The 72,089-nt window shown below is 34.7% G+C and overlaps 1 protein-coding gene across 1 annotated transcript; it reads left to right on the forward strand.

Annotated features, from left to right (window-relative positions):
• The first annotated feature begins 14,085 nt into the window (after positions 1-14,085).
• On the forward strand, positions 14,086-51,631 carry naf1 (nuclear assembly factor 1 homolog (S. cerevisiae)). The gene is made up of 9 exons (XM_006629470.3): positions 14,086-14,139; positions 15,329-15,958; positions 16,884-17,043; positions 29,642-29,735; positions 32,778-32,860; positions 34,160-34,320; positions 43,988-44,039; positions 47,437-47,542; positions 49,669-51,631. Exons 2-9 carry the CDS (start codon positions 15,339-15,341, stop codon positions 50,130-50,132), a joined length of 1,740 nt encoding a protein of 579 aa, XP_006629533.2. The 5' UTR covers positions 14,086-14,139; positions 15,329-15,338; the 3' UTR covers positions 50,133-51,631.
• Positions 51,632-72,089: the final 20,458 nt, after the last annotated feature.

Below are 72,089 nucleotides of genomic sequence, written 5' to 3' on the forward strand. Positions count from 1 at the left end.
AGACACCTGATCAAGGATGCAAAGATCTTACTAATGCAAGGATTACAATGAATAAAAATCGTTGGTTTTATCCCTGGAAAATCTGTGTAATTTCAAAATATTTGAAGGTTATTTTATAAACCACTGTATAATACATAATAGAAATTCTTATACAACAGTTTTCTCCAATTCTGAGGCAACATAATTTTCATAAAAGATAAAAAGTACACAAAATATGTGGTTGGTCTATATCAGTTATGTGACACTCTGAATTAAATATTTTGTAACTCATAAAAGATGATGATGGAAATTAACACAACAACCAAGATTAGTTTCAAGGTCAATTTCACAAAAAATGTGTATAGCAATATTTGTGTGAAATGCAATTTTGTATGTTGGATTGACAGTCCAAAAATGGATGACATAATTTACCACCAGTTTCCTAAAAATAAGCTGAATATAAGTAGGCTGTGAATCAGTCATTACAGGCTAATTCTAATCAAGGGGATTCTTCACTATTTAAGCTTTACTTAGAGATGAATTAGGAAAACATTCCAGAAGGAAAACTATTAAATAGTTGTTTATACAAGCAGCAGTGCATTTTTCAGTAAATGGTTTAACTGTAATACTTGTGCATAACTGTGTATAATTAATTTCTAATGGGAAAAAACTGCTGTTAGGCAAATAACATTATGTTTCTTTAAGATGCATGAATCTATAAACCTAATATCCTTGGTTCACGAGGAATGACAACACCCCAAATTCAAAGCGTGGCGAACTATTGTGGAGTGAATATTTGGCTTAACCCGCTTGGCTGAGGGCCGACCTCCTGGCCATAGGACGAGGAGGCCAGGACCCCCACACAGGGTAATCAAGGGGCAGCTGCAGAGGTGGAGTTGGGGTGGAGGTGGGATGCAAAAGTCACATGCGAGGGAGAGGGAGATATCGCATTTGGCATTTATAGTATTCGGTGTAGGAAGGACGAAGGGAGTGATTGCTAATCGCTGATGGCTGGGGATGATTGAGCGTGGTTGTTGTCACCCCTCCCGAGCTTTAGTTAAATAAACTCCATTACTTGGAAGGATAGTCTATACTGTATATTGAAGTGAAGAATTACTCAGTTCCTTGCACAACTTCAGTAAAGTATACAGTACATACATATATACAATACATACAGTTGTTGTATGTATTGTAAATAAAAGTATTTCCTTTATTATAATTTGAATTTGTTAGGATAATCCTAAAACAAATTGTAATCATATTATAAAAGTTGAAATAGTTATGGGGTTAATGAATATACAATTCATATATATTCATATAATATGATGGAAATTAACACAACAACCAACACATATACAGTATACAGTATACTGTATGTAAAACTTAAAACTTAAATTCAGATTTCTTGTTCTCCTCCCATTAATAAATTTACTTTTATTTTCCTAATCCTAATGTGTTTTACATTCTATTGATAAAAATGATAGAATACCCCTTGTACAGATATTGTAGAGGATTACAGGATTGTACAGGATCTCATATCTTGTACAGGATTATACTGAAAAACCCATCTAATCCCACCCAGTTTTTACTCAATGTGGGTAAACTGCCAGGCTGTAAGTCTGGGGGTGATCACAGAACTCATTAAAAATATTCTAGACACATAAATAGTTATTTGCGTGCTCAAATTTCTGTATTAAAGGAGAAATATTTACCAAAGCAAAAAGAAAGAACATTTCTCCTTCATTTTCTGCAGGCAACTTCCTTCTAGCAGGCATAAAGAGATTGACCTACTGTATTATTAAGATAAGCAGTGCAAAAGCACAGAGAGGATTCACTCCTCATAAAGCTGAAACAAAACTAGACTAACTGCTGCACCATGGGTCTCAGGTTTAACACCCAGAGTTCCGCTCCAAGATACTCTTTATAGGCAGGTAAGCATCAATTTAAATCAGAGGTAAGTTGGTGTCTGTTATCCAATATAAAATGTTGGTACAGACAAGAGACAAGGACTGGATTTACAGTAACAGGAAAGACAAATACAGACAACAGCCAAAGCATGTGTTCAATTAAACAAAAACTAGGCACATGAATGAAAATAAAAAGACCTTTCTTTTTATATTTCCCAGGCAGAAAAAATGAAAAAGACAAGTAAATAATGATTATGTGAGATTTAAGACTTCATTTGATGTCATGCGAGGGTATCAACATAGAATCAGATATCAGAGGCTTACTGTGCTGACCCTGTATGACAATATAAGACACAACAATTTGGCTCACAACAACATAACCATTATTACTTATGACAAGCCACAATATGCACCTGTCTTAAAGTCTCTTTTGAGTAATATACTGGTAGAATTGAAACCAAATTGAAACCAATCAGAACATGAACATGCCTGTTAATTCTGATGATGTTATAGTAATGCTGATGATAGCTTATTAACGACAGGAGAAATCAAAGGTTGGGTTTATAAACTACCTATAGCAACATTTTCTTAGGTGGATGTGATATATGTAGAAATCAAAGCAGTAATATCTGTACAGAACTGTAGTACATAGCCTGCAAAATTAAAACAAATATACTCATAGTTCAGCACTGGGATCTTTTACAAACAGTTCTTTATATGGAGGAAAAAGATACAACAGAAGAAAATTTATTTAAAAAGGAGCTACATACTCTGCTTCTGGGACACAATCATTCACATACTAAATGCTGTGGACTCAAAATGCAAAATTGTGGCTAAAATAGAGTTTTGCTTGATTTTAGAAGATACCTAAGCCTTCAAATTGAAATGATAATACCACCTCTGTTTTTGTGAAAATGAATCCTGTTCACATGTTGTAAAAGTAGGACAAGCTCACACTCCAGTGTTGCATTTATTCCTAGTTTATTATAAAATTGTAAATTCAATATAACCACATACTAGAAGGTTCAGATGCATATTGTTTCTGATCCTTGCCTGTAACAGCCAATGTTTAGCAGAGTTGCAGCAAGATGACTGATCCAAAACCCAGTTGCAGGACTTGGGGTACTCCCCAGGTTTTTCTGGAGTAGCTGGGAAAATACCTCTGCAAAGCAGCATTGCTTATCACTTTGTAACCGTGCAATCCCTATTTAAGATATATTTAGAATATTAAATTAATAAAATGATTCGACATTAAGTATTCTCACATGAAATACTATTCAATAACTAACAGCACCTCTTTGAGCAGCAATGACTCTAACTAGATGTGTCCTATAATTGTGTATCAGTCTCTCACATGAGCTTATCAACCATTTACACCCTTACAGAACTGCTTTAAGTCTTCTACATTTGAGGATTTCCTTGCATCTCACTTTGGGTCCTGTATTTTAATATTTCAATAGGGTATAAGTCCAGACTTTGAATTGATCAATCCATAATGTGAAATTCCTCCTTTTTTAATCAATCTATTGTAGCTCTGCCTGTTTGTTTATGATCCTTGTCTTGCTGAATGTATGGCATGACACTCTCCTCCAGAATTTGTTTATACCACACCAGATTCATAGATCCATCAATGAATGCAAGCTGACTGGATCCTTTTGGGCAGAAATGTAGCCCAAAACCATGATTCTCCAACTACAATATTTAATGGGTTCTTTTATTGAATGGCAGTGTTTGGTTTTCACCAAACAAAACATTTCTCATTCTGGCCAAAAAGATCAGCTTTAGACTCATCGAACCAGAGAAAATTCCTCTAGTATTCTTGAGAATAATCCAGGTGCTGTTTGGGAAACTTAGATAGGGAGCAATGTTCCTTTCAGTCTTGTGCAGAGATTCCACGCTGTTGAATATTTTTCAGACTATCTGTCATTGGATGGAGCCCTAAATATTTAGAAATAGTTTCATAACCCTTTTCACACTGATAAACATCAACTACTCTTTTCATGAGGTTCTCTTAAAATCGTTTTTTGTTTTCACTTACAATATAAATAGGTTTTTTATAAAAGCCATTTCTTAAACAAGTAAAATCGCCCCTTAAAGATATAAATTGCTAGAAAAAATGAACTATGGAAGAAAAACTGTGAAACAAGATAACAATGTCTGTATGTATTTCTGCTTTGCTGGTATCTTAAACACATATACTCTAAAATACAAAATTAATAACATACATCAACCCAGAATCATGTGCTAGAAGTTTAGAAATAAAATATTTGCATACACCATGTACTATAAATATTCTGTTGATCATATTTGTTTGACTATTCTTATTTCCAAACAAGTTATAAAAGTTTGATGTAATTTCAATATGTGCATAATTATTTGTCCTTTTAGTTTTGTTTTGATTAGAACTTTTGTGCAAATAATCATGCAGATAAGCTTGTTATTTATATAGCCAAACACAATATAAATTATGTTCTTATGACAACAATGCACAACAAATTCTGCTGATGCCTGACTCTGAATTAGAGAGATTAAAGTAGCTCAAATTACCAATGCATTATTTGAAAATACAAAATACAAAACACAAATAAACATTATGATATTTTAATAGGGGGAAAAAACAAAGAACAAAGGAGTTGGCAATTTGCATTTTACTTTGCCAATCTCACTGCAATTCCTTCAGCTGAGAACTGTAAATGAATGATTCTGATGTTTTATACACTGTGCTGGGTTTTGGCATTTAAAATCCTTTTATCCTTTGTATTTTGATTAAGTGTGTACTAGTTAAATGTTTAGTTAAATGAAACTTAAGTTAACCTTTTCAGACAACTTTTTATGATCAGTGAATAAAACAGCTAGGTTATTCTGATGATAATGATGAAAAACAGTTTCACCTAAGAACCAAATGCTAGTTCATACTGTACATGTATAAAAGTATGAAAAAATGTTTTATTAATATTCTAAAACAATTTAAATGACAATTTATGAGATTTCAAGTATGTGGCTATTTAAAAAAAATATATATTTTGAACTCCAATGAAAGGATTTTAAATATTCATTGGTCTGTTGACTGACACTGTCAATCGGAATGGATAAGCACAGGTTATAAAAACCAGCTTACAAAGGTTGAAGTGTGGGTGTTTTGTTAACTGTGAAATGCTAGAGAGTTAGAGCTAAGGAGCCTTAATGGAAATGCATCGAAATGACTTTGGACAAGTGTGTTTATTTGCAGGAGAACCGGAAATGGACATTGACCTAAGCCTGGAAAAGACCCTGGGTTTTAGGTCGCAATTAAATAAACAAATACAAATACCCTCTTGATTGTATTGTTTTATATTCATGTAACTGCCCTGCCTCTGATAGTAAGCATAAAGTCAGATAGAGCTCCAATGAAATAACTAAGCTTTTCCTTTTGGTTTTGCTTGCTTTACTAGCATTTGTGCTACACTGAGTATTTTCTTCCTTCTTTAGTTCTTGTGTCTTTAAAAGATGTCCCAACATACTTTATGAATGTTCCCCCATTATAATACACAACATATATAATAATACATTCTATGAATATATATAATATATCACTATCCCTAATGGAATGTATTTGATTTATTCATTTATTGTTCAGTGGGTAGCCAGTTAAAAAGAAAATAAAATAACTTTGAAAACATAATTTAATGAAAATAAATATTTTTAAGCTTTCAGTAAATTGGAATGAACTGTCAGTTCTTTCTCAAAGGTCTGTGTTGAAGAGGCAGAAGAGACACTTCCTGCAAATTTCTTATCTCTTCAGTGCAAACCCTTTCCTACTAGTTATCGTCAAATAGGCAGTTCAGTGCTTGGAAAGTAGAATGTTAATTTGCATGGTTCATCTTGCCTAGGTTCTCTTCCACTGACACAGTGCACTACTATTAAGCACCATTACAATCTTCTCAGTTATTTTTAATATTTTTTCCTTGAACTGTATAAAGAAGTCTGAAAACCCTCAACTTAAGTTTTTAAAACCACAATTCCAGTAAGGCACCAATTGTATAATAGCTGTGATAATGTCATAGGCTATTCTCATTTTTATGATAAGCTCATTTTGAAATGCCCCTGTGATCTATTATAATTTGTTAAAACAAACTCCAATTGTAGCGTTTATAAAAAGTTGGGCAATTAGATGAATGACTTTGCTTAAAACAACCTTAAATTACCCTACTAACACCTGAATCAGATGTCTTTTTCCATGACTGTTATCATTTCAATTGCAATGGGACAAATCCATCTATTATTAATTGCTTTTTCATATTTTAATTAAAGAGCAGTTCTGTTCAAAACCTCCAAAAGGCTGATGGATAAAAATGGATAAATAAATGACCCAGTATTATTTACTTTAATTAATAATAATTGTTCATAATTTTACTTAGCCTAGAATATTTATGGACATTCATGGGTGAAAAGGAAAACAAATATTTGGCCATTCATTGTATAATGAAAGAATGATTCTGTTATTTAAACATTCCTTTTTGTGCATTGCACATGCATATGTATATATTCCATAAACATTTTCGTCAAGTATTTTCAAATCCTAGTTCCACAGTGGTAAATGACCAACACAAAAGAAATAGGAACTTCTCAATCTGTCACTAACTTAAGATTAATTTGTTTAGGTATGAAGAGTGATCTCTCAGCTTTCAATGTCTGACCAAATATGCTATTGTTATTGTTCATACTTACAGTAAAACCTTTTAAAACGTTTTTTCCACACTGCAGTTTTACTTAGGTTCTTAGTTTCAAACACCATGCAGGAATTGAGTTTATTTTTTATCAGTTCCATACAAGTACCCTTTGTGGAGTGACTGGGATATTGTTGAACCAAAGGGCCAAAGGGACATTTTCCTTTAATATTATCCATTTCCTTCTTTCTTTTCTTTAGCTTTGAATGTGTGGAGTCAAATATTAATTGCTGCTTCATATGTCATTTCAAGTGTCAACTACAAGCTATAAAATAGTCAAGCTGTGCAAAAATCTGAATAATTTTGCAAGACACTGTATGTGAAATATTTGTGGACTCAATGAGGTGAAAATCACAAGCAAATGCAAACAATTCTTAATTATTTTTACTGTATGTCAGGCAAGATCACAGTTATTTGCTCATGCTGTTCCTTTGATTAAGATTTTAAGGTGTCAAGGACTCATTTGCATCTTCATTGGACTTTTATTTATTAATATTGGTTGATCAATAATATGTATCTACTACCCCACATAATAAAGGTCCATGTTGCTCTGTTTAGAAGACAAGGGCATTTTGAAAAAATCATGTATAATTTTAAGTGCCACTAAGCTCATAGCATTGTTATTTTTTATTGCAATTAAAATATTTATTTTTTGGAAAATGCTGTTTTGCTGGATAGAGTTTCAAATCCTTAAGCTCATGGTAAGGTTTAAAAATGTGAAATAAAGAGTTTTGTCCCCTGTTGTAATTTGCTGCATCCACTTTCTGTGTATACAAGCTAATGGAGAGGTCCTTAAGGCAGCCAAATAGTCCTTCTACTCCAGCCACATTGAGAGGTTTTGTCGTAATCCTTTCATTTATTCTTTACTTAGCAATAAAATGCTTGATTCATCTAATAACTCTATTTTTCCTTTATTGAACAATGTAACACATTCATACAATTATTTCACAACAAAATACATTGCATTAATAACCAGCTGCTGACCTCATCTCCTGCAGTCATGACAACCACCACTCTCCTACCTTCACAGGTTTGAGTTTATCTTCTTTTATTGCTGTTGATGCTGCCTATGTAACTGAGTTAGTAAAATGTAAATGTAAAATGAAACCCGCTGTTTGTTTCTTAAATCTTATTTCTTCACAGCTGCACATCTTCTCTGCTCTGTATATTTGCTAACAGCCAAATCAAGGACTGCCTGAAATTTGATCTTGTTCCTGTAGTCTTAAACCTAACTGTAACCTGTGTTAATATGAAACTGCCCAGGGCAGTTTAAATCCTAATTGCATACAGTACATGTACTGTATTTGTTCATCATAACTGGTCGCCTATTAAGAGCTTTTTAGTCAGAAAAAATGAAAAAAATTAAATTACTTAGTTGTGACAGGCTAGTTTTGCATACTAAAAGTGTTGAATTCACAAAAAAGTCTGAGCAATTCAAGCCAATGCAATGCATTAATAAGCTCCAGTAATTCAGTTGGTTGAAATAATAGCCAGAAGACACAGCACTCCCTCAAGTCCAGAGTTAAGACCAACTGTTTTCAGATACAAACAGATTGTATGTCCAGATTTTGGAGTACTCTGAATCATCATCTAGAATAACCCCTGTTGTCTATATGGCTCCCAGTAAAAATAAGAGAGGACTACAAAGTTATCCTGATCCAAATAGTAAACTACAGATTATTTTAAAGATTTAAAACTTGATTAAGGCTCTGATTTTGAGATTTTCATATTCTGCTGAAAACCAGGCAGCACCAAATGAGTCATAGACACACAATGTCCAAGTGTTTTGAGACATGTTTTTGCTAAGTCCTTTAATGCATTATTTATTTTTATTCAATTTGAATAGATTTGCTGTGCTTTTATCCCACTTTGCTTCTGTTGTATTATATATGTGCTGTTTTACAGTTCCCATTAATAAAATTGCATTATTATTCTTATTGTTGTTGAAAATTATATTATTAGAATTGTGTGCCAATTTCACTTTATACAGCACGTGTGCAGGGCAGGAATCAAAACCCATTTGCAACCTACCAAGACAATGCAACAAAGGACAAGGCAGAAGCACCTTTCCTTATAATCTGTCACCCTAATAGGTATATCTGTTGTGCTGTTCTCAACATGACCCTGCGCTGCAACCACAATCTCAACACATTGCCACTGTGAATACAGCTTACTGTGCTGGAAGCCACTATCTCAACCCTAACACCCTGGGTGCAGTATAGGAAGCTGATAAGTTGAAAATATTACCTCAGACCCAGCCATCCATTTTATAACTGTTTTATCCAATACAGGATCACCGGGGAGCAGGATCTGATCCTTGCAAGAAACAGGACCACCCTTGACGGGGCCCCAGTCTATTACAGGGCTCACACAGACATACAGTACACACACTCACAACAGGGCCAATTTCCCCAGAAGTCAATTAAACTACCAGCATATCTTTGGACTGCTGGGAGGAAACTGGAGCACCCGGAGGAATCCCACTTGAACACACGGAGAACATACAGTACCAACTCCATGCAGATAGCACTCCAGGATCTGAACCCAGGGCCCCAATAATATTCAGGTAAAATAAGTTAATAAGTGTGTCCTGACACCAGCACTATGATGACTGAAAAGGTGAACATATAAACATATGGGTAAATACAGCTGTGTTCGTGAACTAGATGATTCTTCTCCGGTGTGCCTGCCATCTATAGTTAATGGATATGAATCAAGAAACACCCTTGGGTCTTGAAAAAATGTATTCCCGTTAAACAAGATAAACTAATTCTCCCTGGTATATTTCAAAAAGAAATCCAAATAGTTTCACAAATATAAAAATACCCCTCCCTCTAGTTCTTAAATACTTGGCTATTTTTGGATCATCAAACAGAAGCCCTGCTATGTTAGCTAGACTGCTACAGCTCATTTACTGCAGCTTCATGCTCAGTCCTGCTTCTTGGATTTATTTATTTATTCTCCTCCTAGCTCTTCTTTGTTGTCTCTTTTTAAAGCCTAACATAAGGTTTGAACATAAGATTTTCTGCTCTTTTCTAAAGGGTTCTAGAAATGTAAAATTTGCAGTCTTGGGTGAATGTGGTCTCAGGAATTCCTTAACTGAATGGACAAGCTGTAGAAACACCAACGCACTGATCTAGATCCCAGACACACTGGTGTCTGGATGTGTGTGGGAAGGAGGAATCTCTCTCTTATATTCAAAACACCAGTCAATATTGGACTCTCTTAAAAAATAGAAAACAAATGTATACTATAATAATAATGTTGCTTTATTAGCCCTATACAATTTCTTGCATTAAGAATTTGTCTTTCTGCATACCCTAGTTTGCTCTCCATGAGACACAGACAGGGAGAGAAGCTTGGGGTCAGAGCACAGGGTCAGCTATTGTACAGCACCCCTGGAGCAGTTGGGGTTAAGGGCCTTGCTCAGGGGCTCAACAGAGTAGGAGTCCTCTGCCAGCTGCAGGACTTGAACCAGCAACCTTCCGGTCACAAGCACAGATCCTTGCAAAGGAACAAGTGTCACATTCGAAGAAGGCTCCACAGCCAAAATGCTTTGTTTCTTTTCTTCTCTTTTTGGCATGGAATAAACTTTTACTTGTTCCTTATATATACTATATCTAAGCATAATATATATATAACTACTTAACCATATCAAATATGTACAGTATATTCCTTAAAGGCTTGTGATTTTTTACCACCAACATACTAACATTGTAAAGGCATTAATACTGTATATGAAATGTTTTGGTTGTTTTGATGTACTGTGTACAGTATATAAAACACAAAAAACACACAGTTGAACAGTTTAAAACACAATATTACTGATCCACTTCTGCTGCAATCCTTCCTTTCTGCAATACTCCTAGTTTTAACATTACACAAATATACACCTGTAGTATATTCTATCAAGGAATACAACTAAGATTTTCTTAAATCTAGATGTTGTTTATGTAAAATAAAAACAATGTTAAATACAATTTTTAATTTTTATAGTATCTGAGAATAAATAAGGATGAGATGTTGTGTATTATCCACAGAATCAGTAATTACAGTGGTTTGAGTCCTTTCAGCCAAGTAGTCACCATAAATGAGTATTTATCTGGTTACATAATGGATTAGTGTATATATATACATGTATATGTATAATAAAGGTGGTAACATACAGGTTATTTAATAATCTGTAATATTTGCTGACCTACACAGCAGCTGTGCACTGTAACTTTTTTTAATAACCTCTGCTGAAGGCACGAGGAATTCAAAATGATTACCCCTGAGGATATCTTCTGACAGCGCAGTGTGTTCAACACAAATATTTATCATGTTCTAATATTTTCTGAAATTTTTCCTTTCATTTACTCAAAATAATTGAAGAAGAGATTAAAATAACCGGATCTCTTTAGCCGTCACCAGAGAAAACCATGAGAGGACTGGGTCTAATTACTTAAAATTCTCTAGGGCACCCACAAAACCAACATGATGGACTTTTTCAAGATCATCATTGACAGAAGGACCAGAATAAATTAGTAGAAACATAGGGTAAATGTGCTTAAGAATAAAAACAGCAGTGGCACTAATTTAGACAAAAACAGGCTCAGAAGCAAGCTACCCATCCCTGGTTCTGAAGTTAATACGTTGGCTTCATTGTGCTCAAATCAATTGATTCAAATGATCAAATGAAACAACAATAATTATCACCTAAAGGTATGTACCCAACATTTACAAATTCTCATTTACAATGAAAATCTGATCAAGAGGCTTTCACCACTGTTACACAGAATACAATGCACTGACTGATCAATAAAGCATTAATAACAAAGCATAATATGTCAATAAATGTAAGTGAAAATGCCCTCAGATATAAAGCTGGATACTTTCAGCTTACTTTGCAGATTTTTTAGTCGTTGGCATCAGCAAATTGAAATTCATTACACCAAAGGAGGTAAGAGTCTTGGGAAGTTCGTTCTGATAAACAAACTACAATACAAACTGTGAGATGCCATAAATTGTTTGGATAGGAGAGTGCTTTACAACTTCATGTTCTGGAAATTAAACAGGACGTGGTATGAATCATTTGTCTACTTTAAAGAGATGGCCAAGTAGTTAAACATTGTGGTGATGAGTGAGATAAAGGAGCATAAATATCAAATAGCAGAATGTTATCAGACTTTGACTTTTACAGGAAGAGGTTTTGAAGCAATTTGTAAGCTGTATCTCCATATTCCAGGGTGTGGAGTACCTATAATGCTTTTTTATGTATGTACTGTATGTACTCCACATTCTGTTCTATGGAGTGCTGTCTCTGTGTGCCGTGTGAGTACATACAGTCCAGCATCTCCAATCTCTAAAACTCCAGTTGATGACCTGCTTACCTCCTATCACAATGAAGAAAGTCTGTGGTCGCTCTGTGGTTTTAGACATCCCCTTCAGTTCTGGCCATCCTAAAGAATGTGGTATCCCATGCACCACTCTCTCCATGCTGCAAGTTTAGCTTTGAGTGGGGGGGAGGAAGATGATGTTGGAACCTACCTCTACTGCTCTGTGTAGAGTTCCTGGTGTCCTTGATATCTCCTGGGTGCTATGGTGCAAACTGCGTTCCTCCAGTTTTTTCTGTCTCTGTGTGTTGTGTGTGAGTCCACATAATTTCAGTTTTTGTCGTGGGCCTGGGCAGAGCTAATGGCTCAGGGCTGATTACCCAACTGCCTCTATGGCCCAGTGTTATGATGCATTGTTGATTTTAACCCCTTTTCTGGAAGCTCCCTCTCAGTCTGAATCCTTGTTACTTGTGTCTCACAAATGCATGTGTTACCTCTGAACTGCACAGTATACAGTATTATGAATGTCTGTGCAAGGAAGATCTTTGATCAATGGGGAGCTCAGGAACAAGAAAAGATGAATGCACCACTCTTATGACACTGGCCATTGTTTGCGGACTTAAAATTAATGAGCCCTCCTTATATTGTTCATTTATAGGACCTCATCACCTTATCCATCCATTTTCTGACTGCTTCATCCAATTCAGGGTCACACACGGGGATAACTTACAAACTCCATGCAGATAGCACCCCAGAACCAGAACTGAACCCAGGGCTCCAGCGGTGCAAGGCAACAGTGCTGATTACTGCACAATCATAATACATTTTTAATTGTATTCCAAAAAACAGAAGGGTCACATTTATTACCTCTCAATTTTGTTTAAAATTCAACAGAAACAAATCTACAGTAACATCCTACTTTTGGGTATTGTAATAGGAACCTTTGGAACTGTAGAAAAGGACTTTGAAGGTATCCTGTTTCCATGGGTTGTAAAAGGAACGATTACTGTATATGGAAAACATGTGGATATAGCATGTAGTCAGAGGGCTCTTTGAAGGTGGTAGACAAATGCACATTGACCTCCATAAGATGGAGGATTGTTGTAAAAAACTCCCCAAATCCTGAATCTACCACATTCTACTCTAGTGCTCATTCACAGAAAATTGAGGCTGCTGGTACTGTATAGTGGCAGATCTGCGAGTATATCTTGTCACCATGGGCTGTTTCAAGAGGCAATAGTTGTAAATCTTCAGTACACACTGGCATCTTCAGGGTACAAACAACCAAAATCTCTCAAATTTAGCATTCATTGCTGGGTTTCAAGAAGAAGTCTGTTCTGGCAGAGGTGACTCAAACTTCCCAAACATTATTTGAATGACAAATGAAACAATGTCTTGTGGTCAGATTAAATGAAAATTGATCTTTTTGGAAATACTCATCAGTTTTACAGTATGTTGTGATATTGTGTGGGGGCCTATAATGTTATGGGATTGTTTTGCATCTATACTGTAGGTCCTGGAATCACTGTCAAGATAGACAGCTCCATTCCGTACCGAACTCCGCGGTTGTTACAATACCTTCCAGAAGAGGATTACAAAATACTTACTACAGGGGTGTGACTAAAAATAACCCTAATATTTTCTTTACTTATTTATGTTCCATGTGGATACGTGTTGCCAAGATACCTTCAACTTCATTGTTGTTGGTTTCCACATAGTAAATTGTTACTTAATGTACTGGATTATAAAAGTAACAATGTATTGTAAGTCGCCCTGGCTAGGAGTGTCTTCTAAGCTTCTACTAATAAAAACATTGTGTGTGATGTTCAGGTCTTTTTTGCAACACATTAAAATGTGCATTTTTAAATAATTTCCTAGTAATAGTACAGTATTTGACCTTCTATACATGCTACAGTAATATTATGAGTGCTGTTGTATTAAGCACTTGCTTTTTACAAAGCGAAACGCAGAACAAGACAAGCAATGGCTATAGTTATTAATTCCTAGAATAAAGATACATTTTCTTTAAACAGAAAGTATTTTCACAAACATCGTTTCCTTATGAGCAATGCAACACACTTTTTTATTTTTTTCCCCATGCAACACACTATCAGCAGCTTTATCACCGGCGTGATTTGATGACGTATGTTCTTTCTGCCCTGCGTAGAAATAGGCAGCCGGAAGAACTCGTTTGAGATCAAACAACGTGTTGCACTATACAATATCAGAAAGGTAAGCACATGATTAGTATACGCAAAGTAATATCGCTTAAAGTTTTAGAAAATAGCGTAAACATCCATAAAAGTGACTCTTATAATATCTATTTTTGCTTGTCATAAATTATGCTATTCGCTATTTCTTTTCGAAACAATGTAGTTCAAACTTGCGGTAAATGCTGTGATCAACGAGCTTGCTGAAAATCTGCTGCCTTTTGGTTTTTAACATCAGTGCATCAATTGATTTTCATTTTTATTGTCTATATAAGGGTCGCGGCGGTTCAGCATGTATCTGAAACAGCCACTGTAACGTCAATTGTGTGAACATCAGTTGTAGCATCTTGTAAATTATTGTTTCAGCGTTCTTAACAGTGCAAATTTGCAACGAATTGCATGAAACGGATATCAGAAAAGTGTGTTTTCACATGTCCCAAACTCATACACTACGACATGCAATATCATACCACCACAAAGATGAATGAAGAAAAATATAGTTGTTAGAGCAGGACAGAATTGTAAGCAATAGATAAAGAGAAAAATGAGTGAGAATATTCTATGTAGATATTGATCACAGAAATAAAGTAAATAAATCTGTCTTGTTTTCCAGACTTCTTCGATTTCACATGTTGAAAATTTAAAATATTGTATTTTTCTTAACAATACTGCTACAGTTTGTGGTACTGAAATGTTTTTCAGACATTGGAGCATGCCAGTGGTGGAATGGTGGCACAGTGATTAGCATTGCTGCCTCCCACCACTGGAGCCCTGGGTTAAATTCTGGATCTGTGGTTTCATGAAATTGTCCCATCTACATGAAGTTTGTATGTTCTCAAAGTGTTCATGTGGGTTTTCCCAGGGTGCTCAGGGTTCCTTCCACAGTCCAAAGACATGCTGGGAGTTTAATTGGCTTCTGGAAAAATTGCTCCTGGTGTGTGTGATAGATACTTTATTGATCCTGTGAGGGAAATTGTGTGCTCTGTGATGGACTGGCATTCCATCCAGAGTGTACCCTGACACACTTGCTAGGACACTCTCCATCTTCCCTACATTGGTCAAAGTGGTTAACAAATGGGTGGATGGAACTTGTCTGTTTGTATTTTTATTGTGTGTATTTTGCCATTACACATTTAACTTTCTCAAAATAGGATAAATAGTTAAGTTTTCATGAAAAGTATTCATGTTTTTCTCTTTTTTTTTTCATATAGACAGTACACCATGGAACAAGAGCATTGTGAAACAGCTCTGGAGCATTTGGTAGATGCCAATACTGTGGTAAATACTGTAGAAACACAGAAAGACCAGAGCAGTGCTTTAGCTCCTGAGTTACTGGATTCTCTGACAACAGACTCTACAAAAGTTGAGACAGAGTCCCTGACAAATCCATTAAGCACTGGCATTGAAGATCAGTACTCAAATAGGCATATGGTTGGCACCAAGTCTCCCACACCTGGTACAAATGAAGTAAATGGCAATGTGGTAGCAGTGCCTGAATGTTCTGAGAAAGCAGAGAAACATGATTCTGATATACAAAGAGACGGGCCAGAATTTGATGCAGGTGGAGCAGGAGTTAAAAATACCGGAACTGGAATACTTGAAATGAATCAAGTGGCTGATCACACATCTCAGAGTGAAGACATGGAGATTACAGTGTCATCAAGAATGGAGACACTTAATTTTATGAACACTCCTGAAGCTGCTGAAGCAGAGAGCCTGCCGGCTGGGAAGAATGTTACATTTCCTCAGGTTTGCATGATATTAAGGAGTGATGACAAGGAGACTAACCCGAGTGAAGAAAGTGACGACAGCAGCTCATCTGAGGACTCCTCTTCCGACAGGTACGTACTGAACAGCCTTGTTGAAAGATTTTAAACATTTCAGAAAATATTTACAAAGTGAAAATGCAGATCACCCTATTTGTATGTTGTAGTAGATGTATGAAACATTTTACTATTCTGACTTATTCTACACTATCCTGACTTCACACCTCTTGATTGGCCTCTCTTTCTGTCCCCTGCTCCTGCCACTCGCTCCTCCTCTCTCCCAGCCTTTGTTCTTCTGCTACATTACCTTTGCTTACTGCCTTGTCTTTCTCACACCTGAAGAAGGCTCCATGGCCGAAACATGGTTTCTTTCTCCTTTTTTTCTGTATGGAATAAACCTATTACTTGTTCCTTTGCAGCCTACGCATGCTGACGCAGCTACCCACCTGAACTGAAACATTTTATGTCCACCTAAAACTTTTTTTGACCGGAAAAATGCTGTGAACCTATTTATAGATTAACATAGCAATACCACTTGCTAGTTAGATGTTATCAGATTTCAGAAGCTAAGCAATTTACTATTTACTGCTATATGTGTTCTTTCTTCCCAAATCCAATAATTATATGTTGCTGACCTCTTCAGCCAAGATGTTTCTTTGCCTTATTGTGGCAAGATGAAAAATATCGCCCTCAGTAGATTTTCACTACCCCGTTTATTCAGAGTTTGACTTGAGTTTACAGCAAAAATAGCATATTGCCGTTATTAAACATCAAATTATTAGATATTGTGTATTGTTTTTAAATAGAATCCTTTCTCATGTAGGGAATGTTGTTTGCCGTTTCAGAATTTTCCATTGTAACCTGTTTTCTCTGAATGATACATACAGATGTTATCATTCTTCATTTTGTGATTTATGGATTATTTGTTGCAGAACTAAGTTTCTGCAGTTTTTAAGAATTCAGTACATTTTTGTTTTAATTTCATGTTTTTATTTTGTAGTGATTCAGATTCCTCTTCTTCCTCGTCCTCCTCCTCTTCGTCTTCTGCGCTTCTGCCTGCTACACTAGGTGAAGCTGATGATGATGATGATGAGTGCATGGCTTTTGGTAATGGGAAAAAAGCACATCCTGTTAAAACTAAAGATGAAATTCTCATTGAGGTATGTTATGCAAATATTTTTGCCTTTTAATAAACAGTGTAACCTCTAAGAACCTTGAGTAGGCTCTGGTAAAAAAGTTATGGAGCTTTGTTATTTGTTACTTCTCTTGATAGCTACAGTGTCTTGTGTATTTCACTTTTTAGGCTGTACCTTAAAAAAAGGTAAAGAAAAAATGATTTTTTTCTCCTAAACTGCAAGCAACATGTCTTTTATCATTGACCCAAGAGCATGAAAGATATCTAGAATACCAAGGAGTACCACTGCATTGTATCAGTTTTATGGATAATTAGATTACTGTGACATTTGTTTTCATTGGGTCTTGTAGAATGTTTTGACAAAGAGGTTTAAAGTTTTGGGGTACAATACCACTGTTCAAACAATAGCAAAAACAGTTATTTTGAGGTTATTTTGCTTCTTCATGATTGCAGTACTCCATACATATATAGTATTGTTGTGCTTAGTTTTCAGAAATCACTGCATTATTATAATCTCACTTGAATTTATACCACTTTAGTCCTACTGCGCCATGTTGCATATTACCATTACAATCATATAGTGTTTTGTAGTGAACATAAGATTATAATTGGAAACAAAAAAGAACCACTAGTGGCATAGAGGTGTACATACTCACGACACTGCAAGCATTTGGGTTTTGTTCACGGTGTTCCAGTGAAAATATGTCATTATTCAAATTAAGTTGTTCTAATGCTTAAAATGGCAGTAGCTTTGAGGCAGGCAATGCTTTCTAAAGCATACAGAGTAAAACATTCCTCCAGTAATTTTAAAACAGTCAGTGAAAAGGTCATGTTTTATATCTATTATCATCTTTAATGCATATTTTGTGAGTTAAAAAAAAGTTCCAAACATTAATCAATGACAGCTAGTACATTACTTCACGGGAAATCTAATCATCTGCTAACCTAGAAGGTCTATTGTCATTGTAGTTATGAGAGCCTCTCCATCCATTTTCTAGAACTGCTTTATCCTTAAAGAGTTAATAAGTATTGCAATGTATGTATTAGATGTTGGCAAGATATTTAGCAGGCATGCATAAATTTTGAGCAATGCAACAGTTTTTTTGAACACAATATCATTTTTAACACATGCAGCATGTTTTTTTTTTAATGATGGTAGACAATGTTTCTGTAAAATAAAAGAAAGGCTTATATTTTGCCTTAGGTATTAAAGTCTGTAGTTAAAACTTTCCTTGTGCTCTTTTGATAACACAAGTGTGCCATGCATGCCTTTTGAAATCTCTTGCTCTTTCTGCATAGCAGCAGAGTTTGTTCAGACTGCACCAGGCTTTTAATTATGAAAAGTTTTTATAATTAATTTATGTAAATCAAATCAGTAAGCAAGATTATGATCTGCCTTAGCAGTTGTTTGTTTCACATGTTGAAAGTTAGCTTAGTGGTAGAATTACCTTGGGAGGTAGTTATTTCTGTTTAGAAGTTTTTTGTTATTGACATGTGTATCATTAGGTAGAAATACTTGACTCATATACAGTGGTGCTAGAAAGTTTGCGAACTCTTTAGAATTTTCTGAATTTCTGTATAAATTTAACCTAAAATGTTATTGGATCTTCATCTAAGTCATAAAAATAGAGAACTCAATAAAACAGATAACACACAAAATGATATACTTTTTCATTCATTTATTGATCAAAATGATCCAACATTAAATCTCTATCCAACTTGCTGTAGCTAACAGCCGCCTCGCTGAGGCAAGAAGGGAATCTCCAAGCTGGGACTTGGTGGTTTGGGCAGCTGTTGGCGTTTGCTGAGGAGAAGTGAGAAATGGCCAATTGAGAGAAGACAGGCAGGAGGCAGGAACAGGAAGGGAAGAATGCCAAGGGAAAGGTGCTAGCAGGACAGGATACAGGCAGCTTTTGGGCCTTTCAGATTTTGAGTCATAGGGACCGGAGTATGTTGTTATCCAGCTTTTCTGGTAGCTTGTCCTAAAGAAGAGCTCAAATGGCTGTTCCTGAAGTTTGACTTTTGAAGAAAAAATTATTCTTTCGTCATTAATTTATTAATAAAACTTCATTATAAGGCAAGTACAATTTACATTAAATATTACACATTATGGTGTGATGGTTATAATTATAATACTTTAAACTTAGTATTTTTGCTTTGGGTTCATGAATTGATTCATTTTATGAACATCTAAGACATTTCAAATGAGTGAAATCTATTCTTCCCATCTAGCACATTTGGTAAATAGAAATTAATTTATACGAGGATGTTATAAATCTATATCTTGAAATAATCAAGGGTATACTTGATTTAAAAAAAAAAAACTTCCCAATCTGCATCTATTGGCTGGTTACTTTTTTCCAGACCCTCACTGGTTTTCTATTCTAAAAGATCCTTCTGTTAAGTTTGAAAAGCACTTGTCCATGGTTTATAGTGTCCCCATCACTATACTGGGGAATTAGGACCCACATAGACCACAGCGTGAGCGCCCCCTGCTGGCCCCACGAACACAGTTTCCAGGAGCATCCTTAGTTTTTCCCAGGACGTCTCCTATCCAGGTACTGACCAGGCTCACACCTGCTTAACTTCAGTCGGTTGCCAGTTTTGAGTTGCAGAGTGATATGGCTGCCATAGTCAACTATAGCTGTTACAATATTAATAGAACTCTGGTCTATTGAATGAATGAAGGTTGTTCTGATTTATTTCAGATTTCAATTATATCTATCTTGCTTAATTAATAAACACCTTTTTAAATCCTTATTTATAAATTGAATTAGGTTTTAAAAATTGATGATTTCTATCTAACGTAATATAAAACCTGACGGGTATGAGCTTTTCAGGGGCAGGATTTGAGGCCCCTGTATTAATTTATTCTTTAATGCATATAGGACTTATCTTGCCCTTCTGCATGCAGTGTGGTTTTTTATACTCATAAACTGTATCATTCCTAGTCTGGTTTATTGGAATGTCAAGCCTTTCTTTTGCAGTCAATCTGTGATGTTTATATAATGCACTTCAAAGCATTGCATAATATGATTACAGTTTCTTAATAATTCTCTTACCTACAATGTTAAGTTTCAGAAAAGACTAGATCAATACGGACATTTTCTCTTGTAGGTTCTCTGACAAGCTGAGTAAAAAAGCCGTCATTAACCATTTGAACCATTTCTGGTGCTTCCAGTCCAGTCTGGTGTCATTTTTTACCAGTCTTTTTAACAAATTTAAAATCTTTCATGAAAGCCACTTCTTTTTTGGCACATATTCCTAATAATTAATATTTGAATTTGGTAACAAACTCCTAAGAGTATGCCTTTTGCATGTTTTTAAGTTTGACCTATATAGATTCTGAGAAATCTTGACTCAACTAGGTTATTGCTATGCACGTTTCTTTGATATACAGTAGAGTGCACTTCCCCCTCTTCTATCCATCCTCCTTTTCCAGAACACTGTGTATCCACTAATGTTATATTCATCACCAGCACTCTCCAGAAACTGTTGTGGTGATTCCAGTTACATCTTTATTACTTGCTAATGTCGTAGTTCCTATCTCATGTATAATGTTTTTAATAGTGTTTGCAGTTAGGTTAACAATTAGAAGTAAACTTTTAATTTGTGAGTCGTTCTTTGGATTCGTCCCCCCTTCAGTCTACTTTAAATATTTTTTTTTAGTTCTCCATGGATCATTATGAGAAGACATTATGTGCTTACCTCATTTAGGAATGGAATGGAACTGTTTCAAATGTGAAGTGTGGTGTTTAAGCCAGTGTCATTTATCTCAACTTAGACGATGAAGTATTGTCGCCTGCTTTTGTTAGGAACCTGTCTGTTCTATAAACATCATCAGCAACCTTAGCTCTAGGGAGACAACATACAGCTGTTAACTCAGAATTCTTGATGCATAGCTTACATACAGTGTTTCTGGGCATAGTGTCGTCATCAACCACTCCGCCATTATTTTTTTTCTTGTGGTTTTGATGTCGCTGACACTGATTTTAAGTTTTTGTGACTGGTATGTGGACTTCACTGCCCATAATAGTGATGCCCTGGAAGCTGCTGCCTTGAGTTTTAAAGTATTAGCTGTTTTCTTCTGTCACCATAATTGTCAATCAAACAACTTTTACTTCCACAGACTAGTTATTTGAACAACACTATATCATTGTGGATGCATCAGTTCTGCTTTTGCTGTTCTTGGTGTTAAGCTGTTTAACATATAAGCATAAGGAAGCTCGCAAGCAAATGTGTCATATTTGGTACTATTTTAGTTCTGTTTTTTGTTTTTCCAAAAGTACTTACCCAAAATAGCCGTTAAAGATAGGTTGATAAGTCCTTATTCAAATAGAACTGTTAACATGGACTTTTTTCCATTTACTGCAAAGATATGGATATGACATATGGCATTCTGATGCAGTGGAACTGGAAAACAATCACAAAGATGGAGTATAAAATTATGTTGGTGAGGTGTATTGACTCATGGTTTCTCAGATTTTGGCCTGTCCTTGATAGACTGTTGCTTGCCATCTGGGGCTACAGCCAAGAACAGTGTACTAGTTTTCAACATACCAGTAACACAAAGGCCTTGTTCTGTAGAAACGCAGGGCATATTAGTTCCTCTCTGTGTTTTTCTTGATTTTTTTTTTTTTTACCAGGCTTGACATTCACCTGGTTAAATCATTTCATTACTTGCGACAAATCAACACTAACATAATAATGCCAAAACATTTAATCAATATCCAAAAAAATCCCTGTACGTTTCTATAAAACTATACATGCATGCATAGAGTGATATTTCTTTTTCAGTAATTAAGCAGATGTTAGGTGTCAACTGTATTACAGTATTGATACTTCGGCTGTATGTTGCAACTGTTTAGAGAGAAAAAAATATTTTCAATCTGTTACATTAATTAAGTGGTTAGTAATAAAGGCCAACTTTCTTTAATCAACATCTATGCCTCTTTTTCCTTTCCTGGAAAGCAGAGAAGCAAAGTACTTTTTAAAATTCCATTTGAAGACCAGACCATCTGTTCAATTAAAAAAGAGACACCTTATACATTATGTAATTTTCCACAATGTGAAATTTGCTTTTAGATACACTGAGCAAGATGACGTCGTTTTGTTTATTTAAAGAAATAAAGAAATATTACCTGCAAATATATAAAGCTCAAAGTTCAGTAATCAAATTAATTGAAAGATGAGAGTGCGTACAGATTAGTGTAACTTTAAATGATTGTAAAGGGAGAGAATAGTTGACTTGATATGGTTATTAGAAACAAGATCAATGATTGAAGTTTGTTTCTTTCAAACCAAATATTATCAAATAAGAATGAGTTGTGTAACATTTGCACGTCTGTTAACTATAAACTTGTAAAATTACAAACTGAAGAAAGATTAATTAAAATAAAATAAATATGTAAAATAACACTTGAATAACTTAGCCGTCTCACCATATGGATTATGATATGCAGGTTTGTTTAATATATACACTACAGATTTTGTATTTAAAATGAAATCTCTTTTGGGTGAACCTGTTGGTCTTAAATTAATTGTAATTTTCTTTGTACTTTTGGTTAACTACTAAATTGCTATTTTCAGTTTTAGCTTTAATTTTCCTGGGAAAGCTAAGGTTGCTGCTGGCAGAGGTGTTAGTGGGGCCAGCAGGGGGCGCTCACCCTGCGGTCCATGTGGGTCCTAATGCCCCGGTATAGTGACAGGGACACTATACTGTAAACAGGCGCCGTCCTTCGGATGAGACGTAAAAACGAGGTCCTGACTCTATGCGGTCATTAAAAATCCCAGGGCGTTTCTCAAAAAGAGTAGGGGTGTAACCCAGGCGTCCTGGCCAAATTTCCCATTGGCCCTTACCAATCGTGGCCTCCTAATAATCCCCATCTATGAATTGGCTTCATTACTCTGCTGTTCATTACTCAGCGTTCTGGCGCACTATGGCTGCCGTCGCATCATCCAGGTGGGGCTGCACATTGGTGGTGGTGGAGGAGAGTCCCCATTACCTGTAAAAAGCGCTTTGAGTGGAGTGTCCAGAAAAGCACTATATAAGTGTAAGCAATTATTATTATTCTTATATGACAACCTTCTACCACAATGAATAAATCCTTGTACTGTTCACATCACAATACAAAATATGAATGTGACAGTTGTGCGGCAGATGTACTATTCAGTAGACTTGTGGCCCATTGCTTATTGAACATTTACCCAATGAAAAGGGCCAATATGTGACATCTAGGGCTTGGTAAACCTGCACATACTTGTAAGGATTCTACAAGAGGAATGCAAAAGTATTCTGACATTTTCCTGGTAACTGTAAGTTTGATTAAGTTACAATTTAAAATTTCTTTTGATGATCAGTATAGTTTATGATTTAAAATTGTAAGGAAAAAAGTATTAAAAAAGTAGGATGCAAAAGGTTTTATTTATATAAACTTAAACTATTGTAATATTTACATATAGTAATCCTAATTAATGGCAAAGGGAATCATTGAAGTCAAATATTTTACAGATTGATTCTTAAGAACTTTACTTAACTATATAAGTCATTTTTTGTTTAAATTATAGTTATAAGGTTTTTTTAATGCATTTTTTATTTCAGACTGTTTTGTGGGTATGTCAAGTTATGATTTCAAATAAGCAAATACAAAGATGAAGAGAATTCCTATAAAAACTGTTTTGCCTATACTGTTTACAGATGTTTTTCATATGAGATGTTAGAAAAGAAAATTAAAACAGCAGACAATAATGTACACTATTGGTCAAACTGTTAAAATTCAAGCTAGAGCCATTTTAGAAGATGAAATTCTGCAACAGCAGAACAAAAATTGAACTGTAAAAGCACTTGACGTTTGATGTTAACGGACTCAGTTGGAAAATACCGCAAGGCACTGTGCTCTTGTCATTTTTAATTATATCAAAACAAGCCTTATGTTCCAAAAATCTTTGCAGACTGCTTTATTAAACAAAAATATTAAAAGCATGAAGAATTTTGTTTCTAAATGAAGTACAGAGTTAAATTGTCTTTAATGGGAAAATTGTACCTGCTGATAGTATTTGAATTAGTGTAATTGTAATTGTTTTGTTAAAGATATGGTATGGAAATAGTTCTTATTGACTAGTATCTACACTACACATTTCAGTAACAAAAATATATCACATATTTAAAACTCCTGTTTGTGTTATGGTACATTTATACCCCATAGTAGGGGTTTCCAAATCTGGTGAGTCATAATCCAGCAGGTATCATAAATCTCCCTTATGGCATCAATTTGTAAAGTCTTGGAATGATAGTAATTTGGTAGCAATTATTTTAAGTTTCATTTAGGTCCAGAGTAGCAAACTATGATCCTTGAGTGGTACAGGGTGATAAAACATTTATCCATCCATCCATCCATCCATCCATTCATCCATTTTCTAACTGCTTCTTTACAATCTGGGTCATGGAATGTTTGTTTTCTACATAATTCCTGAGAATACATTACACAGAAAATGGTATACAGAACACCTAGTCAATTGATGAAATAATCGGAACATTTTGGAACATCTTACAGTTATTCGTTTAAGAAGTTAATAACTGTGCAAATCCCTTAATTATTTGCTCAAAAGCTGTAAAACTGACCTTTTATTATTACTACACATTTTTGGTTAAGTGTAATTTAGTGTTCCACCGTTATGGACAGTTTGACATTTCTCTTAATTATTTGTTGCATAATGAAGCAGTAATATTCCTACTAGTGTTCGCCAGATTCTTATTCACCCATGTGTTTTCATTCCTGATCATGATCTTTACTAGAAGATTTGCCTTTAGCCTTTTGTATAGTATTTCCTACATAGTCGTTTCATTTTAATCTATGTGAATAGGCTGGCTATGTTAGGTTTCTACCGAGCTGTCTTTGTATGTTTAATATTGAAATACCTGTCCATTTTCATAAGGTGTTTTATAACATTTTAGTTTTCTTGACCCATTTGCCAATCTGTCAATTCATTAGCATTACTAAAATCCTAAAAGTTTGAATAATCTTCTTGGATCCTGTTTTTATGTGTACTATAATATTATAATGTTAAAATTGTTGAAGTTAAAAAACACTAAACAATAATGATTGGTAGTTAGGAAGTAAATGCCAAAACCCTGAGGACAAAGCTAAGCCACACACTATGTTGTACTTCCAAAATATGCTAAAGACACATTCTTTTCTGAAACTTTTGCTTCATGTGATAAATGGATAGACAGTTTTGAAATGTTGAGTGAAAAGTGTGCTTTGTTTGACAACATTTAAGTGACCAAATGCTCTCGATCATGTATTTTTTTTATTTGGCTTAATAAATGTACTGTCTTTGAAAGTGAATAGTAGAAACATTTATTTTCACCATTTACTAATTTGGGGTCATGCTGTCCCTATAACATTTTTAAGTGAATAAATATCGAAGAACGAAAGAAATATTGCCGTTGGAAAATGTGAATTTAACCGGATTTGATTTGATTTTTTCATTTTTGTTATATTATTCCATTTATCTTTATTGTTCATTTGACAAATGTTTTACCACACAGTTCCTACAGGTAAAATCTTGACCGTTTAACTGAGGTTTGGTCCTGAAATTTACAACCCATATCCACAGTCCACAGATTCAAAATAAAAAAACTGAATCAGTGGGGGTATTACTTTAGCATTGCTGGTATTTTTCAGCACCATTTGTTCTCTACTATTGGTGTTCCAGTGCTTGTTTTGCAAAGTAAAAGCCATCCTGCTGTTCAGACAGCATGAAGTAGTGTTTACTCAGACAGCATGAAAAAATGTTCAGAAAAAAGCTGTTGTGGTAGTAGAAGGCACATAAACCTGTTTGTTACTTTCTTCAACTTTTATACACAATGGAATTTCACAAATAAAGTTTTAAAGTAAAGCTGGACATTATTTGCAGAACATGCCATGATTGCATACCTAATTTCACAAAGCTTTGAAACCACCCAGGAGCTGTTAAATGTACCAAAATGACCAAACAGTTCACCTTTTGAATGCTGAATGATTCGACCACCAAAGTGCACTCTTTAACCCTTAGTCTGGACATCACTTGATTAACTTTGGGCATATTCTAAGTCAGCTGTGGCAGGGGTGGTCCTAGGTTGTTTCGATTTATCTCGGCTTGCCTCATATCAGCAACCCAGTGGTTTGCTGAGTGTCTTTGAGTTTATCCATGACAGCCTCATTGTTTCTCCATTCACTGCTAACTTTTGATGTGAGAAAACAGGACAGGTGGCTCAATAATACAAGTTTTACAAGAAGGCCTGTACTAATCCTTTTCCCTTCTGTGCTGCTAGGACGGCTTTAGCAGTAAACCCACTTTATTCACAACTCTTGATTCAAAAATGATATGTAGGCTATAAAAAGAAAAATATGTGGCAATTGTAGTGCTCTGCGTAAGAATCCAAGTCTTACTAACAAGGATGCCATTCGGCCCGTTTTTCATGTTTGGTTGTTTACTGATCTGAGGATCTCATCCAGCAGTTTCTTTTAAACCATGCTTCAACAACACTGCTGGGCACAACCCCCTTGGTAAAGAAGTACCTCCAGTTTTTTGCCTGTCATTTTCTAAATCTAAAGGCCATTGTACTGACTTTCAATACTTGAATCAGATCCTGTCTGATGCTGTTTAAGACTGATAAGGTTTAGTTCTGTTGTGCTCTCAGTTTCAGATGAACTGAATCCAAGTAGACATTGCATCTTTCCTAGGTGCCAGTTTAGATAAACTTAACCAATTACCCTCTGAGTATGATTTTTAATCCTATGAAGTGTAATTATTTAAAATATCATAATATAATAGTTATGTAAATCTGTTCTGTTGAAAATATTGACTGAATATTGTATTAATTGATACATAGAAATATGCAACTGTATACACCCATTCCTTGCTATGCGTATGATCTACAGTATTTCTGAGTTTTTGCTACATTGAAGCTCTCTTTTCCTCATTTAGTAATGTTCATCATTAAATGTCCTCCTTATTTTTAATATAATGGCAAAGCATGTTGCCAGTGCTGCTGTGCTTCAGGTGTTATTCATGCAAACATAATAAGAAAAGCATTTCCCTGGCTGTAAAACTTGAGGTCGATAGGATAGAAAAGGACTGAAAGATATTCTGATGGCCTTGAACTTGGCTTCATTGTGCCAGTGTTCCACAGTTACAGTTTTTATAAAGTAGTCTTGTTAACTACAGCCCTAAAATAAATTGACTAATTAACATAAACATGAATGAACATGCGTTAATGTTCTTTTTTGACAAAGTTCTCTATAAGATAACAGAATAAAAGTGGGTAAATTTGTGGATGCTGGGAAGAAGTTGCAAGCTTTTCCTTGGGAAATAATGGGAGTTTTGTTTTCAATCAGAATTTTGCATTGAATTTAATGAATTCCCCTCCAAAAACTTGAGGGTGTATAAACTGCAGGACTATAATATTTCTTATTTACCTTGTTTCTTAATTAGCAGGATTTATGTTTTTAACTGTAAATGGAATAGGCAAAGTCGAGCTATCAACAACTCCCTTTTCTTTGGGTTAATACATCTGCTAAATTACTTCTATTGCTCTACAAAAAAAAAAGTCCTTTAGTGGAAGTTTTTCTTATGGTTATTATGTTTGTATGAACTGTTTACTGGATATTGATATAGAACTGGGACAGCACAATGGCGCAAGGGATAGCAATGCTTCCTCAAAGCGCTGGGGCCCTGATTTCAGCTCCCGACGTGGTTTTCTTGCTTGCGTGGGTTTTCCTCAGGTGCTCCAATTTCCCCCCACAGTTCAAAAACATACTGGTGGGAAAATTGACCCATTAAGTGTGTATCCCGCCTTGCGCCTGTTAATTGCCGGGCTAGTCTCTGGCTTTCCCACGACGCTGAAGTGGATGAAGCTTTTAGAAAATGGATGGATACGCACCTGAAAAACAATTGGAAATGAACTGTGTGAATCATTAAACTGTTAAGTGAAAGTGCATGTGCAAGTACATTAACAGTCATTTAGTTTGGTCATTTTTTTGTACTCTTTTTTTTTTTTAAATTTAAGCTATTTAGAAATCAATTGAGATGAAAATGCCAGCAATGTGCAGCAATCAAAAAACACAGTTGGCCATTCCTCACATAATTGACACATTAAGCAAATTTAATAAAAAATGCAATGGTTTTCCAAGCGTGTTTTAATTTATTATTTGAGAATGACCTATAAGACTGGCCACCACTGTTCTGCAGGCTAACTAATGCGATATGCAAGCTGTGCATTTTGATTAGCATGAAACAGAAGAAATCCAGTATTGATAAAAATTGATGCATACAAGCATCATCCTTGATGATAAGTTATTTTGGTGTTTATATATAGGTCTATTTTTTAGCTTCTGGAGTAGAAATATATCGCATTAGAACCTTAATTATTTGCATTGAAACTAAAATTAAGTTTGGTGTATTTACTTAAAGAAGCTGTAAGGTGTTAGAAACAATCCTATGGATATGTATTAGTGGCACAGGTGTTCGTTGAGGCTAGGGATTTGTTAACACTCCACAGTAATAGAAGAAAAGAAAGAAAAACCGGGTAGCATATCTATTAACAGACATTATTGTTAACACTCCACAGTAATAGAAGAAAAAAAAGAAAAACCGGGTAGCATATCTATTAACAGACGTGCTACCACAAAGATATCAGAATTTTATTTCATGAACATCTTCATGTTTTGTTTTGCCTTAGGTTAAACATTCTGCTAAAGTTTTCAAAATATGTCAGAATAATCTAAAAATGAGGTTTTTATTTAATAAGAGAAGACACAACATCTTTCAACACAATACAGAGTCATCTTCAATAAGCAATTTGCAGCGCAGTGGGTTGATGAAGTTAATAAGTGATGACTGCGGTTTGCAGATATGTACAAGAGAGCCCATCTGCAGATGTGCTCATGTGGTTAATTGTGTGCCTTCAGAAAGTTTCGGGGAAATGCAATAAACAGTTTAATGAAAACTATTGCTTTTGGAGACAGAGGACTTTGATCTGTTTCAGTTGAAAATCATGGCTATTTTAACAAAGCTGTGTTTTACAAAAATGTTATCACTCGCCTTTCTGTAACTCAAACTAGACTGAACAGTGTTTATTTGTCTTATTTTCCAGAAAATAAACATCTTATAAGAAATGTTTCTGTGAAGTTTTATTTTGTGTAGAAATCTGATTTAATTGATATTCTTCCACTATAGTCTCATTGTCACCAACTATATTATGTAATTATAATATTATATATATAATATTATTCAGAATTCATCATTGCAGTTATTGTACATTGGATGATTGGATTTTGTCTAGTTCCAGTTTAAGCAAGGACACCAAGAGATATACATCAATGCAGGTTGTCTAGATTATTTTGAGTTTGTTCAACAGATAAAAAAAGGGACTTGGCATGTTTCTTGTCAAATTTATGCTTACATAGAATGTCTGTTACTTGTTAAATGTTAAAATCAAGTGTTCTTTTTTCAGTTTTGTGCTTAAAATTCCCAATCAAAAAAGTTTTTGCTTTAGGCACAACAATTGTAGTTTACAACTGGTGCACTACCTATAATGTGCAAACGTACTGAAAATCTTTATTTTTCTCATCATACAGGACCTGCCAACTGTGGAAGATGTGACTATAATTCTGCCCGAAGATGTTGAAGTGAAGCCAATTGGAGTAGTCTCAAGTATAATTGAGCAATTAGGTATTCACAATGAGGGTTTTATGTCTCAGCACTACATTTTCTTCTTTATTCGTAGTTATCACTTTTCCATTGATCAAACATATTGTACCATTTTAAGAAGTTATATAATTTCAACATGCTTTTGTATGATTTCAGTAGTCCATGTTACTTATAAGAGTAGTACAAATATATTTTTTAAAAATGTTGGAAATAAATGCATGAAATTGTGTGATGTTACAGTGAGATGGCCACTGTTTTAAGTCATTGAGCTCCTTCCCCTAGAGCTACATTTCATCCTGAATTTGCTCTCAGTGCATTATGACCTTTAAAAATAATTAATATCTCTTCTCATGCTACACCAGACAGGCTATGGAATAACTCACTCTCTCTGTCGAGGCAGTCAAGGCAGACCAGTGTCAAATACAAAATGAAAAAAACACTGCCTCCAACTTGTCTATACATCCCAGAATAAACTGAATGACTCTGAGGACAGGTCATGCCACTGCAATGTTTTGCCTAGTTGATTTACCTTAAGATCTGGAGGGGGCTAATAAACCATGATACTTCCTTTTTTCCTATTTATGTTTATATGCATGGAAAGGGTGTCTGTGCACAGACCTTCCATCTTACCCTTTGGGTAGTGGACATATAAGGGGCACAACTGTGGGACTGGTATCCTTGTTCTGCACTTTTACCAATATACCAATTTTACTCCTTTAAACCACTAGTTTTGGCACTTTTTAGGAATGGAACATATTTCTTTTAGTTTTAATTCTCTCTCAAAACCCTGACCATTAATTCATTACAGTTGTACTCATAGAATTTAATTAGCCTGTCAGAATCTTGACTCAATGTTTTTGTATGCTATAATGCTTTTTTTTTTACTTTTTAAAGAACAAAAATAAAAATTTTAGAGTGGTCTTCCACAATTTGAAAACCCAGATATAGATACATAAAATGCATAGTATAGTACTAATGGAACATGACAGACTTTTGGCTAACAGATGAACTTGTAATTTAGATTTATTTTAGCTTATAAGCTATATATATTATATATGATCCAAAGTACAATTATAGATAGTAGTTATTAAAAGGATTGATGGGTCAATATTTTGAAAATATGTTTGTAAAGCTGGTTTCCGGACAGATTTCTGTCTTCATGATAAAAAAAAAATGCATTGAGTAAAGGTATGTACAAGAAAAGATTAAATGAATGGATTTAGCTTAACGCTTTTTAAATAGCTGCAATTATCTTTCCAGATAAGGATTAAGGCTTAATTAAATTTTGCGTTTGCCCAATGGATTCTGTTTTTGTGCTTTTACACCAACATGATGAGGCAGTTTCAGGGAAATATGGACAAAATATTTCTATTGGAGGCAAAAAACAAAATAATTAGTTCAAAACTAATGCTGTACCTTTTGTTAATGAAAGCAAACTAGCTTCTATTTATTGTACATCTTAAGCAAAAACATTGGCACTCATTTTTTAACTTCCCTGACAGATTACAGCTTGTATTACCTATATATTTAAAAGCTTTTTCTTTAACTTGAAAGGGAAAGTATTTGCTATATGGACATTTACAAAGAAGAAAACTAAATAAAGTAAATATGTTCTAATAGCTTGACATACTTCCTATATGGCAAATAGTCAGCAGGGGTTCCATAGACAAAAGAAAACTTGGCAAACCAGAGGAAGCTTCAAAAACTTCAGGTGTGTAGGGCTTCGTGGTAAACCATAGTAATCAGAATGCCTTTGGCAAGGTACTTTGGGAATAATTGACAATTAAACTGACAACTGTAGTGAGCTCCCTTCAGTAGGATGCAAAACATAGATCTATTCATTGAAAACAGAATAATATTAAGATGAGTATGGTCTATTTTAGGTGATTTCGTGTGTGGTGGTTTTTTTATTTTTAGTTCTGTAGACTTTAAAAATCAAATGGAAATGGAAAGCTTTTTTTAAATTACTTTAGGTTTTTTGACAGGGGACCAACACCTTGGAACAGTACAGTGTGATGTACATAGAAGGTTACAGGAATGAAAAGATGTAGTATGAATTTGTATTTACAGCAGGTGAATGATATAAAAGATGCAGTGGTTAGCATCACAGTGGATATTGCACAGTGGGAAGAAGAGTAAGGTGTTATGCTATATTCATGTTAAACAGGTTTAGGTGCAGAACAAGTATTGACGTGCTTATAATGCTCAGATATAAACTAAGTACTACAGAAGACACTAAATTGAAACTATAAAATGCTATTGCTAAAACACATAGAATATTGCATCCACATAATGAAAGTACAATCTGTAGGGAAACTAGAGAAGAGCAGCCAGACGTTTTCATTAAACAGTAAACAGGTTTAATTGCCTACCTAATTCATTTGCACTCCTGTTCAATACATTTGGAAAATCAATGAACAAGTTCAGTTGAAATATTAACCTTAATTCAACATATTGCCAAATAAACACCTTGAAGATTTAAAAAGGTAAGGAGTGCACAGTAGCATAGGCATAAAGAAAATTGTGAACTTAAAATCAAACCAGTGCAGCTGGAAATCTTTGCTCCATCAGGTTCTGATTTGAGTGTACTCTTTCTGCTGAGACTATATTCTACAATTCCTGATAACTTACAGCCTTTATTGTCAATTCGTTGAAGTAATAGTGTATTACAGAGCTTTTGATAACTCATGAATCTTTTGGTATAGTTGGCATCATCAATGTATTGTGTTCGATTGGAGAGAAACATTCACTGCCCCGTTATAAGAGACATCTTATGAAGCTTTTAACATGATCCCAGAAGCAGAGGGGATGAACGACCGCTCTTTCTTAATGTTAATACTTGTTAATATAAATAATTATATTTAAATTATGAGCAGCAATATTTCTGTTTTATGTAGAAGGGTATAAAATGTCTTCTGGAAAATGTATTAATACTTCAAACTTATACATCGTACTGCTTTAGACGTCATAGTGCAAGACCTTAAATGATTTATATCTCTATTAATAATTGGTGTTGTACTTAAAGAGCATTGAAAAAAGTAATATGTATACTTTATTTTCCAGTAATAGTTGAATCCCTGAAAGATACACCACCCCTTAAAGATGAAAGTCTCCTATTTAATGATAAAAGACTTGCAATTGGAAAGGTACGTGAAATAATGTATAATGTAAAAGCTTCCTTTCATTTTGTTTTAATTGATTCCATCTGTTATGTTTATACCTGTGCTCCCATGCAGCATGTACAGTATTCCAATCAACCTCAAATATATTATACCCAAAATAATACTAGGCTTTAAACAGGTTTTAGAAAAAATGATTGCATTTCAGCCTCATGTTTTAATTTTAAAATGCTTTATGAAACTTTAAAGACTAAACATTTTATATTTGTCGACAGTTGTTGGTTTTTTGAAACACTACCACTGTCTTCAGGCTTGTGATATGGTTTGAATAACCTCTCATAACATAACCATTCCGGAACGTTGTATTATGTTTGAAAGATGTGCTGTTAAATTCTGCTGTTAAATAACTTGGACCTTAAAATGTTCTTCAGCTGAACTCTGTCCTTTCTATATTATTAATATATCATATTTGACTTAATTTTTCATGCAAGTCTGTATTGCGACATAATAGCTTTGACAAATCTATAATGAAGCTCTTTCAAGAACCTAAACTACTTAATTAGCTGCTATCTGCCAAATGGCCTATGTGGGCTGAAAAGCCTTTTTCATTTATAACTGTTCTTGTGTTCTTAAAAAAAGATATGAATTAATTAACAGAACGATGGTCACAAAATATTGTCAAGTCATTACAGGCTCAAGAGTTATTTTAGCATAACAAAATATAGTATAGTGAAGTAATAATATTCCATTTGCTTATATTTTAGTTTATATTTTTTACTAAATGTGTTATGCTCCCATTGTCTTTTTTCTCGTCCACTAGTGTTTGGAACAAAACAACTAAAATCATATACATTTTTGCAATAAAGACTGTTGGGTGCCAAAATTTATATTTTTAGTGTTGTTTGTGTCTGCCGTAACAGACTTTGTTCTATGTAGTGAAATGTTCTTTTTCCTTGTTGATTAGACCGTCAGCTTAAATACGGCTTAAGCTTTTAAGCTGAAATACACATAATTCTATGCAGAGACATGAGCACTCATGCTTTGGTTTATTCAGGACATATGGTTTCAGGTGTTTGAAGTCAACATTATTTTCATTCTTTATGAATAAAAATGCAAATTTATGAAATGTTATTATTTAATTGGGTTTATGAGTGACGACTGTATGCAGTGTTTTTCTTGGGTATAACTCTGTTGAATTTAATGTAGTTTTAGCTGCTAGTGATACTTGAAATGCATTGTAGAGTATGATGAGATATATCTTTTTTTGAGCATCACTTTGCTTTAGGAGAAGGAATTAAAAAGTAACCAATATATTTTTCTTCTTAGGTATTCGAAATTTTTGGACCTGTGTTCCATCCATACTATGTTCTTCGCTTCAACTCTGTAGAGCACATTACAGCGAAAGACCTCAAAATGCGTGATACAGTTTATTTTGCACCTTCTGTGAAAGACTTTACTGAGTACATCTTCACTGAACAACTTCAAAAGTAAGTCAAATCAAAATCTTTAAAAAAAGAATTTGACAGGCCTGATTTTTCAAATTGTATGTGAGTAAAATCTGTTTTTTTTTTTTATTTTCCAAGATCCTGTTAAAGTCAGAGCATGGTCCACATTTAATGACATTTCCAAAGATACTAGCTTTTCTGACAATCATTCATGTTCTTTTAGTGTAACAATTACAAAACCAGTTAAGTTCCTTAAAACATAATTATAAATATAAATAAAAAAACACTAAGAATGTACTAATGAGTAATACTGTTTTGATTTTAAAGGAATTTATAAGCTTTAAATTATAACATTGAGTGAATGTGCAGATTGATTTTCGCAAGCACTAAGTTTGATATAACTTAACTGAACATCAGTAGTGTCCTTTTTGTCAAATTTACAAATCGTGGAAAATCAGGCCCCAAATATAATGAAAATATAGTGACCTCTGAGACTTTGTTTACAAGTTTTATTGTTAAGTGGTATTTTAAGTATGTATTGCTTTTTCCAGTTTATTTGGTGGCTCTTCATGGTAAACTTTTATCGCTGAAAGCATTGTATATGTATATAAATCAGGAATGAAAGCTAAAATTATAAGCGTTAATGAAGGAGAAACTTTTCCACAAGAGCGTCAGGTCGTTGTTTTTAATTAATATTGCAACATATTTAAACAAACATTCATTTTAATGACATTGTTTGCTCACTGCTGTTCCTTTACTTGAACTGTTTTGTTATTTTTTATCGTCTGTCAACAGTAGCCATGGAATGAAGAAATAAAGTATCAGGGTGCAGTCTGCCCCTTTGTGTTTGTAGTCATAGTTTGCTAGGCTTTTAGAGGCCAAATGTTAATAAACAAATGCCTAGGTTTTACAGTAGCCATAGAATGTTATTAATGACTTATTCACTTATATCCTGATTTTAAAATTCTACAAATGTTTTCAATGAGCTGATTTGCAATAGAGGGTTAAAATACTTTGTGTTTGCTTGCTTTCCCTGTGGTTACCATATTATAGGGATAACAATTCTATTAGTCATGTTAAAATTAAATTGAAAAACTATAGTCAGAAGTGCTTCAAAAATAACATTTCAAATTCAATGTAACTATTATTTGGATGCTTTATTGGATTTGACATATATTTAAAAACATAGATAAAGCTAATATGTTACTATTAGTGTTTTAGTTTTGTTTAGTTTAGAATTCCTAGTTCAGTTTGTTCCTCAAGGTTTTGTGTTGTGCTGATGTGAATTGCCCATGTGTTAACTAAAATGTAATGAGCTGGAAAAAAAATGCATATGTGGATGAGAAAACATTTTTTTTTACTACCCAGATCACTACCCAGTTATGGCGTTGAAGGCTTTAGGATTCATTGTAATTTTGCTTAGAAACAGCAGTATTTTCCTCTGTTGTAGAAACATTGTTTGCTTGACAACCATTCTGTTGTGTGTCTGCGATTAGTGGTTGTTTACATCTGCTCTATCAAGTAGATATGGAAAGTGTTTTTGCATATGTAGGTTGAAGCCTTGGAGAGAGAGTAATAATGGGAATAGTGTTAGTGCAGGAGTGTGAGGAATGCTTGCTGCTTATGGAATATAATTTTCTGTCAAGTGTAACATGATATCCATAGGGTGAATGTTTTCTTACTCTGAAGTACCATATCACTCTTTTTTTTTTACAAATAGAAAATATGACAGTCTTATTTATAAGTTACATCACCTAATATAGATTTAAGTAAAAAGCGCTTATAGCTAGGGGATTTCTTCTCAACCGAGCATGGTCAGTATACAGTGCCTTCCATAATTATGCCACAAATTCAGTACAGAATGTAATCTTTTATTTTTTGATATTTCTACACATATGCCACTTTTTGTGTTCCATTCCCCAGTTGTAATGAACCATGAGTATTGGGACAAATTACAGTAACTTATAGTAGATTAAATTAGCATTAAACCTTATAGCATTTGGTTGCAAGTCCTTTGCACGCAATAACTGTATCCAGCCTGTGACCCATTGGCAGTACCAAACTCTTGGCTTGTTTGTTTTAGGTTCTTTGCCAAGTCTTGGTTGCAGCCATTTTCATTTGCTGTTGGTTTTGGGGGTTTCCTTTTACCCCTCAGACTCCTTGGTTGCGTTGGCAGTGTGCCTTGCCGCATGATAAGGGGCTGGCCAATTCGTTGTTGGCCAATAAATCTGGAGGCATTTTCTTGTATACAGACAGACATGATGTTTTTGTAAACTTCTGATGTCATTCTGCTGCTACAATCATTAGTTATATCATTAATAAAGATGAGTGAGGCAGTTCCAGAGGAGGTAATGCATTGCCAAGGCATGACACTACCTCCACCATGTTTCATGTGTGAAGTAGTATGTTTTACATCATCTGGAGTTTTCCTCCTTTCTCCATACTTTCATCTTGTCCTCACTTTGGTAGAGGTTTATGTTTTTCTCATCTGTCACACTTCATTCCAGAACTGTACTGGCTCACCTCTGTACTTTTTGTTACAAATTGTAATTGTTTTCTCTATTTTTGGTGCTAATGAGGGGTTTACATCTTGCAGTGTAGCCTTTAAATTCTACTGCGAAAAGTAGCTTACCCCGCCAATGGGGAAGATGTTGGTGATTTCAGCCATGAGTCCATGAGTTTTTCTTCACAGCTCTAATAATTTTTCTACCATCAGCTGCAGTTGTTTTCCAGGATATGCCAGATTGTTGACTTTGCTATGCCCAGTTTCCGGGCTGTGGTTCTGATTGATTTTTTTCCCCCAGACATCCAAATTGCTGGCTTTTCATTCAAAACAGTTCTCTAGTCTTTTGATGGTTTAGGCCCTTCTGACTCCAAAGTGAAGAGCAAAGGCTACATCCAACAGTACAAATTCACTTCCATTTTTATGTCCACAATCAATGCAAAAGGATACACCTGACTAATAAGAAACAACTGGCAGCCAATGGTCCAATGGGGGGATCAAGCACAAAAAGTGGTATTATTCTAAAATAGTACGACATATAGCACAGAATTAACCCAAAAAGTTTACAATCTGTATTTTTGCCTCATATCTATCTTTTCATCTAAATTCCAAATTCCCTGAATATACAACAGAAATTTTCATTTTATTGTCCCAATAATTATGGATTAAACTGTACATTCGTGTGTATATATACAGATTTACCTTTTCCTTTTCATTTCTTGTAGTCTTTGAAATAAAAAAACCAGATGATTTTTGTCAAGGAGTAAGGAAGAATGTCTAAAATACAGTTTGTTGTTTCAAGTTGAGTATAAAAGGTAACTGTGCAACTGATGTCACTGTTACAAAATATGGTAACTTAAAAAAATTATATAACATATAAATGTTATTTATTCTACTATTTTTTTCATTATTAGCAGTGAGGATTTAGTTTTGCACAGAGAAAATCTGAAATGTTATACACAAGTTTTTGCTAGGTTGAATTTGAATGTTTACAGTTCATTCTATTTGTTAAAGGATGCTTAAAATTAAAGTGTAATATCTCGTAGGTTATATCATTTTAAACTCAAAGTTTCTTTGAAACAAATGCATGCTTCTGAATAACAGAACATTTATGAATCTGTACTATATAAAATTTTATTTTTATAAATTTTTATATATATCATAATGTATGCAAATTGCAACGTGACTTAAAATGCAAAACTCAGTGATGCATAAAAATGTTAACAGCTCCACTTCCTCTCCTTGGATTATATTTCAGCATGAGTTTTATCAGTTTTTACACACTCCCTGTACTCTGGTACTTGCAATAAGGTACAAGGGTCCCGCAGTCAGCCTTTTAATATTGAAAAGGAAATATGTAATTAAAGTACTATACGCAAATATTAAGTTTTAAAAAGCCCTCAAATGTATTTAAATCACTTTTATTTCTATTTCTTCACATGTCATTGGTTTTAAAAAAGCTTTTATTATGGCTATAATAGAAGTTTTAATTTTATTGAATAGTTTGCTATAACCAATTGGACCAATGTAGTTCTAAGACTGAACTTGTGAGATAAAGCTTTTTGCTTTTGTGAGGGATTAGTTTAGCTTTTGGAATATTTAATTAATTTGCATACATCCCTGTTGGCAGCATTCTCAACATAAATTTGACTTCTGTAGTGCTGCAGAAACATTTAGAACCTCAGAAAAAGTGTGAAGGCCAGACAGCAATATGTTTAATTAACATATTACTGTAGCTGGGACAAATGCATTGAATTCTGGTGTCTCTGCGACTACTAATGACTGATGGTTAAAGGGTCACCTTAAGTAGTTATAGTGTTTAGTAAAAAAATTGGTTACCTAATTTTTTTATCAGCTACAATGCTGTTGTGGAGACCTGAGATCACAAGTGGCCTCCTTGGACATTGACATGTGGAAGCACTGCTGGATGAAGGTGGATAGAAAGGCCTCGGATTCCTTAGATAAAGAATTTTGTTGTTGAAGACGTTCGAGAAAGTAGCTGCGTGAGCATGCAGATCCTCCAAAGGAACAGGTAAAAGTTAATTCCACACTATAAGAATGTGAAGGAAAGGCACAAGTTTTGGCTGAAACATTTAGCATGGAAAGAACCTTTACCTAGAATTTTTTGTTGTGTTGTCTCTGGCAACCTCTTTCTTGGACCCTGTTTCCTCACTTTCTCAGAGTTAAATTTCGGTGTCATTTAAGTTCAAATTTATTTGTCGTTCCAGCCATAGACAAGTACACAGATAAGCGAAATATTGTTCTCCAGGTCTACAGTGCGAATACAGACAAGACACTGACAAGACAGTGCTATAGACAATGTAGACATAGACATTACTGACAGGGTACATAAAGTGCAATGTGCTAGTGCAATTTACTTTACAGGACTGTGCAAAGAATACATCAGACAGTATGCCTGACGTGAGGCAAAAAAGAACTAAGTTTCCAGATTTGGAGTAGGTGCATTAGGTACCAGGAGCTTGTTGAGGAGCCTGAGAGCCTGTGGAAAAAACCTGTTATGGAGTCTGGTGGAGCTGGCCCATCTACTGCGATACCTTTTACCAAATGGTAGGAGGGCAAAGAGGTTGCAGGAGGTGTGGGAGGGATCGTCCACAATACTGGAGGCTTTGTGTGTGCAGAGTTTGTGGTAGATGTCCTGAAGGGACGGAAAGTAGGCTCCAATGATGTTTCCTGCCATATCATTGCAGGGACTTACGGTCTGAGACCTTACAATTCCCAAACCAAACAATGATAAAGTTTGTCAAGGTGCTCTTGATGGTACCTCTATAGGATGTGGAGAGTATGGGGAGGTTTGCCCTTCTCAGTTGCCGCAGGAAGTGGAGCAGTTGTTGTGCTTTTTTAACTAGGGAGATGGTGTTGATGGTTCAAGTGAGGTCATCTGTGATATGCACACCAAGAAACTTAGTACTTGTAGCTGTCTTCACAGGGGAGCTGTTGATGTGCTGTAGTGATCGGCGTGACCCCTCCTGAAGTCAATTATTACCTTTTTTGTCTTATCTACATTCAGAGACAGATTGTTGTTTAAGCGTCAGTCCGCTAATTGTTCCACCTCCTCTCTGTATGGTACCTCATCATTGTTACTAATGAGCCCCACCACTGCCGTGTCATCAGCCAACTTGATAATGTCATTTGCACTGTGTTTAGCAGTGAAATCATGAGTCATCAGTGTGATCAGGAGCGAGCTGAGTACACAGCCCTGGGGGGGGATTCTGGTGTTCAGTATGGTGGTACTAGAGATGTTTCCAATCCGGACTGTCTGAGATCTCTCGGTCAGAAAGTCCCGAATCTATGAATGCTAACTTAAGTCAATGAACAGCATTCTTTCATAAGTGTCCCTCTTATCTAGATGGGACAGGGCAAGGTGAAGGGCGAAGGATATGGGTAGACTGGTCAGGATGATACACAAACTGGAGGGGGCCCATGACTAACCTTTCGAAGCACTTCATGATAATTGGTGTGAGTGCCACAGGGCGATAGTCATTGAGACAGGACATGGTAGTCTTCTTCGGCACTGGTATAATCGTGGTCTTGGAACATACAGGAATTACCGCCTGGCACAGGGAGATATTCAAAATGTCTGTAAAAACAACAGCTAACTGTGCTGCACATTCCTTGAAAAAATTTTAAACTTGTGACCCTTGCATATTGCAAAGCTCACATTTGCAAATGCCGACTCACAAGCACACATTTATTGCAATCGTATGTTTTAACACTTTTTCATATTTCATACACTTTAAGTGCTGAAAGCAGGCTACTACTTTTTTAAAGGTGGATGATAACCTCTTGCAGTTTGTGATGTGGGGCTCTGCATTCTGAATGACTTGGTTTGAAAATCTGCATTTTTGTTCTACTGTTGTGTGTGCCCCTGTATCACCAGCTGCACACATGTTAGGAAAAATTGAGAAATGAACATAGAATTTGTGATTATTCAGAAAATAATAGATTTTTTTAGAGAGAAGGGGTATGGTAAGCATTTGTAGCCATTCAAGAAATTTACATACTTTGTGAGAATTATTAATGGGTGTGTCAACTACAGCAAAACCATGTAATCATATCCATTCGGTGTATGTACATTGATGAGTATTTTATACAACCTGAAATATCACTTTGGACCCCATTCAAGATTACATTAGACAAATATTTAACTTCACATAACAAAAGCCTGAAATCGATAGTAATGAGATGGAGATATCTGGAAAAGAAAGCAAAGTTAAAAAAAACGTTGGATACTCATGCTGATGTATGCAACTTGTTAGAGGAATTTGTTGGTGTTAATATTACCCTGGAAAAAACTATAAGTTTCCAGACATCTTAACACCTTAAATCTCAATCTTAATGGTTAAGCAGAATGTCAGCACGTAGTAATCTGTAGTAAATACATACTTAATTGAAATTAAAAGTTAGCCAGTATAATGGTTTTTCAGTATCTTGGGACTGGAGGACTGAAATACATAACGGATATGTTATGAAACCGAGCGTAGTGGCCTAATTATACTATCATACTCAAAATGATTACTCTTGGGCTTGAACAATATTAATGAAAACAATATTGTCTCTTTTCTGTGACATGCATATTAATTTACAGCATGTTTGGCTTATATTCTTCAGTCTTATTTGAAAGATGTACAGGATCATACAGTTATTTAGGTCTTGGGATGACTAATAATCTCTTGATGGAACCACAGAAAAGAGTAAGATATACATTATAGAATTATTTGTATTTTTCACCTTAAAATAATAGGTTTCAGTGATTTCAGCGATTTCATGAGTGATGTTTCTCTCTTTTGCTAAGGTGTTTGTACTTTTAAGGTACCGGATGTTCAGAATGGTGTAAACAAGGGCACAGCCTCAAGGACAGCTATCCTGTAATTAAATTGAATTCAGAGCAATATTTAGTTAATGCATACAAATGACATTGATTTAATCTATCATCCATTTTTCACTGGCATTTACAGTATCAAATCCTGCAGTAACTATATTTTGTGTGTGTAGTGTTTTACCATCAGACTTTAAGATTACAGGATACTTTATGGATGAATTAAGTGAAAATGCCATTCACCTAATTCTTTGGGGAATGTGGCCTGTGTGAAGCAATGAGCAAAATAGATGTCTAGTTTAGAATATGGTTCTTCAAATTTGACAGGTCTTTAAAGTGTGCTCCTTGGCTAATTAGTTTTTCTCTTCTGGTTTTAATCAAAAGGATGTGAGATCTAGATATGTGAATCGCCAAATCATCAGAGGAGTGAAATTTTCTTCTGTTCTGTAGAGATAAAAATGAATTCAGGCCAGCAAGATTGGTGGAAGCAAGTTCTGTATGTTCAAACACAGGATTGGGATAAATAATTTGCTTGTTTTGGGACTCAACTATTAAATTATATATCATCTGTGGATATGAAAAAGAAATGTACTAAAAATACATGGCTGTGCAATGTATTTTATTTAATCTGCAGTACTCGGTCATGTTTACGTTCTAGGAAGAGCTTTGTTGTTTTCTTCTTTGATTACCAGTGCACTAACAGCAACCCTTTTTCATAAGAAACGCGTCTCAGACATCTACCCTTATAACAAACCATTTTTATATATTGATAAAACGTGTTCACATCACTCTGGTCTAGTATTTTCATTTGTGAAAAAAGCTTCAATCCATGCAAACCCCAGTCACTGTTTCTAAACTTTGTTAACGTCTTATTTTATTTACTTAATTTTAATCAATTTATACTGCGCAAATTATTTTTGTTTTGCAGCTTTGATCTTAAATGTGATCTATAAATTAACTTTTCTGAAAGATAATGATAAATTATGAATTTATGAATGAGCTATTTAAACTTTTATTGCCTGCATAAAATACAACTATGCAAAATTGAATTACAGCCATCTACGTTATTAATTTCTCTCTGTATGTCATTTATTTGGCAGTGCATGATTATGTATTAAGCAGTCATTAATAGTTTGCGTGTGCTCCTCAATGATTAATGGTTTGTTGATTTAAACAAATGTACTGTACAACAAGCACCTAATGTTTTTAAATGCAGTTTTCATCACTGTTGTCTACATACCAGTTTTTGATCTATAACGTATATGCTGAAGGCCAGCAGAAAACTAATGAATATAAATGTAAATTATAACTACATTTAAGGAGTGCTGTAGTCTCCAGACCATAGTATAGCTACATGAGAGTGAAAGCAGGCTCATAAAGTAACTAACTGAATGAAGTAGTACCTATACAGTTATATCTGTACTGCTTGCCATGACAACCTCTCTTAATACTGTTATTTTTTATTCATAATGTGTCGCCTCATTCATCATGCTTAACTTTATGAATGCAAGCTATAACAGGAATTATAATGGTGGCAATAATGGTGATAAAACTTTCAGGACAATGTACATAAAAGAGGGATAATCTATGCTGTAATAATTTATTTTTTTGGTTTTGATTTAAATGTTTTTTTTCAAACAATGTTAATTATAAGCATGACCTATTAGTTTCCTTGTGCAACACTCTCTTGTTGCTATTCTGCTCCTGAATCCTAGTTAATGATGTGATATATACAAGTGCTGTGAAGCACCAAGGACCACATCTCATCCAATGTGAAGTGGATGAAATGGCTAGCTCACCATTTTGCACAAAAAATGCCATTTGTTGAATAGCACTTTTCTAGATTGAGAAGAATAATGTATATCATTATAAAAATCAGGGTTTTTAAGATGCTGCTATAGCTCTTGTAGAGCACTTCCCTTAATGCAAGCATGTATCTCATGAGTGACCAGCTACACCTGAAATTGTAGTTTCTACAGGGAAGAGTGGAACTGATCTTGCTAATGGGATTTCTGAAGTAGCTGCCGGTAGTCTGATTTAGTGATGGATAACAGCTCTTAGTGTTACGCTGTTCAATTCTATGTGACTCAAAAGTCTGTTTTCTTGTAATTTAATGTAAACTCTTTGCATTTTTTGTGCATGTAGTCAGGCGGAATAATAACATATCGAAGATTAGTAGAACCATTTGTGAGTAGAGACAAAAAAACACATTTTTTCTTAAAGGGGTGTGTAAAAATGTAAATACATTTTTAAATCTTATTTTTGTAATTGGCTTCATTATTTAACCTAACATACATTTCAGGACATTGCAGACAAAAGCTAAACATTTCTGAACTTCTATTCTGAATATCTTTAATAATATCTTTTAGTGAGAGAGGTTCTGATGCATCATGGAAAAATGACCAAGAACCACCCCCTGAGGTAAGTATAGTCTGCTTTTGTTTTTCTCTGAAGTCAAATAGTATTTTTTTCTCTCTGTTTCATACTAGAGAGTGCACTCCATAACTGAGAACTGCAGAAGAAAAACCTTGCTTTTCTGGTCTTTTAAGTGCAGCAATGTTAACCATACATGTGAAAACGTTTGCTGAGACAGGCTTGTGTGTTCAAAAGGACAGTTAACATACCTTCCAGACCTAGAGCCTCTTCATTTGCCATTACAGTGGCCATAAAAAGTATCCACCCCACTTGGACTGTCACATTTTATTATATTAAAATTTGGAATTATAATGTTTTTGATTGAAATTCTTTGTCTTTGATCACCAAAAATCACTCTATAATATCAAAGTGAAAACAGATTTCTACAGATCCCGCTAAATTAATTAGAAATGTCCATCCATTTTCTAAGTGCTTTTTCCTTGAAAAGAATAGGGCACACACAGGAACACAAACATACACACAATCACACCAGGGCCAATTTTCCCAAAAGCTAATTAAACCTACAGGTATGTTTTTGGACTGTGTGTGGTACAAAACTGAACTTATAGCGCCAGCACTTTGAGGCAGCAATGCTAACCACTTTGCCACAGTGCTATCCATATTTATAAATATTAAAACAGAAAATAAATTATTGCATCAGTATTTACCACCTTTGCTATGTCACACCTAAATAGGTTCTGGTGCAATCAGTTGTCTTTAGAAGCCACATAGTTGAATGGAGTCCACCTGTGTGCAATAAAGGTGTCTCACGTGAGTTCAGGTTAAATACACCTGTCTCTGGGAGGTCCCACAATTGATCAGTTCAGCTCCCACCAAAACTGCATTGTGAAGACAAAGGAAGTTTCTAAGCTATCCAGGAATGGGTTTTCGAAAAGCACCAATCAGGAGAAGTGTATAAGAAAATTTCCAAAGCATTACATATCTCCTAAAGTAGAATCCATTATAAAGAAGAAAAGTTTTTGGAGTAAAGAGCACTAGCCAGGGACGCCTCCAGGAGACCTATGACAACTGTAAAGAAATTACAACTTCCATGGCTGAGTTGGTAGAAACTGTACATATGACAACAGTTGCCTGGGTGCGTCACAATTCTGGGCAGCATGTGAGAGTGGCAAAATAAAAGCCATTGGTGGGAAAAAAAAAATGCATCAGATCTACAGTCTGAAGGTATGTGGGGAAACTCTGAGACCCTGAGAAGTGAAATAAGATTAAAATCTAAGCACTGTGTTCGGTGCATAACACTGCACATTATCCTGAGAACATTATTTCTACTGCAAGGCATGAATAAAATAAATTCCTTACATTTATATAAGGAATATATATATATAAGGCTTTTCCTAACACTCTGTTCAAAAAACTTTATGGGTAATGGGGACTCCCCTCCACCAACACCAAGTGTTGCACCCACCTGTATGATGTGTGGGGGTGACAGCATCATACTATGGCGATGCTTCGCTACATCAGAGCCCTGTGAAGGTAAAATGGATGTAGAAAAGTACATAGAAATCCTGGAAGAACATCTGTTGCAGTCTACAAGAGTCCCAGGACCTGGGAGAAGATTTATCTTCCAGCAAGACCATGACACAAAACACACGGACAGAGCCACACCGGAGTGGCTTAAAAACAAAAATGTCAATGTTCTGGAGTGACCCAGTTAAGGCCCGGACCTCAGTCTAACCAAGAACCTGTGGCAGGAGTTGAAAAATGCTGTTCACCAACAATCCACAACCTGCAAAAAAGAAAGACAAAGATTGCAGTGTCCAGATGGCACTGGACGGAGTGGGCGGAGCGGTGGCTCTGTGGCTAAGGATCTGCGTCTGTGACCGGAAGGTTGCCGGTTCAAATCCCGCGGCCGGCAGAGGAATCCTACTCCGTTGGGACCCTGAGCAAGGCCCTTAACCCCAACTGCTCCAGGGGCGCCGTACAATGGCAGACCCTGCGCTCTGACCCCAAGCTTCTCTCCCTGTCTCTGTGTCTGTGTCTCCCTGGAGAAAAAGCTGGGGTATGCGAAAAGACGCATTCCTAATGCAAGAAATTGTATAGGGCTAAAAAAGAAACATTATCATTATCATTATCATTATCATTATCAGATTTGCAAAGCTAGTAAAGGCTTACCCAAGAAGGCTAATTTCTTGGGTCTAATTCCTGCCAAAGCTCCCTCTACCAGATATTGACTCAAGGGGGATGGAGATTTACACAATCAATTACTGTTTGCCCACATTAGTGGAATATATTAAGTATTATGAAGCTTTAGTACTGTACCTATTGGAACATTTGGAGATTTGTGAACAATACCCATCAGCAATTTTATTAAGTGTTTCCATCTTTAATTTTAACTGCAAAATTGATTTCTGTAGATTTTGCATTGGGTATTAATGTTTTCATAATTTCCATCATATATCATAAACTGATATTATTTTTAAAAATACACAAATGGTTGTTAAATAGTATCATTGTTACTGTTCCCTTTTAACTAAAAAATTACCTTCTTACACTAAACTTTATCATATAAAATATATTGTATTAATTATTATTGTAATAATAATAATAATTGCTTACACTTATATAGCGCTTTACTGGACACTCCACTCAAAGCACTTTACAGGTAATGGGGACTCCCCTCCACCACCACCAATGTGCAGCATCCACCAATGTGGATGATGCCACAGCAGGCATAGTGCGCCAGAATGCTCACCACACATCAGCTATCAGTGGGGAGTAGAGCAGAGTAATGAAGCCAATTCATAGATGGGGATTATTAGGAGGCCATGATTGGTAAGGTCCAATGGGAAATTTGGCCAGGACGCCGCGGTTACACCCCTACACTTTTCAAGAAACACCCTGGGATTTTTTAATGACCACAGAGAGTTTTTCGCCTCTCATCCAGGTACTGACCAGGCTCACACCCGCTTAGCTTCAGTGGGTTGCACGTTGTAACTTGCAGAGTGATGTGGCTGCTGGCCATTTTAGGTTCATATTTCTCTTAACATTAAAAAACTATGACAAAGAAGCAACATAAGGTTTAATTTTCCAGACTTAAACTGCATTCAAATTGGTTCCAGGTTCACATGCAGGAATCATTACTCATTTCAGAATGAATACTTACTTACTATATATTCCATAGTATATCATAGTCAACAATTTTTAGTTAATTTCTAAATACAACAAGTAACTAAAACTTATGATTGCTTACTAAAAATCAGGTATTTGTTTTTGTATAATAGTATATTTTAGTCATGTTTTATGTGCTATTATACAGTTTGTTGCCCATTAAGAATAGCATAACATGCTTTACCTAATTAATTATTAAGTGTGCATTCCTCTAAATTAGAATAGAACTACAGTTAATAATCATGATATTTATTTGGGATTTACAATATTTCAGGCTTTGGATTTCAGTGATGATGAAAAAGAAAAGGAAGCCAAACAAAAGAAGAAAAAACCCCAGAATCAGTTGAAAAAGCAGAAACGTTTTGATCAAAAGGAGTCAAGTGAGTATTTCATTGCAAATACCTTCACGTAATCCCCCAAAAAACCATATTATATGTTACTAGCCCTGTTTCCAAATTATCTTATACTCTTCATTTTTGTTTTAGAGCATACAGTTAAATAGTTCTGTGCAAATTTTGAAAATCCATCAGAATACTCCTAACAAGAAAATGGGACACTTTTTCTGTTATGAAATGTGTTATGAAATGTGTGACCTGTAATGCCTCTTAGAGATCACTGCTGTACTTTCCAGGGAATAGTGTGTCCCTCTGAAGCAGTAGCCCTGATTTCTCCAGTAAATCTCAATGAAACCTATTAAAGACATTTTTATGGACTGTCAAGCCTCAGGCAAAATGCACTGATTTTCCCCATGTGCTTTGTTTGGGGAAAAAAATCTGTAAGCTTCAAACTTTATTTATATCTATCTAGGCAAGTTTAAGACATAATTTGCATTTTTATATTCAAATGGAATTTAAATGATATTCCTGCATTTTTGTTTCTTGTGAATGCCATATGTATCTGTTAAATACTATGTAACAATAATATTTGTTAAATAAGATGAAAACAGAACAATGGAATCTCCAGAATCATTTTTTGATCCTGGAAATTTAAAAATCTCGGTGTGTTACATGAATTGAAGCATTTTTGCAAACATTTTTTATATATTTATACATTTTAATAGTATTTTATATTTCTTAATGTATTTTTTTTTACAATTTACAAATATTTCTGGTAAATTATAGCAGATTAAAACATGCATCTTAAAACCAAAGTAGTTATTTATTTTAAAAAGTAGTAACTGTTAGCATATTGTTACAAATGGGGGGTTATGAAAATCGTGGATATCAGGATTTCACCAAGCGGTATAGTCAATAAGTGAAGTAATTATTCATAACCCCCAACTTGTAAGTGCTTTTTCCAGCAATATACCTGAGCGGCTCGTATAATTAGAGGCATGTGAGTTCTTTGTCCTCTGGCACAGCTTTGGTGAGAAAAGTAATTATCCAGGCACACTTGGTTAAACAAATATTTATTACAATGACAAAACACAAACTACACTACACACGAACAAGTAATAGGTTTATTCCATGCTGAAAAAAAGAATGCTGACGGAGCTACCCACCTGAACTACACTACACACAACACACAAGGTACTTTATGTACAGTATTAACAAACAAGGTGTTTCAGAGGCCTAACATTCTGGTCACCCAGAAAACTCCAGACTGCTACTAAACATTAAACTCTTAATGCCTACAGAGGCCACTTAAGAGATGAACTGCCTTCTAAATGCAAAGCAACATGCAGTTAAATCTCTCCCTCTGCACCCTGGATGCCACAAAATAAATGGGAGCCTATATCCCTATCCATAAAAGTGCACCCTAAGCAGGAAAGAGGTATCTAACTGAGGTATCTTTTACCCAGGAAACCTAAAACACAGAATATCACGTTCTCTCTAACAAGGTTCAAATACTCAGCTCCAATCAAGTTTGGTTTGAATGATCATGAAGTAGGGGCTCTCGCCTGGCACAAGCTTCAATTCCCAACTCCTCCGGACTTCTCTCTCTTCCTATGCTCCTGCTTCTTCTTTGTTTTTTCCTTCTGTTCTACATTAATGCATCTCCAAAGTCCTAAAGAGACAAGTATGGATGAAAGAGGTGTTTGTCCCCTTCACATTCTAACGACAAGTTCATTGCAGAATATTTAACAAGTATACTCTTAGCAACATTGCACAATAAACTGTATAGGGTGATTAGAAGCTTGAAATGAGAAAACAATGTGAACTGCCAAAAATAGTCAATTTAAACAAATTAGGTTTAGTGGATTACATAGAGTGATAAAGTACTGAGAACAAGTATTTTCAAGTTTGAGAAGTTTACAGCGTATGAACATGCAATTTAGCTCATGGTAGGAACTTCAAAGTGAATAAGATATACACTTTAGTTATATCTTTTAAGATATGTAAGTTTATTTTTAGCTTATCACTTCATTGTGTTTACTTTATGGTATATTAAATTATTATCAGTATTTAAAGACCTGGTTGAGTTAGGAATTCTTACATTCAGTCTCAGTGAGATTTTCAGTTGTAACCCTTTCACTGACAAAATTCACTTGCTTTTTTTTTTCCAGACAACAACAACTTTAGGGAACCCATGCAGTATGGACAACAGATCCAAACTCCACCTAGGCAAGAGGGTAGAAATGTTCAGCACTGGGGATACAACCCCCATTCTGAAGAGGGGAGCTTTCCAAACAGAAGTTTCTCATTCTCAAACAGGCCATTCCTTCCTCAGGACAGCAGAATGATGGCACTACCTGGACCATTTCCATCCCATCCCCGACATCCACACGAACGTGTTATGTTACCTTGTCCCTACCCTCCACCACCTCAGTACCCAAATGCAATGCCTCCGTTCCCCCCTCCCTTCCCCCCTCACCTTGCTATGAATATGCCATGGCCTCATCATGAGATGGGGCCTCCACCTCCACTTCATGGTGCCCCCTTCCATCAGCCTCCTCCCCCACCCCCTCCCCCACCCAGTTACCCTAATTCAGGATGTCATTTTCCCCCTCAGAGTGGGTCGCAGTACTAAATAGCAGAATTTGCTGCACAGTGTTGTTATCTGACCAGTAGTAATACACATTACATTACTGTATGTATACATTCTGAAAGTGAGACTTTGTGTAGTTTTTGACAATGCGTTTTATTTTTGTATTAGGAGTAACCATTTGTAATTGTAAAGATTGAGGGTTCAACACCCTTCATGTTGATGCTTAATGCAGAAAATGTGTGTTACAAATTAATATTTGTTTTCACCCCTTTTTTTTCAAGTTCTGGCATAAATGCTCCTGGGCTTTTGCATAAGAATTTATTTGAAGACAAACTTGGCTTTGTAATCTCAATTGTTAATACCTCTCCTTAAAAAGAATATAATATTTTTTGGTCAACTATTTAGAATTAGAAAGGGATGATGTGGTAGAGTGCAAGTGTTTTTCTTAACACCCGATTTAATAAGTTCCAAACATAATTCTGTCTTCATGGGACAGACTGATGTTCCTTTAATTTCTTGCCTGATACTAATCTTTAATAACTGTACTGCAAGGAAATGCATTAAGGCTCAATTGTGGTACATTTCAATACATTTATTATGTACAACGAATTTGGAGCCCTGTGTTTCAGCTTATAGTTTTCTGACATTTTTGCACTGCATCAGAAATACTAAGGTAGAGATGTTATGCTCTATAAATAGGACTTTACTTCCCGTTTCTTAGCAACAAGAGTTAGCACCCCTTACTGAGCTCTGCAGTGACAGCCTGCTGGTTGCTTTCCTGTATTCTGTAATCTTAGGACACATGAGGCATATTCCTTTAGTGGATATTATATTTGTATATATGTGAGATTCACCACTGTTAGTGCAGAGTATGGAACTATACTCTAAAAAGAAAAAAAAGGTTTTAAAACCAATTAAGCAGGAAAAGGCTTTTAGAATAACACTTGTAATACTGAATCCCCATTGCCTTGCTGTTTCGGCAAATGCATTTCAAAACATATATTCCTTTTTGTACAATGTTTATATTTTATGTAAAATGTATTTTTTTGCATAAGCCATTGTGTAATTGAATTGTAATATTTCTTCAAGGTTTCACTGTGAAATTTTTTTTTTCATAAGACAGACTAGTGTTAAAATGATTATATAGTTAATAACATTTAACATATGGCAATTTTTTCCATGTGTATAGTTAGTGTTTTAAAAATATTTTCAGTTCAGCATAAATTGAAGTATATTGTTTTGTCTTCAGCTTGCATATAAGCATTTCAGTTTATCTTCTCTTAGTTTAAAATGATGTCTGTGAAGCTTTTTCTATGCTTTGCAGGACATTTTGTGTACACCAGAATATAAACATGTGTGGCTTAGAAAATCGTGTAAATGAACACTACCAGAGAAATATTTTTTTAGACTGAACAAAAAGTTGCAGAATAAAGAATCAATACAATGCTGCTGCATTTGTTGTTTTTAGAAGATTGTAACAAAGGGAACAAATGTATGCAAGAATACCTCTAAATCATTGAATTAAGATTTTAATCAATCAAGCTTATGTTGTTTCTGTGCTTATCAGTATAACTTAACCAATGTTTGTCAGTTTTTTATTATTATTTCTAATTTCTAGTTCTTTTTTTATTTTTAGGCAGTGATATACTGTAGTGTTGTGGGAAAGTTGTGTAGGTTTCTTACTTAAACGTTTGTTAAATGTTTATTATTGAAAATAGTAATAGTAAAAGTAGGACTGAAAGCATCCATTCCCTTTGGGTTGTCTAATGCAGGGCCATGAAAAAAGGAAGGATTTAGAATATCCAGTCAAACCTAATGAGCAGGTCTTTGGGAAGTATGAGGAAAATCACAAATCACTCTACAATACAAAATAACATACAGAGACATACCTGAGACTGGAATGAAACGCAAGCCCCTGAAGCTGCCCGCAAGAGGCACAGATTCATTTGAAAGTTTAATTCCACACCAGAATCAAAAGTCTTCTTTTGCCTCAAGGGAATACCTCTGTAAAAGTAAATCTTAATACTGAGCTTAATTATAGCCAGTCAAGGCAGCACAGTGGCACGGTGTTTAGCTTTGCTGATAATTTGGATAGCTGAATGTATTAACATATTATTGGGGAGTGGGGGGACAGGCAGTGAAAAGACAAAAAAGTTCAACTTCACATAAAAAATAGTCAAGTATTTTTAACATAACATGAAATAATAACCATGTCAACATAAAAAGGAGCTGCAAGGATTGCAAAATGTATAGTACTTCATTGCATGGTATTCTCTGAACTTTGGAACTACATGAAGAAGGATTTTACATTCAGCGCATGTAAACTGGATTTATGTAATAAAAAAAGTACAAACACACATGGAATCTGGTTAGGATTTAGTGTTTTCCTTCCATCTAGATGATAAATTAAGCAGCAGATGAATTTCAGAGAGTAGCTTATTTGAAGTCCCTATATCCGTATTCATAACCTCACATTTATGAACAAAAAATCACTGTATTGCGATGTCTCATCTGTGTAGTATGAGTGATTGGACCTTTTGGTATTCTGCTCATCCTGAACTCCTTGTTATCCTCCTGGTTGAAACTCCACATCTAATATAGAGTTACAGATTCTTCTGATTTAACAGTCTGTGAATGGAGGGTACATAATGTAATATAATTTTATACAGGATACTTGCGCAGATCTGGAAAGTCTGGAAAAGTATGAAATTAAAATGATTTCCAGACCTTGAAAAGTTTGGAAAATGAAACATGTTTGGAAAACTTATGGAATCTTAATATAAAACAAAGTTCACTAAACAAATATATTTGTATTAAGAATGCACACAATCTACCTTCCTGTGTGTTTTCTAAATTGGCTTCCTGAAAAATTGGCTGGGTGTTTGAAAGAAGCACAGCCAATCAAACTAAAATCTACCCGTCTTATGATAACATAAGGAAGTGAAGTTAATTTGCTATTTGTGATTTCATTCAGATTGGGTTAATGCGGTATTTAATATTTAAAATATTAATTAACCTTTTGATGCGTACAGTCACACATATGTGATCATGGTTGACTGGTCTTTGCAACACATCATCTCTAATACTGTATGGCATTAGAATGTTAGCAACAAAATGTTCTCATGATGATGTAACAGTTCCGCCTAGCCCTGTTTTCTGTTTAGCAAGCTAATAAATGCATTGCACTTAAGAAAAATAAGTCTTCACAACTAACTCTTTTCTCAAAATTTGATGGTTCATTGCATTTATAACTTGCAATAATGTTAAGATTTACTATAACAATGACAGATCTGTGACACAAATTGCGCAAACAATAGCTATATTTACAAAATTCAGTCCTGCTGGTTGAGCTGAGTACTCAAATTAGTCAGATTTTGTGAAAGTGCTGAAAAAGTAGGAATACCTAATTATTCCTAATTATTAATTTATTGGACAAAATTATTGAGCTAATTTGCACATTCTTGTTTCACATATGTGTCACTGAGAAAATAATCTAACCAAACATAAGCAAATTAAGAAACTTGTAATAGAAATAATTTTGTGAAAAGTATCTTGGTTTGATGACACTGTAAAATACAGGTTTACCTAGCTATAGAAGACGTAGTCTAGCTATAATGGAAAAAGCCTTTTATATGATGACTAGCTATATCTTAGATTGTGATAAAAGCCTTTATGCTGAAGCAAATTTTTGAATTTTTGCACAGAATTCTAAAGTTGTTTACAAAAACAATGTCATGCTTCTCGGGCTGTTATTACGTGTGAAAAATGTGTTCAGCAATACAAAGTAAGATTTGTTTGCTCTAATTGTTTTCTCCAATTCATCAACTTGTTTGCATTTATATATTTTTAACACTGTACACCATTCTTGCCTACAATATCAAAAGCAAAAGGGGCTTGTGTCCTTGCACCATAACAGAATAAAGTGGTAAATTGATGGGAAAATTGTAGGGAAAAAACCTGATATTTCATTCCGTTTGTTCTCATTGCCTTCAGCCCAGTAAGGGGTAGTAAACCTTGCAGTTTCATTGAAAATGGGTCACTGTGTGTTTTCTAGCTTATAGCCTATGGCTCAAAAACCCTAAATATAAAAGCATTTAAAACATGAAATGTGAAAAACAGCTGGGGAGTTGATCAAACTTTGAGCTGTCTCTTATGGCTTTTGATTTGGTCAATACTGTCAGCAATACTGTCAACATTGCTGGCTTGAAATTGTGCCGGTTACAAAGAGAATAATTGAAATTTGGCCACATGTTAAGAAGTACGTTGCAAGTGTGAATGTCAAAACAGTTCTTGGGCCAAAATGCAAACATACAGTGTTGCTGAAGAAAGCTGTAGAGACCCATAGTTCATCACAAATGCCGACATATTTCATTGCCAAAGATTTTCTACCTCTTCTGGAAAAATATCAAACTAACAGGCTGGTGTTAGTGTTTTCTTGGTGATAACCTATTTAGTGTGCTCTCAGATCTAATTAGCAGGTTCACCAAGATGCACCAAGTGATATCTGCTGAAAAGCTAGTCACAATAGACCTTAATGACGGTTAAATTCACAAGGATGGATCAAAGGTGAATATGGGGTTTATGGCTGACCTGCTTCTGAAAGAGTTAAAAACAAACAAGAAAGTTTCTGTGAAGAAGATGTGTTCTCTGTTCAGTTGGACACAAAAAAAGCTTCTTCAAGCAGTAATGCCAAAATTAGTGGAGAAATGCCCCCTCAAGTATACATTGGTCAGGAAAATTAGATGGTTGAGCCCTAAACAAATTGTACATAACTCTAATTGGTGTGGAAGAAGCTTGTCACCAGTACCTTGCAAGCACCAAACAGCTCAAAGAAGGGAGCATATTGGAGCAAAATATGCTCAAAGTGGAAAAACAAGCTAGAAAAGGCTGAAAACAGACTGGATCACATTGAATGATTTTAGGAAAGCAGCCAAAGAAAAGCAGGTGAAGCTGGATGAAGTTCAGAAAAAATAATTAAAGGAAATGTATAACTTTTTTTCAAAACTAAATGCTCAAACAACAGTTGCATGTTGTAGGTAGTGACAAACAGTAACAAATCTAAACAGTAATGTCAAATTACTGTGAAAGACAAACACTAATTGATTTTAATAATGGTGATGTAGAAGTAGTGCATGACGGCAACCACCCATCCCTTACTAATGTTTGTTAATTTAATTTCAGTACAGCATTGAGTTTGCAGTTTGTTGTTTTATTGAAGAAAAAAATGTTTATAAATAGAAGTTAATGTATAAAAATATCAACAAAGCATGTTCTGATGGGTAAGGGCTACACATGGAAAAATTAAAAAGCCACCTGGAAGAAGTCTGGAAAAAGTTTATGGGAATTTGCCTATGTGAAAAGAGCAAGCATACATAATTCTAGTACATAAAAAACAATCCATAATACAGCGGCTACAGTACATCACTCTGCAGCTCACAACGGGCAGCCCACTGAAGTACAGTGGGTGTGCACCTGGCCAGTACCTGGTTTGGAGACCTCCTGGGAAAGCTAAGGTTCCATCTGGAAGTGGTGTTAGTGGGGACAGTAGGGGCTATCTCCCTGCAGTCTGCGTGGGTCCTAATGTCCCAGTATAGTGATGGGGACACTAAATAGGCACTGTCCCCCAGATGAGATGTAAAAAAGAGGTCTTGACTCTGTGGTAATTAAAAATCCCAGAGCGTCTCTCGAAAAAAGCAGGGATGTTACCCTGGCATCCTGGCTAAGTTTCCCATTGTCCTTTACCAATCATGGCTTCCTAGTATTCCCCATCTATGAATTTGCTCCATCACTCTGTTCTCCTTCACATTCATAGCTGATCTGTGGTGGGTGTTCTGGCGCACTATGGCTGCTGTCGCATCATCCAGATGGATGCTGCACACTAATGGTGGTGGAAGGGAGTCCCTGTTGTCTGTAAAACGCTTTGAGTGGAGTGTCCAGAAAAGCGTTATATAATTGTAAGCAATTATTATTACAACACAATTTTATTTGTTTCAAGAAACTCAAAAGTGCTATACAATAATATAGTTATGATACAAAGAAGGGAGAGAACAGCAGTGCAATTAACTTTGTGGAATCAAGAGTAAAAATTATACATTATGAACTTTAGTGAAAAGATCTTTAAGTGAGTTTGGAAAATATGCATAGTCGCAGAACATCTAATGTATCTGGACAATACATTCCACAGATATAGTGCTGCATATTAAAAATCTATTTGCCTATTGTATGTAAGCTTGGCCTAGAGCCTGTGTAAATGAAGCCATGCATGTGAAAAAAAGATACCCTTGTGATGTTCTAAACACTCTCCTGACAATACAGAAGTCAGACATAACACCAAGGTTTCTAACTTCCATCAAAATTCTGATTTCAGCATCATCACCAACAACTCTATAGTCACCAGATTTACAAAGGTATCATTGCAGGCCTGTGAGCATAACTTCAGTCTAGCTTAAATCACTTCTGTTGCAAACGTACACAGATATCAGATACAGTAGATAACTCTAATAGGCAGAGACTGCAGTAATAGCATAGGTCTGCAAGTCACATATCATGATAAGTAATCTGAGCAAAAAGCAACATATGAATATTAAATAGCAGCAGTCCCACCCTGTGGGAAACCCTGAATAGGTGAGACAAATGAGATTTAGAACAGCTATGATTATATGAATTGACTTCTGGGAGTGAAATATGAGCTAAATCAATAAAGGAATGAACCATTGATTCCTAGAGCTTTTCATACTGTCTAACAGAATCCCATGATCCCAAAATCTGCACTTAAAACTAGAAGGAAGAGTATTTTAAATTACCCAGAGTAAAAAATAACAATTGGCAACTTACCTTAAAAAATGTTTGTTTCAGTACTGTCTCTAAGTTTCGACGCTAATTAATCTAACCTAAATGTCTCAAACACAAGTCCTGGAGGGCCTAGTGTCTTTTTTGTGTGCAACCTGAGCTCTCTCAACATTATAAGACTCCTAACCAAGAGGAGTTTTATAGGTAACTGTACCTTTAAGGGAGTGAATGTTTTGAGAAGTCAACTGTAAAAGACCTCAACAAAAATCCTGAACATATCCAACTAAGAAAATAATTAAGTCAATGTTTAATTAACTACTCAAGTTGAAACCAAAAGCAGAAGACTCTAGGCCCCCCAGGAACTGTGTTTGAAAACCCAGACCTAAAGGCTTTGAGGAGCTCATTAAGCGCATAGTGCTGCATAGATTGCTGTAATTGAGCTGTGCCTGCCCCTTGCAGTTGGACTTCTATTGTGGTCTAACAGTGATAAATACTGTGCACATTGTGACAGTTTGCCTTTTGCAAAGTCTTATCAATTATTATACAGTAAGTCTTAGATTGGTTTAATTTTAAAGTTTTCTTTTCCATTGACACTTACTGTATAGATATAAATGTAGGACTCCTTTAAATAAATGTTTTAGAACAGTGACTTCATGCACCTTCTTCTTTTTGTTAGGAATATAAACCAATTTCATGTAACAGTCTATAGCTTTTAAAATGCTGTGTTCAAAGTTCAGCTTGTACAGTGTGTTTTGAATTAAACTTCCTCACTTGAAAATTATAGTTTCTTTAGTTTCTATGAGTCAGCTTCCAGAAACATTAAAATATCATTTGATATTTCCTGTATTGTATTTGTACGCATTGTTGTTTGAATTACTTCAGAAATTATGAAAAATGATTTGTTGTCTGTCTTGCAGTTTCATTTTTCAATATTAAATATGAATATATTATTTTATGCTTTAATAGGGTTGGGGATTATGTAATGCTTTAATTTAGTCTTCAGGTGTCTTCCACTTATGAAACCGATTTCTTGATTGTATCAATTATGACAATTAGGTGGCTATTTCAAAATATATTTCAACTTGTTAATTTATAATGTAAAACGTGTTCTTCTACTGTCAAGTTTTCAAATCACACAGAAATGAAAATGTTTTATAATCATAATTTAAAATTACTATAGCATTGCTTGGTTTATGTAATTTTAACATTATCTCAATATTGTTTTTCATTGAAAACAAAGATATTAATTACTCCTTCCAATGGTTATTTTCTAAATGCATCTACATTTTGCAATCATATTTTCTATGACAGGAAGTAACAGTAGATTAAATCTCATAATTACTGTGAGAGTTCTAAATTACTTTAGCAATATATCATAGAGAAATCTTGGAACTCAGTTTCTTTTTTTAATTAAAACATACTAATTGTGTTTATACCCTGTGAACAATTCAAGATATAAAACTTTTTTTCCAGTTTCTGTTTAGTTTGCTTTAAAGGAGAGGACCAGTACCTATTGTACTGTACATTATATAAAAACTTTTAAAAACATCTTACTTATTTTATAATACTGTACATGTAAAATCTCAATATTTTTTATAATGTTATGTCATTGGTTATACATTTTTCACATATATCTTAACATAGTAATCTAATAAAGATACTGCAGTTTGTACAGATGTTCACTGTTGCAAGACAAACTATGTGAAAGCATAGCCTAGAAAGACTAAATTGATTGGCCATCAGGGATCTAACGTTCTTAGTATTCTAATAGCAATCAGTCAATTAGATTCTTCCAACACACATCTGTGACACAGACAGAAGATCAATTATTTCACAATGCTTGACAGCAGAAAACACTAAATAAAATTGCATTTTATTGTTTTTCCATGAAACCGTGAATACCAGATTTGATTATTATAAATAACATGATTTTCTAAGTTGACGTATTTCCTATGCACATGCATCACATTGCTGAATTATGACCTAAGAACTGTTATATTGTAAGTATTAATATACTGGAATGTTCTTTTTTATGTGTGCTACCATCTGATACAAAAGATAGTATTTTATTTCTGAAATTCCACTGTTTGGTACTTCTTTTTAATCAACACTCATAATTACATTTAAAAAATAAATGAATATATATTAAACTGTTATTTAGCCACTGTTAACTGTAAAAAAAGTGAGAAATATAATAATATATAACAAGTATAGAAAAAAATAATCTGAATTCTAGACTTGATTTCCTGTCATATGTTATGCTGGTTAGTTTGTAGTATTCCTCTAAAGTGATGGAATGATTCCACAACCTCTATTAAAAGTTCTGTTTGCTAATTAATCACTTGATTTCACTACTTTTGCATCATTTGCGATTAACAGTCTTTCCATTTATTTTTATGCATGACATTTAAAATGATTCCCACAGTGGCATACACACTGATTAGTAAAACCTGTAAATTAAAAAAGCATAGTCATTCTAACTGTATTTCAATTGGTATGTTGTAGAGACATTTATTTTTAAAGATAGTACTGAAAAGTAAAATACATTAAATGCGACATGATTATATCAGTTACTGTATATTTTCACTTGGTACACTGTAATGATGGCTAGTGACTATCAGTCAGTTGTTGTACTTGTTGTGTCTCTGAATGCTGTAAACCACTGCCCTTGCTAAATTATTGATTTAATAAAGCTTAAAAAATAATCAAATCCAGGCTCTGTTTGGGATGTTCTTAATTGCAAGAACTATATTTGGTAAAATATAGGAGCAGTGGTAAAATGTTTCCCATTTTCACTTAAATTATTGTCTTTCAACTCCAGAATTACTGACCAGCTGTAAAGTGCTTGCCAAATTTATTCCATATGCCGCACTTCACTTTTCTTCTATCTACAAATATTTTTTTGTCATTTAGCAAGATACCTTAAAAAAAAGAAGCCTTTCACAATGGTTCATATATCATATACTATGAAAAAAAAGCTGATTTCAACCTTACAGGCATACCTATCAAACAACAGTACACTGTCAAATGGCCTGTAAGCAACTCACTATTTCTGTTATTCACTTCATTAAAAGAAACTTATGACTTATGTGCATGCTTGATACTGATTACTACAGTATACTAAATTCCTGAGTATACTGCTTTGCAGTATCTAATGTTTTTCTTGTAGTATTGATTGATTTTCATTCATGACTGACTGATGTATTTGACTGGCTTTGGCATAAGCAATATAACAAAGCCTCACCGTTCAGAAAAGAGTTGATTGAGTACATGTGATGAGGTGATTTAAGCTTTTGAATGCCACACAAGGTTAAAATCAAGAAAAAGAAAAACACTGGTAACAACATGCTTTGCTTAAAAAAAAAACGTTTTGGCATTGTTATGCTTGAGCAGCACCTCTGACAGATTTGCCTTCGGACGAATTAAGTCCTCTAACGAAGAAACAGGTTTTTATAGACCATCCTAATGCATATCAGCATTTGTGGCATAAACATGCAGAAAGAGGCACTAAGTGTTGTGTACAACAGATCAATCACTTGGGAGGTTCAGTGTGATCTGAACAAAAGTATGTAATCACTGCAGGACCCAGCTTGTTGTGATTTGATGGCAATATGATTGCACAATGCTGCATTGATCAGGTCCTGGCACCATATTTGCTACTCTTCCTGCAGGCTTATGCTCACCAGATTTGACCCTCATTGAGCCTTTGTGGGATGGTCTGGGATGACGCATGACATCTAGGGCTCTGAGATCAGTGAGAAGTCACATACTGTAGTCCACATGCTCTATACAGTGATTCTCAAACTGTGGTACGTGTACCAGTGATGGTATGCGGAGCGCCCTCAGGTGGTATGCCAGATGGCCCTGGAAATTTGTTGTGTGCACTAAAAAATTGGGAATTAAAAATTATGTAATTTTTTCACCTGTGATTTCCTTAATCAGTTTCGGAAAGCTTGAGACGGGTTTTCATATTTTCTATTTTAATCAAATTAGTTTATGTGTCAAATATACAGCCTATGTACTTAGCTACATCGATATAGCACACCCTAATACTTGTTCATAATCCACTCGACCATTCAGAGACACAGCTTAGTGCCACGTTCACCAACAGAACAAGTGATCAAAAATGAATACCTCACAAAAATCAAGTATTACGTCATGGCTGACAGGAATAGACACCAAGAGTACTGACGCCAGCTCCGATCATGCACACCCATCATCACAGTTACTTTAATAATGGACATAAACATGGGATATTTTGAAAACCCTCTCCATCCTGACCCCCTTCACAGACAAGGCAATAGGAAAGTTCCTCAGGGTATCCTCCTTTTTTTATGTTCAAATATGGTAAAACCATAAAACCACTGGACGTGTCATATCTCGGAACATAAGCAACGTTGTGTCTTGTCTGTAGAAGTAACAGCAGCAGAAGTATCTTGTCATCAGAGACGTTAAAAATGGTACTACCCTCACCCAATCAACAGTAATGACCAATAACGCTAAACCAACAATGTAATGCTTAATCTTCTTAAATATATGTTTAGTTTTTAAAGCAAACTGCATGAAGCATCTCAAGAGCTGTGACTTTTTGCCAGCTGCTCCTGTTTACTGTGAGAAGAGACATCAGTGTTGGTATTTTCTTTTAAAATGATAATTAGCCACTCAGATTGTTTCTCACAGATTCATCAGTCAATGACATGCTACCCTGAAGTGGGAAAGCCACACAGATATATTAACCAAATAAGGATTTGCTTCCTTTAGCGAAAAAGAGCTTAAAATATAGCCCAGTAAACTCTTAATTAGTAATTTCTTATGTATTGTACTTTTTCTGTTATGATTCAACAAGATGCCATATGAGACTATTTTAGGTACATAGTATCAACAACCATTTCAATTTTATTAAATAATCAGTTTTGTGGACATTTGAGCAGCAGATTTGCAACATGAACAGCAAAGAGACAATTTAGCACCATTAGTTGTTTTTGTGTTGGCAAGCCAGTTGTAACCTTAATCATTAATTCAGTTACAATCAATGTCTAAATCAGAACAGAAAACAAATACAACAAAATACAATGAATATAAAAGAACAAAGGAATGACAACGGATCAAAAAATAAAATGGCCAATCAATTAAAGTGTGATGAAAAAAGGAAGCATCTGGCCAAAGTGTCACAGAATTTGCACTGTAAAAACATAACTTGCTATTGTTCTTTCCATGATACTTAATTAATTTAATTGGATGTTTAATCCAATTAAAAGAAATATTGTTTTTACATAGGATTTCGTAATTTGAACTACTAATTGTGTCTTTATGCCTGCTCTCAAAGCAGTGCCTTCAATACGCATGTAGACAGATAAGTTAATGTGGACTGGTTCCTTTAACCCACCAACCCTTTAACATTATTTCACAAGCTGTACAGGCCTTTTCACACCAGATGCAACACTACTGTTGCAACAAAATTGTTTCTTTGCAACAACTCCAATCTTTCACATTTGTGGCAATTCATGGTTGCAATTCACAAAATGTCCCCCTTGTTCTGTCCTCTGTCTTTTATCCTACACTTGGTGCTCTTAATCATGTACCCAGAGCTTAATTAACTACGGTAAAGCAGACGATTCTTTTGATCAGTGTGTCTCACACCCAGCACAACTAAGTAAACGCCCCTTTGTTTGAAGCTCTAGGAAGTGGAAATATTGACACTAGTTAGGTGTTATTGCATTGTGTCTAGATTCTGAGAGACCCCTGCATTGTCACCTACCTCAGTCTGTAACAATATACAGTATATTTTAATTAAGCAATAAGGCACAAGAGGCCATGCTATATCGTGGATATAGTCACAGTTAATTCAATTCAATTCAAGTTAAAAGGCGTTGTTATAACACTGATGTGTATACTGTACATCATTTGCATTGAATTTCAAATTCAATGAAATTGGATCTTACTGGAATGGGGTGAATACACAAGGCATGGTAAAGTATAAAAAATGATACTTTTATGACCAACAGATATACATTCTAACCTAAATCACTGAACAAAGTTCAAGGTCAACTCAGATTTTTTGTTAACAATTCCTTTTATTTATATAACACTTATATAAATCCCAAAATCCACCACTGGAGCAGCAGCCACTGGTCAACTTGCAGCAACCATTTTGCTCCAGCAGCTCCATTACAGAAGTTGGCCCAGCGTCTTTTTTTACAACAGAAGACTGCTACTGTGCAACAGAAATGTATATTCTCACTGATTAAGGATGAAAACTTGTATTCTAAAACATTTTCCTGGATAGTGTTTGCTTAATGGTCATTGCTGAAGCACTGGAAAAAGAGAGTGGAAAACATGTTTTAACATGTTTTATGATTGTGGGGCTATGCAGTCCAATGAACGCATTAGACTACATTATTTATGCCTTCCTGTTGGATTTGGTCACTAACTACCACTGGTTCGTTATATAAAATAATTTCCAGCTGGAAGTGATATATACTTGTGAGTAACTACTAAGCTGCATTTTCTGTGTCAAGCATGAAACTTAAACCCAGGACAGTCTAGGACATACTAAAATATATAGAATATTTAGTATAATAAATATTTGATGTTTAAGAGTGTGATTTAGTTATTTATACAAGCTCAAGAGCAAAACATTATTTTAATGAGAAGGTACATAAATCAGGGCAGATTTCAAGTTGACAAAAGTAATTTAAAATAGACCTCAAAGTTAAAAAATGCATGCAGTCATCTAACAGAAAATAGCAGCGTGCAATGGTAAGAAGTTACATGTGAAAATCTCAAATAGTTGAGTGTGTTTCTTATTATTCTTTTTTCACTTGAGCCTAGTTCACAATCTCTTAATTATATTAAAGCTTTCTAATGAAGTGTTCGGCTATAACTAAAATAATTAACAGCTGACATGTAATTGTTAAGTCAAAATGAAAACAAAACATCAGTTAATGTTCACTTGACAAATGATATTGAAACATTTGTACTGGCATTTAGTCATCTATAAAATTCCATGAAATTCATACTGAGAATGACCCATCAGCTTTCAAACCAACTATCTCTTATCTGCTAGTATCCAACAATATTTCATTTCATGTAGGTACAGCCATTTGGTGTTTTTTTTTTACCATCAAAGTGTATATTAGCATATAGCCTAAATATATGGCTTATAAGTTTTTAGCCATGTAGCCGCAAGGTAACATTCTGTCCTGTAGCTGTAGATAATGTCTTTTCATTCAGGGGATGTTTAAGTATTTTCATTCTGAAAATAATCTAATGCCACAATATAATAAGGGTGGCAATGTTCTTAAAGTAGTGTTAATCTGTATTTTAATGTGATCACATAATTATATAGATCACATTAATAATTAAAAAGTATACAGGTAAACAAAGGTTTATATATACCATGGGTTTAATTAGATTTTGTCAGGAATTCTCCTTTTCTCTTCTTTGATACATTTTTAATAAAATTGTACCCAAAAAGAAATGCATACAGTATGCCTATTACTAAATAACAAACAACTGTATGTACAGTATATAAGTGGAAAGCAACATTATCAATGTCATAAAAAACCTGGGGGTGCACTCTTTAAAAAAGAAGATTTGTTTGCAATTGCAACATAACATAAAATACCATGTTGTTAATTAAGAAACAGAAAGAAATTCTTAAATGTTTTTAAAAAGGTACAATGAAGGCTTCTAGATAAAGGAGTATACTTATTCAGTACTGATACATTAGTTCCTTTTTCTTCTGTAATTTAATGTACACTAAGCCTTAGGAGTTTTGGGGAAATTGAATCCAGCATTAGACATGACTTTAATATGTTTTTAACTAGCTTACAGGTTTATTAGAAATGGTTTATTGTTAGTTTTAGAAAATCAATGAACTAGCATGTCATAAAAATGTCATTGTCTGGGTAACTTCATTACCGCTTGGTTGCTGTGTTTAATTAAACTAATCTACTTCATCAGCTGTAGAGAACCTTTATTACCAGTTTGTACAAAGGTTTTACTATAGAAAAGACATAAATATGTCAAAAGGTAATTGGAATGTCAACATTTATAATTTATGCTTAGGAGACATATTAATAAAAAACAGTTTGAGCCTTTGTTCTCAATGGTATCCCTTTTTCATGAACTTGCAAATATAATGTGTTAGATTGAGACATTTTTTACATGTCCAAATCTAGCAGTTCTCTTTTTAATATAGAAAAGTATCACTGGAAACAACTTCTAATAACTGATGCAACACAAGTGGTACTGCATTTATGGGTGTCTAAAACATGCTATGTAGTAATTATTCTACACATTGCTGGAATAGAAAAGAAAATGAGTTTTAAAATGAGTTAAGAACACATATAGTAATAAATCTGTACAGACTAGAATGAGTAAATAACAGATAATAACTAAACTCACTGAATTCCAGGATGGGCTTTGTTGAAGAGTCGGTGTAATTAGCCATATTAGCAAATGGGTCATTGGTCGTGGATTTACAGTTCTAATGAAATAGATCAAATATTCAAACTAAGCACTGAGAGTACAGGAAAGTTACCATTACTGTATCCATTTATACATTACTGTCAAGGATGTAATAATAGAATGGGATATAGAGGGGTCAAGCATTGGGGTCCCCTCTCCTTTGGGATTTTCTGTTGGAGGGGTTGATTCTGGCACTAGTTCTTATTGTTTGGAATAAGGAAGAGAGAGATACTGTAGAGATACTGTATATGATAAGGAGAATGATTAGTGAAGCACCCAGTAATTGGATGAGGGGGACTGAGATACAGTAATTGGCTTGAGCTAGTCCTAATTGCCCTTTAGGTCTTGCCCAAGCATGATAACTGATGTGGGATTTATATAGTGTTGGTAATCCATTATAACCCTCTACTTACAATATCTAAGGGGTTAATTATTGAATTAGTTAACTGCATATATAATCTCTTTTTATCAATAAGGTAGGAATTCTATACAATTCCATTGTCGAAATGGTGGTAAGAGACAAGCAATGTTCTTCACACTTATGTTATTTCCAGGGGCACTCATTAAGACCTAGGGATCATAAGCTATCATAATAAACATTTTTCAAAATCATTTTTCTTCTTCACTTGAAATAAAAGATTCTTCTTCATGGCAATATAAAGACATTGAGAAAGTCTTAACTATGGTGAAGCTGTTAAATTTGCCACCTTAATATTTGTCTTATTTTCTTCATGGTTAAGATTTTGAATCTGGGCTATTCTGACTCTTTACAGTGATGTCCCCTACTCCATATATCTTCCCACATTTCACTCATCTCTGCTGTACTTCTAGCTTCATTGTAATTTTCCTTGTGAAGGACTCTCATCAGAGTTTTGCTTGTTCTTCCTAAAAATTATTATGCATGGGTTTGGCTCTTATTTCTCCTGTTGATGTCAACATGTCTTATTTGTAGACGTTTTCTCTTTTGTGTATGGATCATGAGCTCCAAGTTAGAATAGAAAGGAAAAATCAAGGGTTTTGTATGATAGTAAGTATTCAAATTCTTTAGGTCCTCGGAGACTGGAGTCTGTCCAAAGGTTAGAAAATATGTTGCAATGCCTTCATTGATGACAGGCAGTTTATGGAGTACTTCAAAATACTGCCTTTTAAATACTCACCTGACCAATTGTCTTTCCTCAAGTGCTCAGGTGACTGAAGGCAGCAGCTTATTCCCTGAAGGTTTCTGGGAAATGTGATCCAGATAAGGCTGCCATTTTTTGGACCAGCTATGCCTTCACAATGCATATGACAGGTATCATCTACTCTGTTGTTACATTTTATTATTCCAGTTTTCCAGGGTGTGGGATACACGCATAAACACACTAGCAGGTCCGAAAACTTGCTTTTGAAAGTGGACCACAATATAAAGTGACACACCTGAAGAAGGCTCCACGGCCGAAACGTTGTGTTCTCTTTCTTCTTTTTTTCAGCATGGAATAAACCTATTACTTGTTCCATAAAGTGACAATGACTTACATGATGAGATTGAAGGTTCAGTGTCCACTGGTACTGGTAAAATAATCCATTCATCCATGGAGTACTGGAAAAATAATAATTACCATTATTCAATGTAATTGAAGGAATCCATCACTCAGATATGATAATTTATTGGAATAATCAATTAACAGTTTTATGGTGAATAATGAAGCATATCTATGTAATTGGCACATTTATTGCAAAAGAAAAAAGTTATGAATTTATTACAATTTTCAAGTTTATTTTATTACATTTATGTTGTTTTGCATGAATGACAGTTAATGATATGTAATTTATAATACTGTAGATTAACTGTTGGAAATTGGCACATATAAGTGAGGAAAATATGTTTATATAAAATGTTTTAATATTGTTTGTTTGAAATAAAAATATGAAAATGGATGATGAATGTGCATTTAAGGCTATTAAGTGATGACTTACAATTTACCAATTTACCATGTTTGAATTTAGTTGTACATTATAATTAAGTGTATAGAATGGCTCAGGCTTTTATTCATTTAAAACTATTAATCCTAAATCACTTATGAAAAACTTGGAGGACATGGGGGCACTCTTAATGAAAGCAATCACAATGTGATCTCAAAACTTCAATCTTCAGCTGTTGAAAAACTTCAAAAGTTTACAGTATTTGGCTTCTGGCACAATATCAGACGTCAGGTTCTTATATATTCTACTGTATATAACCTGCCTTACTGACAATATGTTTGGTAAAGAGAGTTTACTTAGAAATATACTGTATATACTGAAAGTTAACTAGAATAAATTCAAAATTAAAAAAGGTTCAACAATTTGTAATTGAGTATAAAAAATATGTGTTCCTGTTTGTCTCAATACATTTTCTACTGTTTACTGAGTAATCTAGCGCATAATCTTGGTTACTGGGAGACCTAGCAAAAAAAATCCAATAAGGTACTGTGGATGTAGGCATTATTATATTATATTTCTAATTTGTCAAACTCTGGGAATCCAGCAACTGTAAAAGTAAAACTATAGCACTGGACCTCAGTACATGTATAACAGGTCATTCATTAAATGTGAGCCTGTTAGAGAAGGATTGTTAGATGCAGTATCTCTCAGGAGCTTCAGAAGCCTGCTGTATCACAAGACAAGTGTTTTGGTTCCCAGGATTGGAACACCTGTGCGTGATATTTGACTTTAGGGGGTTTAGAAGATGATTGAGAGATAAAAGATGAATCCAGGAGGGGATTCTACTCAAGTTATGTAAGTTAAAATGAATCATTAATGTACTGTATAGTTAAAGGACTATAGAATAAGATATTTTTCTGGGTTATGGTTTGAGAAAGCAGCAAAGTATTAACATGCTTTTATGAAAAAAGGCAATACTTTTCTATATTTCTGTTACATATTAACAATGTTAAAGCCACAGTTTTCTTATATTTTATAAGTTTCTATTTTGCCGGTGTAAAACTTGTTCTCCTTATGTAAAGTATCTTAAGGTTGGTCTCACATGAAACAGTGGACGAGATGATTTCCATATATATTTTAATTACATTCAAACCATAATCGCATAAGAGATCTGCTTTAACACTTAATTCTTAGTGTAATTACATTATATGTCTTAATGCTTTTAGAAGTTATGCAAAATACACAATAAATATCTAAGAACTACAAAATAAATGTTCATAAGTTATGTATTGAATTAACAGTCTTAACATTTCCTTCTAGAATTAATGAATCTTCAGTTAACCTAGAAGAGATTCCATTATACTCTTGATGAAAGTTCCAAACAAGGGCCGTGTCAATATGAGACCCTAGCAGTATTTACGCATACTGTATTTTTTGTCTGAAATCAAACAAAAACAGAGACACACAACCAACTTATGAAAAATTAGAAAAAAAACAAACAAAACAAAACTCGAGAGCCTGAAATTCATGCTTTTAGTTGCCAATGTTTTTTAAAATCTCAGAATACAATATTTAGAATTAAATTCCTCCACAGTCTGAACTAAACAAAAGAAAAAAAAACCCAACTTGGATAAACCGGGGGCAAATTTATGAACAACTGATCATTTCTGGCAGATTTTTTAATGCATGTATTACATGAGTTTATGAATACTGAATATTATTACTGTATATAGTTTTAGTTTTTTACAGTGTCACTGAAATGTACTCTGTTTTAAAATAAAAAAAAATATTGTGTAGGCATTTAAGAATGGAATGTTTTAGGATTTTTTATGCTAAGGTACCTGTGAGTTTTACCAGACTAGTTAAATATTTTTCTATTTTTGTTATTAGTCAAAATTATGCCATCTAAGTTAAACTCTATTTTTCAGTTTTAATCTGCACTTTTAGGAGTGCATTAATCATTTAAATAAGAACATTACACTTGGCCTTCCATTTTAAATTATTATTATAGTTTGAGCTTTTATTCAACTTATTTCTGTGAAAGTCCTTCTTGAAAAAGTTCACAGGTCATTTTTCCAAATTTTTCACACAAAAAATAAGACTTAACAGGCTCTGAAATGATGCACTCAAGAACAGCAGCATGAATTATAAAGGTGATAGTGTGGTAACATTAATGAGAAGTTATGCAAATGCCTTCCCATTACAGTGACTTTTGAGCAAATGCCAGACAATTCCATTAATGTATTCTGTGTCTTTTGTTGTCTGACTTTTCTGTTTTCCACAGATGAGTATGCCAGTCCTTTAATAATGTCATTAAGAGGACAATAAATATAAAGTTCTCGTTAGTTGTGCATTTAATTATGGACCTTTTTACATCATTCACCAGAAAAGTCTAAAGTTCACTCATAAGTACAATAATCTTTTTTAAATCGGAATATTGTGAAAAAGGACAGAAGAAATGTATAGTTTCTGTCTACATCAGTAAGGTAGGGAAACATTTATGCCAATTGCTTATTTTGTTGAGAAACTGTAGTCCAACTAAGGAATCTTTTTTCATACAGTAGATTCAGAAAGAATTATATTTCAAGTCAAAAGGAATAATAAATAAATATGCAGTTCCTGGAATCATAATGGAGTACCCTGAAATCAAATTAATTTAGGGGACATTTAAAAAAAGCAAATCACATCCTGCTATGTGCTGCATGGTTTCAAACTGGCAAGAACATAGAATATTGTTCTAAGATGTAATTATTCATCTTTCAAACAGACAACAACCAGTAAACATTCGTATCACATTTTAATCACAACCTCCTGTCTCAGAATCCAAGGAACTGTGTAAGGGGAGTTTTGGACATGACCTGATCTGTGTTTTACAAAGGTCTGTGTTCTAAATCCCTTAAGTTATTGAATAGGTCAATTGGCTTACATATTAGATACATAAAAAGTGAGGCAGTCAATTACACCATGTAGATAATGCTGTGAAAGGCAGTATCCTCTCTTCCTCACTAATTAGAATAAAGTTATTACCTTGTAATTTAAGACATAAAAACTGGATTTTTACTCAAAATTATTTTTTTACTGATGATCTGAAAGTAGTTCTTAGATGTATGTCAAGAAGGAGACAAGGGAGGCATGACATTTTTTTAAATTTATTTACAGATTTCTTCAGAATAAGAGTTTAAAAGGTTTTAGACAGTCAGTTGGAGTTAGAAATCAACCCGAAAAGTTTTCATTGAAGGTAAAACATTCTGCCCAAGACTTTCTCCATAACAAGTCTTGCAACTTGCAAACCAATTGTAATTTTACCTGATTTACAACATCAATGCAGCTGGACCTTTGTTGACAATCCCAAATATCGATGTACTGTATATTAACAGTTTGAACTGAACAGTTGCTGCCTACCTTTGTCTCACTCATTGCTGCACTCAAATCATACCTTGTGCACAAACTGTTTGGAAGACACTGAAGACAAGCAAAATCATTTCCTTTGAGGAGCCATTTAAGATTAGCTTTTTTCCACTCTGAGAGGACTAGCTTTCGTATTGAGACAGCATAAGCATGATGAACTGGTGACTATGATGAACCCAGCTCAGATCCGTCTCTGTCTTGGGACTTTCAAACACTTAATAAAATGGGGACAGCATCTTATTATATGATTATAAATTCAATGTTCACATTATAAATATCAAGAATTAAAACATTATTCCAACATGTTTAATAAAGCTTAGCTCACGACAGTAACTTAATGTTTAGTTGTCTTCTAAATGTGTGAATGTAATTAGTTATATATAGTACTTTACAGTATGACTAATTTATCTTACAAGTTTGGCAACAGTGTTATAGTCAATGTATTTTAACCCCGATGTTATTAATATCTCTATAATCCCTGAGTGAATTGCCATTTATATTAAAGTAGATTGATTCTCATACTATTACTCTTGTTGGTTTTCTATGCACTTTTTGTTGTTATAATAAATCTGTGTGCCAGTATTACTTTTTATTTTGTTCAATTGATTCCTAGTAGACATAAAAGTACTCTCAAAATTGACTATTTCTAATTGTTCCAGTAAATTTAAACCACCACATCACTACACTGTCAAGGATAAAACACATACTGTAGTTAGAGCTTTGCAGTTTCAGAACAATACAGCAGGTTATAATTTTATATATATATTATTATATAGTGTATATCAATCTGTCTAACATCTTTATGTATTGCATATAGTATGCACTGACACACATTCATGAGCCCATATATCCAATGTAGACACAAAAAAGTACATCTAGATAAATAAATGTGCAGAAACATTTAAACCAGAGAGTGAAAAGTGAAAGGTGAAAATGAGATAATGAAGAACTGGTCAGCAGGGCTTAATCTGCCCAGGCCAGTCAGTGATGCAGAAGAAAGACAATCCCAAGAGAAGCCAGGCCAACTGCATCCCTGGTGGAGGTAAAGGTTGCTAAAGACATCCGGTGAAAAAGGGAGTCTTGGGTACAGAAGGAACACAAATAGCAAGACACCTGAGAGGAACTAAAGAGGCTTGAAAGAGCAGCCTTCGAGAGTGTCAGGGATGCAGGATCGACCCGGTGAGCAGTGAAAGGGATAAGTATAGAAAGAAGTGCTGGCTAGAATCAGAGGCTGCTGTGCCAGGTAATACAGAGAGCACACTAGGAGCTGAAGCACGGGCACCAGGCGAATCTGAGAGCAGACTTAGATCTGAAGGTGTTGAATTGGATGATGCTGAGAGCCAGTTTGGAGTTGAAGCTGCTGTACTGGGTGACACTGAGAGCTGAGACTGCTGCATAGAGCAGGGATGAAAGCCGGGATTACTACCA

The sequence above is a fragment of the Lepisosteus oculatus genome, chromosome 1 (genome assembly GCF_040954835.1).
Source record: "Lepisosteus oculatus isolate fLepOcu1 chromosome 1, fLepOcu1.hap2, whole genome shotgun sequence".
NCBI classification, from domain to species: Eukaryota; Metazoa; Chordata; class Actinopteri; order Semionotiformes; family Lepisosteidae; genus Lepisosteus; species Lepisosteus oculatus.

Bases quoted from the DNA above. Each gene is read 5' to 3' on its own strand.
- naf1 (XM_006629470.3), top strand. From the start codon at position 15,339: ATGGAACAAGAGCATTGTGAAACAGCTCTGGAGCATTTGGTAGATGCC. The intron at 44,040-47,436 runs GTAAGTATAGTC...ACAATATTTCAG, and splicing joins ACCAAGAACCACCCCCTGAG to GCTTTGGATTTCAGTGATGA. The intron at 47,543-49,668 runs GTGAGTATTTCA...TTTTTTTTCCAG, and splicing joins TTTTGATCAAAAGGAGTCAA to ACAACAACAACTTTAGGGAA.